The 72,089-nt window shown below is 46.2% G+C and overlaps 1 protein-coding gene across 2 annotated transcripts; it reads right to left on the bottom strand.

Moving 5' to 3' along the window:
* Positions 1-32,096: 32,096 nt before the first annotated feature.
* Positions 32,097-63,432, bottom strand: TMEM250 (transmembrane protein 250). 2 transcript variants are annotated; one of them, XM_085613413.1, is made up of 2 exons: positions 63,295-63,432; positions 32,097-32,953 (listed from the first exon to the last, which is right to left on the bottom strand). In XM_085613413.1, exon 2 carries the CDS (start codon positions 32,833-32,835, stop codon positions 32,401-32,403), a length of 435 nt encoding a protein of 144 aa, XP_085469539.1. In that variant the 5' UTR covers positions 32,836-32,953; positions 63,295-63,432; the 3' UTR covers positions 32,097-32,400. The 2 variants fall into 2 exon arrangements, with proteins under 2 accessions (XP_085469539.1, XP_085469548.1); XM_085613422.1 differs by having other exon boundaries at positions 63,278-63,412.
* Between the last annotated feature and the right edge of the window lie 8,657 nt (positions 63,433-72,089).

Raw genomic sequence — 72,089 nt, 5'->3', positions numbered from 1 at the left:
TGTGTACCAGGGTTGTCCGGCCCACGTTGGAGCAACTAGGATCAGTGTCAGCGACTGTTGCAGCTTGCGCACCACTAACGGAATGAGTGGGAGAGGTGGAAAAGCGTACGCACATCTGCCTGACCAATTCATTCATATCGGATTGCCTTTGGACAATGGGTGTGGATATCTGGCGGCAAAGCTTGGGCATTTTTTGTTGTAATGTATGGCGAAGAGATCTATCTCTGGCTGCCCCCACATTTGGAAGAACGGTTGGAGAACCTGTGGATGAAGTTCCCATTTGTGAATCTGTTGTGTCGTTCGACTTAACAGATCTGCCATGTGATTTTGAATTCCTGGGAGATGTTGGGCTAACAGGAAAATGTTCTGAGGAATGGCCCATCTCCATTTGCTCTGTGCTAATTGAGAGAGCTGGAGGGAGTGCATCCCCCCTGTTTTTGTAAATAGTACATTGCTGTCATATTGTCTATTCGGACTAAGACAGCTTTGCCTATTATGTGTTTCTGAAATGATTTAAGTGCTAGAAAAATTGCTATCAACTCCAAGTGGTTGATGTGGAGTAGCTTTTGCTGAGGTGTCCATGTGCCCTGTATGGTGTGATGAAGTAGATGAGCTCCACAGCTGGTGAGCGATGCTTCTGCTGTTAGCACAATCTGTGGAACCGGCTCTATGAACAGTCGCCCTTTGGAAAGGTTTTGGGTGTTCCACCACTGCAGAGAGCGATGTGTGCGGCCGTCCACCAACACCAGATCTGTCAGCTGACCTTGAGCTTGGTTCCACTGACGTGCTAAGCATTCTTGTAAAGGGCGCATCTGGAGTCTTCCATGATGTACTATGAATATACAAGAGGCTATCATCCCTATTAGTTGCATGAACACTCGAGCTGGAAGTGAGTGTTGCGGTTGGAATCTTGCTAAAAGAGCTTGCATGCTTGCTATCCTGGATGGACTGGGATATGCAAGGTCTTTTGAGGTGTCTATTGTGGCACACAGATATTGTTGGATGTGGGATGGTTGGAGGTGAGACTTTGTGAGATTTATAGTACACCGTAAGTTGTGAAGTAGTTGGATTGTGGCGTGTGTGTGATTTACACACTTGACATGTGACTTGGCTTTTATGAGCCCAGTCGTCCAAATATGGAAAGACGTGAATCTGTTATCTTCTTAAGTGGGCTGCACCACTGCCAGACATTTTGTGAAGACCCTGGGTGCCGTGGTGACTCCGAAAGGGAGGACCTTGAACTGGTAATGCTGACCGTCTACCACAAACCGAAGGTATTTCCTGTGAGCAGGGTGAATGGGAATGTGGAAGTAGGCGTCTTTGAGATCTAATGTGGCAAGGAAGTCGCCCTGTTTGAGTAGCGGGAGGACCTGCTGAAGAGTGACCATATGGAAATGGTCTGATTGTATGTAGAGGTTTAATGGCCTGAGGTCCAAGATGGGTCTCAGGGTTCCGTCTTTCTTTGGAATGAGGAAATACAGGGAGTAAACCCCTGTGTTTTGGTGATGAAGGAGAACTGGTTCTATTGCATGTTTTTGCAGGAGGGAAAGTACCTCTTGTTATAGAAGCTTTAAGTGTTCTGCCGACATTGGACGCTGTCTGGGTGGAATGTTTGGGGGAGTTGAAGTGAGCTCTAGGCAATAACCGGATTGGATGATTTGTCTCACCCACCTGTCTGTGGTAATGTTGTTCCAGACAGGTAGAAACTGTAGCAATCTTCTCCCAACCGGAGTAGAATGGTCCGGGGGTAGTGGAGGGAAGTCATTGTTTAGGGGTGGAGGTGGTACGAGTGTTGGTAGTTTTGCCTCTACCCTTATTGTTATTGCCCCTGTAGCCTCCTCTGTAATAGCCTCTGTTAGACGAGGTCTGTGTTGGACTCTTGTACGAAGTGGAGGGGATTTCGGTGGTAAACCCTCTAGAGGCGCCTCTGTAAGAGGAGAGACGAACACAACTTCTGGGAGCTTGTGATTGCAAGGCTCCCATTGAAATGGCAGTGTCGGTGTCCTTCATCTTTTCTAAAGATGATTCTACATTGAGTCCAAAGAGGTGTTCCTGATCAAATAGTTGATTTAATATAGTGGTTTGAACCTCTGGCTTGAAGCCGGAAATGCGTAACCATGCATGTCTGCGTGAAAGGACACTGGTATTAATAGCCAGGGATGCTGTGGCTGCAGCACCCAGAGCACAACGAATGGAGGCATTTGTTATGATCTTGCCTTCCTGTATGAGATCATTAGCTTGTGCCTTGTATTGATCTGGAAGGTGTTTTAGTAGGGTCTCTAGCTCGTCGTAGTGTGCCCTATCATATCTTGCAAGCAAAGCCTGTGTGTTGGCTATTCTCCACGTGTTAGCTGCTTGGGATGCCTTTCTTTTACCAGACGCGTCCAGCAGTTTTGATTCTTTATCAGGAGGTGGGGCATCTCCTGTGGTTTGTGAATTGTCCCTTTTCCTGGCATTGGAGACCACAAATGTATCTAAGGGTATTTGCCCTTTAATATAAACAGGGTCAGCTGGGGCAGCTTTGTACTTTTTTTCCACCCTGGGGTTAAGGACTCTGGCCCTTACCGGATCCTTAAACACTTCAGGAGCGTATTTGATTACCCCTTTTAACATGGGGAGAATGGCGCTGGACCTTTGGGATGGTTCTAAAGTGTCCATGAGGAAATCTTCCTCTATAGGCTCTGTATGTAGGTTTACCCTGTGATATTCTGCTGCCCTATGTATAAGCTGAGTGAACCCTATAGTGCCCTCAGGAAGGGATGGCCTAGATGGGTAGATGTCGTCCTGAGGTGTGTATGGGATATCTGGTGTGTCATAATCCTCCCATGGATCTTTTGGGGCACCAGGAGGACTGGGTTCCCCTAAATGGTGATCATCCCCTAGGTCATCAGAAGTGTCATCATCATCTGGAGGTGGAGGAGATGGTGAGGGAGGTGAATATGGGATAGGGGAGTGGTGTGGAGGGGGGAGGTGGAGAAGGGATCCTTAAAGGAGAAGTTGCAATGTCTCTCTTTTTTAAGGGAAGTGGAGCTGGTACATGTTTTCCATCTTCGGTTTCTTTGAAGGGCTAAGTATGAGTTGACCTGTTTTGGAGCCGGGTGTTTGCTCGGTTCCGACTATTTTTTCAAAGCCGGGGCGTCCGTACCAGTGGATTTTGGCGCTGATGTGGAGGTAGGCGTTGCTGCGGAGGAAGGCATTTGTTTCTTTTTCGGTGCCAGGGATGGAGTTTCGGCACCGACGGCAGGCTGGCTCGTTCCCGAGTGGCCTGAAGGCTTTTGTATCGACTTCTTTGCCGAGCCCAAAGGCGGGGCGTGAGAAGTTTTGTTCCGGTGTGCACCTAGGCCCGAAGGTGAAGGTGTGACCGAAGCCTTTTTGGGAAGGGGGTTGGGGAGGGGTCGACGTCAGTACTTACGACCCGCTGCCCCAGAGTGATGTCTTCGATGTCGGAATAGTCTGCTTCGGAGCGGATGGTGCTGTGTTGGATCTGCTCCTGCGCATTGATGCCTTCCTGGAAGATGTCGTCGAGAATGGATGTCGATGTTCGAACAATTGTTCTTCGAGCTCGATGGTCCCGGGTCGTCTTCTTGGAGCGGAAAGAGGCACAAGCTGGACAGTCTTTGGCCTCGTGCTCGGATGAAAGGCAGAGGTTACACACCTCATGAAGATCGGCGTGTGGAAACTTGGATCCACATTTAGTACACTTTTTAAAAAGAGTCCTTTCCATGAGCCAAAGGCCTAATGGCGTAGGTAGGCCTGAAGGCCTGCGGCGACGACCGGAATCGAAGATTTTAAGTCTTGGAGAGATGCGCGTCGAATGGGAACGCGATCAAAATAATACCAAAGTATGTGTGAAGGATTTCGCGTCGAAAAGATGATCGCTAACGACACCGAACTGGAGCGCGATGAACACATCCGAGCCCGATGGCGGGAAAAAAACAATATAACGATGGAGTCGATGCCCATGCGCACTATTGTCCAAAGGAGGAGCCACCTATCTCGTGACTTCCAAAGACTTTCCGGGACAACAACAAAGTGCAAACATCCGGGCCCAACACCTGATGGCGATCTAGGCACAGTGTGTGATCTGCAGCTCATATGCCTCGAACTTAAAGTTATCTGTTGCTTAACTCTACCCCTGTTTCCTGTGCCTTACCACGGCCGCCATCATGAAAGACAACCTTATATCTTGGCACTGCCTCCTGATTCTGCACCAGCTAACGGAGCTTCACCCCCACCTCGGATCATGCTGCGGTGATACCGGCTGGAAAGCAACAGAAGAGTCTGGGGGGAAGCCTGTTACGGGCCGACAAGGCATGCCAAACACCGGCAAGCAGCAAAGAGAACGGAAACACTACAATCCACAGCCGCTGCCCAGAAGCTAGTGGCAGGTACAAAACAAAGGTACCGCAGAGCACAAACACACATGGTGCCGAACAGCTTCCTCGTTAGAGGTCCGCGTTGCAGTCCGACAGTACGGTTCAATCTTCCCCATTAGTACTCTTGATGCAGTGTTCAAGATCACTGGATGTGGATGCTTCGCAGTTACTAGTCTTGCTGTAGTGCTCAGAATCACTGGGTGTGGGTTCTTCTCCATTACTATTCCTGCTGCAATTTTGGGTTCACTGGGTGTTAGTTCTTTCTAGCTACTTGTCTTGTTATAGTGCTCAGGATCACGGAGTGTTGATTCTTTCCAGTTACTATTCCTGCTGCTGCAATTTTGGGATCACTGGGTGTTAGTTCTTTCTAGTTACTTGTCTTGTTATAGTGCTCAGGATCACAGAGTGTGGATTCTTTCCTCTTTCCAGTTACTATTCCTGCAGCAATGGTGGGGGATCACTGGGTTTTAGTTCTCATTACTAGTCTTGCTGCAGTGCTTGGGATCACACGGTGAGGGTTTGCAGTTATTAGTCTTGCGGCAGTGCTCGGGATCAAGGAGAGTGCGTTCTTTCCAGTTACTATTCCTGCAGCAATGGTGGGGGATCACTGGGTTTTAGTTCTCATTACTAGTCTTGCTGCAGTGCTTGGGATCACACGGTGAGGGTTTGCATTAATTAGTCTTGCTGCAGTGCTCAGGATCAAGGAGTGTGGGTTCTTCCCAGTTACTATTCCTGCAGCAATGGTGGGGGATCACTGGGTTTTAGTTCTCATTACTAGTCTTGCGGCAGTGCTTGGGATCACACGGTGAGGCTTTGCAGTTATTAGTCTTGCTGCAGTGCTCGGGGTAAAGGAGTGTGGGTTCTTCCCAGTTACTACTCCTGCAGCAATGGTGGGGATCACTGGGTTTTAGTTCTAATTACTAGTCTTGCTGCAGTGCTCAGGATCACTGGCTGTCGATGCTTTGAAGTTACTAGTCTTGCTGCAGTGCTTGGGATCACACGGTGAGGGTTTGCAGTTATTAGTCTTGCTGTAGTGCTCGGGATCAAGGAGTGTGGGTTCTTCCCAGTTACTATTCCTGCAGCAATGGTTGGGGATCACCAAATGTTAATTCTTTCTCGGTACTTGCTGCAGTGCTCAGGATCACTGGCAGTGGATGCTTTGCAGTTACTAGTCTTGCCCCAGTGCTCGGGGTCATGGTGTGGGTTCCTAGTTCCTATTCCTGTTGCAGTGGTGGGGATCATTGGGTATTTGTTCTAATAACTAGTCTTGCTGCAGTGCTCAGGATCACTGGCTGTGGATGCTTTGAAGTTACTAGTCTTGCTGCAGTGCTCGGAATCATGGAGTGTGGGTTCTTCCCAGTTAATATTCCTGCTGCAATATTGGGGATCACTGGGTGTTAGTCCTAATTACCACATTGCAGTAGCGCTCAGGATCACACGGGGAGGGTTCTTCCCAATTAGTAGTCTTGCTGCAGTACTAAGGTTCACTGACTGTGGATGCTTTGCAGTTACAAATCTTGCTGCAGTGCTTGGGATCACTGAGTGTGGGTTCGTTCCAGTTACTATCCTTGCCGCAGTAGTGGTGATCACCGAGTGTTAATTCTTTCTAGTTACTTGCTGCAGTGCTCGGGATCACAGAGTTTGGCTTCTTCCCAGATACTATTCCTGCCGCAATGGTGGGGCTCACTGGGTGTTCGTTCTTTCTAGCTACTTGCGGCAGTTCACAGGATTACTGGGTGTGGGTTCTACCCAGGGATTAGTCTAGCTGCAGCGTTCAGCATCACTGGGTTTAGGCAGACCATGCCGGTAGGCTGTAACATAGTGAACTCTGGAGCCAATGACAGCTTAGAGTACAGCTGTGCAGACCTTGAAGGGATGATTTTAAGTCGGCGGAAGTACTGGTGGGATGTTCCATTCTATGAGCACTTTCGGTTGCCTGACTTCTTACTTTGCACCCGAAAGCAATAGACTGGCCTACAAAAAAGTTTGTGTGCCGAGTTTAGAACTGTCAGAATATCTATTTCCATTTTATAAATTGCATTCAGGCTGGTTTCCTGGGATTACTTTTTGCTCACTGAGTTGACCAGTGACTTGTCCACTGCAGTGAAGGTTGCCAAAGGCAAAAAGTATCCGAGAGAAATGCAAGGATTCATTTTGAAAGACCTGGCAAATGATCATGTTCCCTGGGTTTCCTATTTTCCTTCAGTTCTAATTTTTTTTCTCACATTTCGTACTGACACTTTGTGCCCATGCGCCTGGCAGCCTTTTGGAGAGAATTTCATACAGAGAACACTACTTGAGGACCAAGAGACTTTGACTCAGTAAAGCAAAATTGGTGCATCCTTTGTGGGAGGTGGGATTTTTTTTCTCTGGATTTTAGCAGAATCATAATGGACCAGGTCGAGTACAAAGAGGCATCCAAAATATCAGCCATTAGATTGTCCTTCTACTTCTGATGAATACTTATGTTAATGAGTTTGTCAGAGGCAGAGAATGAGGCTGCTTTTGATGTCAGCAGACCTCACAAATTGAACAAAAGCAACCACATCAACCTGCTATTTGTATTAGCAAACCTACTACAAAGTTTATTTAATTTCTTCCATCCGTCATCTGCTAAAATTTGATGTATATTTTTTTTTAGTTTGTCTGCTGCCAAAGCTGCATATTAGAATTACAGACCGGTGTCATCGGCGTTCGCGAGGCTGCAGTTCAAAAATTTGTCCGACTGAAGAGGACGATAATTGGGCTACTAGGGAAGAGGTGATGCATGTGTGGCCACAGAAGCCGTAAAGTTGGCAAACCAGTTGGGAAAACAAGACATGACCAGGGGGACTCCATTACGATCAGTGGTACACCGCCGCCACCCCCTCCCCCCACATTTAATACTCAGACCCAGAGATAAAAAAAAATGGTGTGAACATTAAAGAAACTTAAGTGTAGGCAGGACACAGAAATCTGAGCTCCTTTGGCGTAGGAAGGCCCCCAACCTTCCTGGGCCCCCCAATTCAGGTCAATGAAGGTCAGTAAGATAGGAGACTAAGGGGCCCCTCATCCCATGGGGGGGGGGGGGAGGAGGGGTAGAAGACTGTAGTTTTGATTTGCGCCACTGTTGCAGGGGAGGGGTAGTGAGAAGAATGCTTTACCACAGAAGGACTCTCCCAATGGGCAAGAACCTTTATAGTTTCTGTTTATCTGCTGCCTATGTAAATGTCATATTGCTGAAATGGCCTTTGGGGAATGCTACACCGCTCATTGGGGATTAGTTTTGATTTGGAATCTGTGCTAAACAGCTACATCCTGACATTTTACTGCCTACACGAACCTATTTTTTTTAATGAGTTTTTGAATGAGTCTTTGGGGGAATGTTACACCTCTCCCCGAGCACATTATTGAGTTTGACTTTCACTATGCTGCTGCACCTGACATTTCACTGTAGTTACTGTGATGCTTTGCATTAGGTTTGCAGACAACTCTAAGCATTTAAAACCGTGACAAGAGAAATAAAGTTCCCAGCATCCAACACCTGCTGCAGGGCCTGTGAACTCACTTATCAGCAGTGTTGCCACCTTTCTCAGAGACGAATACCGGCCATTGGTGCGTGCTTTGAGGTTCTGGAAATGCCAGGGAGTGGTACTAAATAACAGTTTGTTTGAAATACTCTGAATTACTTTTTAGGTCCCGCGACCTGCGTTGCACTCCGCAGCAGTGCTTGCGCAGGCGAGCGTCCTTTTGTCCGGGTTTTGAAAATCGACCTGGAAAATGCACAGGCTCGTGCGTGTGATTTTACCTTTCCGGCCTGCTATTGGCCTTTCCGTGCGTGTTCTTTTGTAAAATAGACACCAATAGGCCAGAGGCGGGTGCATAGCTCCGCCCCTGGTCTATTGGTGTCTATTACGCGCATTTCCTGCTATATGGTTTCAATTATCGTGCCCAGACACGGGCGCGATAATTGGAAGCATATGGGCGCGCACGCACCATTTGCGGCTTTGTTTTTCACAAAGGCGATCGCTTTTGCGATTGCCTTTCTCCTCCCTCCCCTTTGCCCCCTTGTTTCAGTTTGGAAAGGCTTTGCCTCGACTGAGCATACTCATTAAAAATACACCAACAGCTTATGATGGGGAGTAGTATCTACTTCTGTTCCCGCATACCCTGGCGATTAGTGTTTCGTGATCAGGGCATGTGTATTAGAAGGTACATATTGTTTCCCATCCCCTTAAAGCCTCATTGTTCTTCCTGTCACGGCAAGGAAGATACTTCTTTTGATTTTTGGGAGAACATCACCCTGAAAGTACAATCAAAGTGTGACACTTTGAGAAGAGAAACATCGAACGCCGTCAGGTAAGCACCTTACGCCATGTCCATTGGGCTGCCTCCATCAATGTGTTTTCAGGGCACGGATCTTCTAACTTTCTTATGTAGAGTGAGAATAAATAGGAAGTGGTGCAAATCCTGTAACGCCTGGCATTAAATACTTTAACGTTGTAAGGTAGAAGTTAAGTGGTGTTTCTTTGCAGTTAAACTAAAAGTCATGTAAATAGGATAATCTCTGACACACAGACACTCAACGTCTATTAAGCGGAGGGGGCTTTAGTTCCCCTTCAGCTTACATGGGCTGGACTGGCTGAGCATGGGTTAACCTGACTTGTAGGTTACACGCATTAATGTATATCTCTCTTGTCCTCCGAAGGACATTTAAGTTTGGCATTTTGTTTTTAATTTGTAATAACTTCAAGAGCACTTCCAACCACACTATGCCTAATTGTTTCCCTTGCTTGAATATTAACGTACAGTTGCATACCATGCAAAAAATGCTTCGGTATACAGGTACGCATTTGTGCCTTCTACAGGGACTTACCACCCGCAGACACGGATTTGAATTCAATTCAGCCCTTCATCTGTCTGAGACTGATAAAAATGGTATCTGTACTCAACATTTACAATACTGCAAATGTGCCGTAGGACCCACCATGAACAATGACTATAAGAAGGTTGGGGCAAATTTTTTATTAAAATAGGGAAATTCTCGAAATGTCAGAATTTCCTGTAACATGAACATTTCCCCTTTCCCAAAAGATATTGAAGGCTGCTCCTACTGGCGGCACAGCTAGTTAAGATTAAAAACTGGATTTATGCCCCCCAGGATCAACCAACATTTCGACTTGAATGCATAGGGTTGGAAAAGCACTCTTAAATACACTACCTCTATAGCAGGAGAGGCACCTAAAGGCTGGCACCAGCGACGCAGGTGCCCCTGTTTTTTTTTTTGCTTTAGTTTGAGCTACGATGTGTTTGTTGTGTAATCTGCGATTATGCAGTAGGTTGTGGATTCTCTGTCATGTTTGTGAAATACATAGTCCTGTTTAAAATCTTGTTTGGTTTGTTCTTGGTCTTCATGCCTCAGGCATGCGGAGTAAGTGCGAGTGACATTGATAGTGGAACAAGGTTGTCGACATTAGCTTAAATAAAGCCTCCGTTTTGTATTTATAATCCTCATCAAAGTAATAGGCTTTCAAATCTGCTATCTGCTGGACACTTGCAGTGTTTTTTTTCTTTTCTTTAAATGAATTTATTTTGTGCTTGAAGCACTTGAAAGAATGAAATTGATGAAGTTGTTTTACAATTGATGCAGTGACGCAGAGGGCTGTACCTTGAGATAACAAGCATTTGCAATGCAATAGGTCTCACAGTTACCCGAGTTTAAGCTATTGGCATTGTAAATGACAATGCCTTTTATTTATGTTTTTAAAACAAAAACAAAAAAAGGCATTGTTATTTGCAATGTCAGTAGCTCAAACTCGCATAAATGCGAGACCTATTGCATTAAAAATGCTTGTAGAGGGGGCGCCGGACCGACATGGCCGCCTAGCGGAGCGGCTCCGGGCGCCCGACCCAGTCTTCTCCTGCACCCGCCGCCCCTAGCTGCCCTGGCCGGGAGCTGACGGGCGCATTAGGACTCGGAACAGTCCTGCGTCCAGGGGGTGAATTTTGAAGAGCTCCGGTCCTCCCCGGGCGCCGCCAGCCGTGTTTGAAGCGGGCCCGGGGCGCGGACACGGAGCGCCTGGAGCGGAGCCCGGCAGTGATAGCTACGGGAGCCCGCGGCGCCCATGAGGTTTCTGGGCCCCGGGTCTCCAGTGACGCAGAGGGGGCGGCTTGACTGCGGCCCTTTCCCCCCCCCCCCCTCCTCGATATCCACCTACAATCAGCGGCCCTGCTTGCTGGGGGGGCGGGGGGGGGGGGGGTGAGCAGCTTCCGAGGGACAGCTCGACGCCAGGCGGAGGCTGGTGAGTGCGACGACGTGGAGGCGACCAGCGGAGCCATAGAGGTGGTGCCTGAGATCCGGTGGTGGTTCCTTTCTGGGGGGGGGGGGGACCGGCGATCTCTCGGCTGCTTCCTCCCCCCCTCCCCACGGCTGCTGCAGGCTCGCAGAGGGCGCCCGTCTTGACCCGCGAAGGGGGGCTGTGGGGCCGAGGCTGTCCCCGAACATCGGGCCGCGACCGGCGGTCGGGAGGCCTGGCTCCCTCTTCTCTCCCCCTTCCGTCTGCGCCCCCGGGGGGTCGCCCTGCAGCGGTTACACACCAGTGAGGAGCGAAGGGGCACGGGGCCCCACAGACGGCGACGGCCTCGGCTGCGGATGGAGTGAGGTGGCGGCGCACCACCCTGGACCTTGACGGGTTGTGGCACGGCGGCGGATCCTGAGGAGGGCTCGGCTGTCATATCGGGCAGCGCCCCGGGAGGCGATTTGCGGGGCTTGTGTCTGCCGGCTGCCCCGGTGAGTGGAGGCCCCGATTGCACGTTCCTCCTCCCGCTGCCCGGTTCCCCGTTCCTCCTGGGCTCATCGGGATCCTCTGCGGGGCCCACGGGCGGGTGCGGCTGTCCCCGTCGGACTGCAGTGTGGCAAGTATGGGCAAGGACAAGGCCTCCAGACCGGCGCCTGCGGCCACCCAAACCAAAATCGATCAATTTACGACCTCCGAAAGGGGAGCTGGTCCGACCGGGGAGGCGACTGGCACCAGCTACGGATTTGGCGGCCATCTTGCAGGCCATTAACGCATCCCGTTCCTCCTTGGAGGGCATGGTAGGCGAGGTTAAGGTGGATGTTGCCCTTCTCCGACAGGACTTGCGCAATGCCACTGCCCGCATTTCCGAGGCCGAATCGAGAATCTCGACAGCGGAGGACGATATCCGGCAGCTGCAAGATCAAGTACGGGAGCTCACCACCCACTCTAAGGAGCTGCACCGCCGGGCTGAGGATGCGGAAAATCGGGCGCGCCACAGTAACCTCCGATTGGTGGGGTTTCCGGAGGGGGCCGAGTCGGGCCGGGCTGATGACTTCTTGGAGCGCTGGTTCTGATCCTGGATGCCTGCGGACAGCCTATCGAACTGGTTTGTGGTTGAAAGGGCCCACCGCTCCTTGGCCCCGAGGCCTCCGGGGGCACCCCCCCCGCCCCTTCATTCTTAAAATCCTTAACTTCAGAGACAGGGACGCCATTCTTCGTGAGGCCAGGTGGGCCGAATCCCTCAAGTACCAGAATCACAAGATCATGATCTTCCCGGACTACACTCGGGAGGTTCAGGAGCAGCGGCGATCCTATACGTAGGTGAAGCAGAAGATGCGGTCCCTGGGCCTTCAGTACCAGCTGCAGTTCCCGGCCCGCCTCCGGGTCATCTTTCAAAGCAAAGCCATCTTCTTTGAGACGCCTCGGGCCGCTTGGACTTGGTTGACGGAAGAGCACCCGCTCCATCGTCCTGGGCAGGGCTCCCCGGCACGGAGTCGCAGGGGACCGACTACGCCCAGGTCGTCCAGGACCCGCCGTAGGAGACGCACCATGCCCCGGGGACGCACCGAAGGGGAGGTGGTGGTTACACGCTCCATGGGACGGCCGCGTCGGGCCTCTGGAGCTTCCTCTGCCTCTTCTGTCGCCCCTGCCGGCCCGATGCCGCTGACTGCCTGGTTGGGTCCCCGGGGCGGTCGAGCTCTGCGGTCCCGCCCGCTCCACAACTAGACATTTCGGACCTCTCCCGCAGTCCACTTATTTGACTTCCCCTTTATGCAGGTGGCCTGCTTGATTACCGGGGGACTGGGGATGGTCGGCCGGGCTGCCCCTGTTAGTATTTGGACTTCCGTGCTCCATTTCAGAGATAGCTCTCGGCCAGGGCGGGGGATTTGGTCATTATCCGCTTGATTGGGGGTCCACTAGGTGCTCAAGGCCGAGCGTTTAAGCTTGGTCGTTGTTCTTCACAGTTAGGGCGACAGATGCTTCTGTTCTCGAAGTATAGGGTGGGGGGGTGGGGGGTTGGGGTGGTTTTGGGGTTGTTGTTTTTTCCTTCTAGGGAGGATTCTGTTGGTTAGAGCGATCCTCCTCAGGGTTCTTGTTCTATGGCATCATTGTGTTCTGGACCTTCCCACTGGCCTGCATGCCTGGGATCTCTCCCCTGGGGGAGCCCCTGCGCCTGCGTCCCCTATGGTCTCGCTGCTGGGATCGCGCTCCGGGGACACCCCCCTACTTCGTCCCATAGATGCTCCGGCAGGGGGTGATGGCTGACACTGACATTCCTAGGGCCGCCATGCGTATTCTGTCATGGAATGTTAACGGTCTTCTGGATCGCTTCAAGCGCATGGCAGTCCTTAAATACGCGCAGCGTCTGGGGATTGATGTCCTTCTCCTGCAGGAGACCCATCTTCTGGGCAACAATTGCCCCTTTCTTGCTCGTTATGGGTACGATAGGGTGTGGCATTCGGGCTTTGTTAGGGGTTCCCGGGGTGTGGCTATCCTGCTTCGGCTGACTTTTCCCTTCGTTCTTGCTCAGGTGCACTTTGACTCCCAGGGTACGGCGGTTGCGGTTTCTGGTGCTCTTGAGGGGCGTCCCCTGACCCTTGTCTCCGTGTACGCAGCGCCGTCCCAGTTGCAGCCCATCCTCTCATACACTGCAAACTTACTTCCAACACTCCCGGCAGGTGCGCTTGTCTTGGGGGGGGGATTTCAATGCGGTATATACACCCAGTATGGACGCGACGGGTCCGGTCTCCACTGCCAGGGCTGCCCGCTCGAAGTTGTTATCGGGCTGGGCTGAGGCCCAGGGCCTCTGTGATGTCTGGAGGGTCTGGCACCCGCGGGCCCGCCAGTACACCCACACGTCTGCGGATCATTCGCACGCCCGGATTGATTTAATCTTCGTCACCTCCACCGAATGCGTGGGTGTACAGGATGCCCGCATTCTTCCTAGGGGTCTCTCAGACCACTCTCCGCTGCTTCTGGCCCTTGGTCCGCCTCCCTTCTCCGCCCGCCCTGTGTGGCGCCTGAACACTTGGTTCCTTCAGGATAAGGACTTCCGGAAGTTGGTGGGTACTGAGATCTCTAATTACTACCACCACAATGCGGGATCGGTCTCTTCCGCGGCCGTCCTCTGGGAGGCTGGGAAGGCGACTATCAGGGGTGCGGCTAAGGGTCTTGTACAGCAGCAGCGCCGGACGCGGCTCCAGCGGCTTACTGAATGTGAAGCGCAGGCCCTGGAGCTTGAGCGTGACCCAGAAATTGAGGGACGGCGGGCGCGACGCTTGGCCTTTCTACGGGATGAAATTCGCCTGCATTCTATGGAGGCGGCGAAAACTTTATGGCGCTCCTCGGTGGCGCGGGTGTACGGTTGGGGGGACAAGAACGGTGCCCTTCTCCACCGGCTGGCCATGTATCCCCGGTCGAGCAGGATTATCCCCGCTATTGTGGGCCCTACCGGTGATACTCACACGGCCTCTGTGGCGGTGGCTCAATCCTTTGCTGACTATTATACCACGTTGTACCGCGCTCGGGCACCCGGGACCTCCCTTGCGGAGTTGTTGGGAGCGGGTGGGGCGGAGCTGCAGTGCTTGGGGCGTGAGGCTAGGGAGTCCCTTGACTCGCCCGTTACTTTACAAGAAATTGATGACGCCATCAGCCATCTGGCCCCCGGGAAAACCCCGGGCCCGGACGGCTTCCCACAGGAATACTATGCCCACTACCGTGGAACTCTCGCTCCGCAGCTCTTGGACCTCTATGCAGAGGTGATAGAGAAGGGCTCATTCCCACCGGAGACTGACACGGCTACGATAGTCGTTCTCCCTAAGACGCAGCCTCCGTCGCAGTCCTGCTCGGACTACCGACCGATATCTCTTATTAATACGGAGATAAAAATTTACGCCACCATCCTGGCACAGCGGCTGCGTCCATGCCTCCACTCCCTGGTCCATCCGGACCAGTGTGGGTTCATGCCGAACCGAGGAACGCGACACTGCCTGCGGCGCCTGCATCTCGCCATGGCTCACCGAGCACGCCTCTCTCCCTATCTGGCTTTGTTGTTGGTCGACTTCGAAAAAGCCTTTGATTCGGTGGGGTGGGTCTACCTCGATGAGGTATTGGAAAGGATGGAGTTCGGGCCTCAATTCCGCGCCATGGTTCGGATCTTATACGCGGCTCCGTGGGCTAGGGTGTTGGTGAATGGGGCTCTGTCTCGCCCGTTTCCTATCGGGAGGGGGACGCGTCAGGGCTGCCCGCTCTCGCCCCTCCTCTTTGCCTTGGCAATGGAGCCTCTGGCGGTTTTGATCCGCTCGGACCCTGCTCTCCGCGGGTGGGCTTGTCCGGGCATGGTCCCCGATAAAATAGCTCTGTATGCGGACGATGTCCTCCTTTACCTTTCAGACCCGGCTACCTCTGGTCCTATTGTGCGGGAGATTCTCCATCGGGCATCGGGTCTTCGCCTCAACCCCAGGAAATCGGTCTTGGTTCCGCTGCACCCGGCTAGAGATTGCGTCGACTGGCAGTCCGATATTCCCCTCCGGAGGCTTTCCTTTAAGTATCTGGGAATCTGGGTCACCCTTTTACCGGAGCTCTGCTGGGCCCTTAACGTGGCTCCCGTGGTTAACAAAGCCAGATCGGATTTGGCGCGATGGCAATCGCTCCCGCTGAACCCCCTGGGGAGGATTCCCCTATATAAGATGATGATCCTTCCCAAACTCCTGTACATGCTGCAAAACACGCCCTGCTCTTTCTCCCGCCCGTGGTTCCGGGACTTGGATAGTATGGCGACCAAGTTTCTATGGGGTGGCGGCAGGGCCCGCCTGGCCCTGGGCCGGTGCCGGATTCCATCGTACGATGGGGGTATGAGCATGACCAACCTTTATTTATACTACCTAGCAACTCGGCTCCTTGTGGTCCATGACTGGTTCTCGGGCGGGTGGGACGATCCGGCCTACAGGCTGGAGGTGCAGCTACTGGGGTTCCCCTCTATTGAAAACATGCTCTACGGGGCGACGCTTCCTCGGTCGCTTCCGGACGTTGTACGGGCCCCCTTCTTGGCTTGGCGCGCCGCTCTACGACATACCCGGTGGTCGGGGACACTGACCCGCGTTACACCACTCTGGCATGGCACTTGGCTGCGGGAGGTCACGGGCTTGGAAGGATTTCGGGCATGGGATCTCCTTGGGATCTCCTGTCTAGGCGATCTGTGGCGAGGGAGTCACATGTGCTCCTTCCGGGAGCTTCAGGCTCGCTTCTCGCTGCGCCCCTCACAGTTTTACAAGTATCTCCAGCTGCACCACGCGCTTCGGTCTCACGTCCCTCTTGATTCGTGGCTCCCTGATCATAGCCCACCAGAGGGGCAGGTGATGATGGGGTTTCTGGGCAGGGGGGGTATCTCCCGTATCTACCGGACCCTGGTCAATAACACCCCTATGGAATGGGAGGATGTGAAGTTGCGCTGGGAGGCCTGGGTTGGACCACTTGATGAAGCCGATTGGAGGGAGGCCCTTATGGCGCCTAGGACGATCACCTCCTCGGCCAGGTTGCGGCTCATACAGATTTATTTTTTACATACCGCCTATCTGACCCCGGAACGCCTCCACCGTGCGGGTCTTTCTCCGGATGCCTCCTGTGCACGTTGTGGGGCAGACCCGCCAGATTTTTTCCACATGGTGTGGACATGCCCGCGGCTGGGAACCTACTGGGGTGAGATTGAGACTGAGCTAACCGAGACGCTGGGGTGGGAGGTTCCCCATGATCCCAGAATGGCCCTGTTGGGGATAACGGACGATCTGGACGGTTCCCGTCATGAGAAATTCTTTTTAGCTACAGCTCTGGTGGTAGCAAAACGGGATATTGCGGCCGCTTGGAAGCGGTCTGACCCACCCAAATGTGCTACGTGGAGTAGGGGGGTGGATTGGTGTGCAACGCAGGAGCGCATGATGTATTCAGCGCGGGGCTGTCCTCAGAAGTTTCGCAGAGTATGGGGGAAGTGGCTAGGGGGTATAATTTAGGGGTGTCAATGCGGGTGGAGGGAGTGAGGTTGTCGGGTAAGGGGTGGGAGGTCTTGTTGTTGAATGTCAATGATCGTAGACGATATCTTCTGATGCCAGTTCGCTTGGACGGTTGTCCATGTAATTCCGTATGTTTATTTGCCAAAATAAAAATTTGTTTATCAAAAAAAAAAAAAAAATGCTTGTTTTAACAGGGCGCGTCTGCCTCTACTGGCTTTACCTTCCTTTGGGAATCATTTAGACAACTATAAAGTACATTTATGTGTTTTCCTTCTTGTATTTTGTGCTTAAAGCTTCTATTTAACAGGAGACAAGAAAGACAGAAGTTCGTTGATTTTCCAATATTTTTGATACTATCTTGGCATGAAAATACCAGCCAAGCCAGTAAAATACCGGTGAGGTGGCAACATCACTTGTGTGAGAGCGGTCCAAAGTATTGGCGTTGGTATGGAGTACCTAGGTGCAAACTGTGTGGACCTGGAAGGGAAAGTCACAGTCCCCCTTCGCAGACCCACTGGAGAACAGATCCTGTTACTCCCTGGAGTGCGGGAAGTGTCTCATTGTAATGCGACAGAGGTGGACATGTAGGGCCTTGAACTGGAATAGTTTTGTTTTGGCATTGGAACGCTATCAATTTTAGTAAGTAAGCTCACAATGCGAGCCTCAAGTTAGGGAAAAGGGATCATTTTCTTAAGCTCTGTAAATTTTACCCTATTTACATGTATTGCTAAATCTTCCAATGCTAGGCATCGAAGCCCCTGAACACTACACCCCAAACTCTGAAGACAACAAATTTCAGTGTGGGATGACTATAAGATGCGTGATCTGAATTGCACACAAGAAACACCAGTTTATGTCAAACCAATTTGCAAGTACTGTTCATCATGGAATCAAGGCTAAAGTAAACAAACAGCCAAACATGGTTCCAAGACCATTGTCTTAACATGGGCTACAAAATATTATATGTGGAAGGAGGAAAGAAAAACACCATGGATGTGGGTAGTGATTATTTTGAAACAATGTCACTCCATCAAAGATATTATAAATACTCAATGAGAAAAGGAGAAGGGATGATCATGTGAGTAGATGCTGGAGATTGCGAAAATATCCACTAACTACAATTCGTCCACCAGGCTACAAACATTTGTGTTGGGTGCATATAAAAACTAGCTGGGGACCTAGGTAGTGATCCCACCATCCACATTCTGGATGACTAATATATAATTCATTACCACTTGTCAGTACTTGGAGATTTTTTTGAAAATTTGAGTGGTTACTTACATTTCAACCAGGTTTCAAGCTGAACTACACATTATCGAGGTTGCATCACTAATTGTGTGTTCTTTAGGGATATCAACAATCGAGCCAATGAAAAGAAGACTGACCTATCCTATGTTCCGATCGCAGACTTTCTTTTTAAATGCACTACCCCAATTCTAAAGGCTATAACGGTTCAATGCCTTCGCCTCCAAGCCAAATGAAATAGTAAGGGTTTTACCGAGGACTAACAAAGTGATAAAATGACCATCACATCATTAGAGGGAGTGGATCAAATTGCACAAAGCTCATGCCACATGTCCCTTCTTTCTGTTTGCTGAGGCGCTTAATGAACTGGCTCCTCCCACAGCTTGCAATATTTCATCACACAGACACAGACATATTCAAATTAATCCAGAGTTTAAAAAAATTAAAACAGAAGGGTAGAAAATGGAAAGAAACTGGGATGATCTGTTCCCTTACGATTAAACAATTAAAACCCCTAATACATTATACTTAGGGCTCCCGGTTTTATGGTATTTATTTTTTTGCCATTTCTGTCTGTATCTATCCATATTTCGTTTTTGCTACTTTTATCTGTACTTATCCATATTTATTTTGGATTTTGTGGAAAAATTAAGCTGACATTAGTATATTTCCACATGTATTTAATCAATAAATGTGCACTCGTGCTTAAATGTCTGCCAGGTTTCAGTGCTGTGAACAACCATAGAAGATACATCAGTGCACTTATCTGAAAATATGCACATTTCAGTGTCAAACTTGGGCACATCTACTGCTGTTAAAGCCTCTTTTCTAATATTCCTTTCATTTTGAACCTCCTTATCAATCCACACATTTACTGGTCTGACAGTCATGTCAGAGAGTATTTAGAATTACTCAAAAAGCAACCCAATTTCCGTTTTTATCCACATTTAAAAATAAATACAGACAAGAAAATCATTTTTTTCGGTCTGTATTTATCTGTAAAAACCTGTAAAAACGGAAAACAGGGAGCCTTAATTATACTACATTTTTTTAAAGTACATTTTTGATACTGTATACTATTGGATGCTAAATTGAATTCACAATCTCACTTCCTCACAGTGGATTCTTTCCTGTTCATCTAGTGTGGCCCCCAGAATAGTTACAAGAGACAAGTGAAGAGATCACAAACATTTATCAATCAAAATTATTAATGTAAGGATGGTTTGAAGATAGGACTGCTTAACACCAACTTCATGCAAATGTACTGAATAATTCTAATCAAGAAAATGTTATGAGTTGACTAGACTTTGCCCAGAGTATCGAATAATCCATGGGTGACCTCGATTATCCTTCTTCTAAAGTTCAGACCAGTCCTAGAGGAGGAGGTGAAAGGATTCTTCTGAAACTCAAAGAAACAAAACTAGAATATGACCAGGTCACCGGCTGGCTGTTGTGACAATTTGCTAATACCCTTGCTCCATTCATCACAAAAATGGTCAACTCCTCATTACAAGAAGACACCTTACTGAGGGTTTTGAAGGACTGGGTTAGAACCCTGCTTTCGAGAAAAGCAAACTTGAATGCAGATGATTGAGGGAACTAGCATCTGATCACTACAACTCTCATGAGCAAGATCATGGGGAAAGAATAAGAGGGATATTAACTTTTGGTGAATTCCTGCAAATAGGAAATATGGGTGATGTACGTATTCTGGTCTTGCTCGATCTCTTGGCCACATTTAACAGGGTTGTTTGGGATTTACTGGTGTGCCATATGCAGTTGTTATCCAGGTTCAATGCATCTGCATGGAAGAGGTGCGTTTCAGAACCCCAGGGTGTTAACCTGTGCTCCTCTTTATTACCTCCCGTCATAATTTCCTCAGGGTTAATATAGTTTCGGACTTATAGGCAATGCCCATAATGACCATCATCACGAGGAATTAATTTTTATTCCAGTCTTACACTGACATACACCTAAATAGGGAGGGTAGAGAGAGACTCGTGTAAGCTTAAGACAATACATGCTTGCTTTACCGAGGTACAAAAATGGATAAACACATGCAGGGTGGGTGGGGGGCAGGGAGAAACAAAAGCAATCCCGACAGGTAGTTTAGTGGCTAAAGTAATCTCCCGCTAAGTACGGAAGTATGTTCCGAAATAAACATAAGTGTGTTGAAATGGCACATATTTTAAAGACACTTCAACATGAATGGCGTCCAACTCACCTTTTGAGAAATATTTTGAGCCCAGAAGCCTGGGTAATTCACATGCATTAAAAAAAAAAAAACATCTTTGATAATTCACAGTTGTTTTCCCTCAATGCCACAATTGAAGATGCTCTAGTTTTCCCATTTGGTTTATTTTACCTTTCTTGACGCTTACCAGTCCAATAAAAACCAGCAGCTTAAGATTTCAGCATACAAGGTTTGTATATTTGGACTGGTTTGTCATGTTCTAATTAAAAATACAATCCTATGGGGCTAGATAATGCCGGCATTGGCTCCCCTATATGTTAGGTGGTTCCTACTAAAGTGGGAAAAACCATTCTGATCCAAACAATATGTCATTTCTGTCATAGCATGAGTAGGGTCTCTTTCTGAAACTTCCTCAGTTTGGAAAGCACGCTCAAGGGCAACGTTTTGCCTATTAACCCTTTCGCTGCCAGGCCACCCCGTGCCACGCCCTTTTTTGGCTATTTGGGTAGTTTGTGCTTAGGCCTCCATAGCATTTTGTCCACATAAGGTATCCAGGCCAAATGTGCTTCTTTTTCTTCCAACATCCTGAGGATTCTACAGGTAGACAGGGTTTGTGCGTGACTGAGAAATTAGACAAAATACAGCTAAAGTTTTTGTTTTGGGGGAAAAATGGGGAAGAAGTGCTGCAGACGAAAGTCTGTTTTAATCCATGCAAATGGTATCAATGAAGGGCTTGTGGTGCTAAAACCACCATCTTCCCAGCTTTCAGGAACAGAGACTTTTTTTCAGAAAACCTAACTTTTCTACACAATTTTGGCACTTTACTGATATATAACCTATTTTTCCTATTTTTTGTGCTTTTAACCACCTTCCAGTTAGTGGTAGAAGTGGATTTGAAACAAATAATGGATCCCGGAAAGCTATAAATATCTGGCCAGTAGACATAATTCTGAGTTCAGCCAAGGGTCATTTGTGTAGCTCCTTCAAGGTGTTCCTATAGAAACTAACATTTGAATTAAAAAAAATATTGAAATGGAGTAAAAAATAAAAAAACAGCCATTTTTGCCTACATTTTCACCGGTAACTTATTTTAACTATGGTAGATTTGTGAAAGCAATATACCATTACGTTTGTGGGACTTTTTTGGTTGCGGGGATATATAGGGCTTGCAGGTTTACCTAGAACCAGAGGTATCCAGAGCCAATAACTGAGCTGCACCTTGTGCAATGGTTTTTCATTGTGTACCAGGTATACATCAATTCATTTGATAAAATATACAGAGTGAAAAATAGATATTAAGGAAACCTACGCATTTCTGAAATGGGAACAAAAAATGAAGTTTGGAAGTAGTGGGTATTTGTGCATCTCTGAATTTGTGGGTACGCATAATAGCATGTGAATTAGAGGTAGAGGGTATTTTTCAAAATTATTATTTTTTTTTATTTTATTTATTTATTTATTTTTTACACACAGCATTACATTTGAAAGTCAGAAATGCATTGAAAGAAAAATGGCAATAACACTTGTTCTACTATTCTGTGTTCCGCTAAGTCTCCCGATATAAATGGTACCTCACTTGTAAAGGTAGGCCTAGTGACCACGACAGGAAATGGCCCAAAACACAACATGGACATGTCACATTTTTCTACTCAAAACTAACCTTTTTTGCAATTTGCCTAGCTGTGGAGTTTGGCCCATAGCTCAGCCGGCACATAGGGAAGCCTAGCAAACCTGTACATTTTTAAAAACTAGACACCCAGGGGAATCCAGGATGGGGTGACATGTGAGTCTCTTACCAGGTTCCGTTACTCAGAATCACTTGCAAACCTCAAACTTTGTCCCCAAAAATAAAAAACACATTTTCCTCACATTTCGGTAATAGAAAGTTCTGGAATCTGCGGAGAGCCACAAGTTTCCACACACTCGGCATTCCCCCAAGTCTCCTGATATAAATGGTAAATCACTTGTGTGGGTAGGCCTAGTGAGTGCAACAGGAAATGGCCCACAAAATGATCTGGTTTTGCAAGGGAGCCACCTGCATTTTGGTCCCTGGCTCCATGGCCATCTAGGGAAACCTACCAAACCCAGACTTTTCTGAAAACTAGACACCCGGAGGAGTCCAGGGAGGTGTGGCTCGCGTGGACACCCCCACTTCACACACCCCCCCACTTCACACCACCACCCCCCCCCCCCCACACACCACCACCCCCCCCCCCCCCACACACCACCACCACCACCCCCCCACACACCACACACACACACACACACACACACACACACACACACACACACACACACACACACACACACACACACACCATGTGTTCTTACCCAGAATCCCCTGCAAACCTCCAATTTAGCTTATAAAAACATTAATCAGATTTTCCTTACTCTCCTTACATCTCTGTCTGGGATCACAGCGCCAGCACAAACTGCTTACCGCCCAGTATTCCCCTTGGTCTCCCGATAAACAGGATACATTTCAGGGGAATCTGGGTAGGGAAATGTTGGGCGATCCATGCAAGCCACACCTCCCTGGACTCCCCCTGGTGTCTAGTTTTCAGAAATGTTTGGGTTTGGTAGGTTTCCCTAAACCTTTATTTTGCCTCTTTCTTCTCACTCCTGCTTTGTATTTTGCCTCTTTCTGCTAGTTTCGGAGCTGGATTCTGTCTCTTTACAGGTTTTTGACCATTTTGCCTCGTTCTGCCTGTTTTCCCCCTCTTCTTCACCATTTCCCTCCTCCCGCCACCCAACGCCCAGCCCGCCCCCAGGGCCATTGAGCAAGTCCTTGTGCCAGCTCCACTGTGATGGTCCTCCTGTCCAGCTTACCTGCAGTCCGCTGCCCTCTGTTGCCTTTGGTTTTGTGCCTCCCCTGCTCATTTTCTGCCTTTTCTCTGCTCGTTCCTGTCCTCTATTTTACTTCGTTCTGTCTGTTATTTTGCCTCTTTCTATTAGTTTCGGACCTTTATTTTGCCTCCTTTTGCTAGTTTCTGACCTGTATTTTGACTATTTCGGCTTGTTTCTGACCTTTAATTTGCCTCCTTTTTGCTAATTTCTTACCTTTATTCTGCCTTACAGCCACAGCTGACTGATAGATGAATTAATTCTTTTAATGGCTTTTACGAGGAACTAATTGCAAATCTATGAACTAGGGAAAAGGCAGAAATTTTAACTTGAAATATTTTGTTTATGTAAAGCAGCTACATGGGTCTACACCACACACATTTACCAAACACTATTGTGTGGATGTGTTGGCACGTTAGTAGGCTAATGTAGGCCAAGCAGTACTTAAAAGACAGTTTCAGACAACTACAACATCTACAGGTTAGCCAGCGCTTTGGGGGTATACTACTTTGTAGTCTATGCAAAGCATGTGTATCTACAGCACACATGCCTCGAACGGATGTTACTTACCCAGTAGACATCTGTTCTTGGCATGTAAAGCTGTAGATTCACATGTGCCCAACCCCCTCCCTGGATACCTGTAGTTGTTGCAGTTCTTCATTAAACACTTATACGCATAGACATCTTTTTACTACACTTGCTTACTCCATTCTCACCCTCTTGCGGGAAAACAATTCAACAATGGAGTTGATGACCATTCGCACTATCACCGTAAGGAGGAGTCACCTTACCTCATGACTAAGAAAGACTTCTTTGAAGAAAATCAACTTGCAAACATCCGGACCCAACACTAGATGGCAGGAGTATGCAAAGCATGTGTATCTACAGCCCACATGCCTCGAAATCAGACTCCCAGAAGTAGATATAATGAAATACCAGGCCTATAAAGTGCACTTGTGAGGTTATGTATAGCACGGCTAATCACCCGGTAGGGTATCTAGGCACTCTTGAATGCAGAAATGACATCAGTATGGCAGACTGTCATACTCTAAAATGTAGGGGAAGGAGTAGGATTGCTTGCACTTCTAGTTTTGATACTCTGCCAAACTAAGTGAACATTTACATACTCTTACATTTATGGGCATTCCTACATCCCCTCATGTACATCCCCAATCTATAAACTCATGTGAAGTTGCTGTCAAAAAGGTGGGTGCAGTGTAGGAATGGGTGGGTTGAGTAACATTTAAATGGGTTGCAAGGGATATGTATTCCCCACTAAAGAAAAAAAAAACCTTTTTGGCGGGGTGAGGGGTAAGAATGCATAACTAAATGCACAACTACACAAGAAATAAACATGCAGAGCTTTCCACCTGATGAAAAATTTGCAGAATCGAAGGAGAGACATTTTAGGACTTTAGGAAACCTACGGCTGGTGTAGATTGCCTGGGGCCGTATTACACAAATTTCCCTGGGCCGCAATGGGCATGTGTGGCCCCATCTGTATCACTGAGAGCGCCACCACGTTCGAAGGCATTCTCATTTGCGTGGAGGTGTTGTCTCATGCAAATCAGCCGATCTCTTTGCGCCTGCGCCATATTATGAAATTGAACGCAAAGGCTAAAAAGCTGTCAGGAGTCTCACTGACAGTGTCCATAAAAAATGATGGTGCAGTATCAGTGTCCCCTACCCGATGGCAACCCTCTGGAGGGGACAAAGGTGGTCCCATGGCCCATGCCCCCCACCTCCAGACATCCTCCTGCAAGCAGGTGCAGTAACTCACTGAACCCGCCTGTAAGGAGATCTCTGTTCCCTCTCTAAAATGCAGGTGGGCGCCACCTACACAGTGAAACACAGAGCAACCGATTAAAGCAACCGCTCCGTATTTCAATGAATGCACTGGCTCTAGGACTGCCTCGGGTGCGTTCATTGTAATCCGCGTTCAGGATTGCGGCCGGCGCACCAGTTTAAAGGTGCGCAGAGGCGAAAACATGAACAGTGCACTAGATATATACAGCCGCGGCCCGTGGAGGGAGTTCCGTGGGGCGGTAAGGCGGGCGGGGAGGGGCAGGGTGGGGGGTTCTAAAAACCGGAATATGGATAATTACAGGTAAGTAAACAGATAAATAAAACGAATTTCGTAGCGCGCGCTGCATCGCAAAATGCGATGCAGCGTGCGCTACGAAATTAGTTTTTATTTAATTGTTTACTTACCTGTAATTATCCATATTCCGGTTTTTAGAACCCCCCATCCTGCCCCTCCCCCGCCCCGCCTTACCGCCCCACGGAACTCCCTCCACGGGCCGCGGCTGGATATACATTACATCCCGTGGAGAACTCCTAGGATCTTTCGTCTGAAATTTGCTAGAACATTACAGGACTCATTTTCTGACTTTTCACCGGTGCATTTTTTAAAACTGGAACATGTGATAGAAGTACATTTAATAAATGACACAGGAAACTACATCAAAATCAGAAACATCCAACTGTACCACAGACTAGAGACTGGAAATAAAAAGTAAACGATGAACAAAAGCAGTCTTGATTGGCTATTCGTACTGAACCAGACTTCAAAGCCATTTTAACGCTTTGATCAATAACCACTTGATTCCCTCGAATGACTAATGCAAGTGCCTCAATATTTAATTTGTTATTTAGAACCGATAGGTGGAATCCTAATACCGTTCATCCATTTTATCTGAACAGCCACGGAAATAAACAAATGGACAAAGGCAGATCTACATTGGTTTGCTTTCCAGCCTTACTATAAAATGTTGATATAGAACATATATTATATTATATATACACACACATATATATATATATACACATACACACACACACATCACATATACATACACACACACATATACATACACACATGCATGCAAACATACGCAAATTTGCCTTTTCTGCATCGTCATCCAGATTTTGGATTCAAATATTGCTGGTTTTGAACTCGGTGCACTTTACTAATGCTCACAGTGGTGAAGTGCTTGTGCTTAGTCTATCGTTACAACAAACAAATGATGGACGGAATGCTGACAATGCATACATTCTCCCCCAGTCAAGAGATCTGGGTTGAATCCATCGTTCTTTTGCCCACTACACCACCCCAGTTTAGACATGGCCATATGCAAATCAGTCTTGACCCTGTGCATCATGGGAACAGTCCAGCCCGAACTGCCAAGCCATGTCTTCCCTGGACCGGAATCAAGCATCCTAGGACCGGTTTCTGGCTATCAGCCGTCATCAGCCAGGATAGCTTGACTCCAGTGGCGTAGTGAGCATGGGTCGCACGTCTGGGAATACCCATCCCACTTAGGGCGAAAAGCGTTACAACAAACAAATGATGGACGGAATGCTGACAATGCATACATTCTCCCCCAGTCATCCTGGCTGATGACGGCTGATAGCCAGAAACCGGTCCTAGGATGCTTGATTCCGGTCCAGGGAAGACATGGCTTGGCAGTTCGGGCTGGACTGTTCCCATGAGGCACAGGGTAAAGACTGATTTGCATATGGCCATGTCTGAACTGGGGTGGCGTAGTGGGCAAAAGAACAATGGATTTAACCCAGATCTCTTGACTGGGGGAGAATGTCTGCATTGTCAGCATTCCGTCCATCATTTGTTTGTTGCAACGCTTTGTGTTTAGTCTATAACATGCATGTTGTACATTGGAACTCCCAATTTGGCCTATTTAACTTACACTATAAGTTCCTTGCAAATGGTGCCGTAAGTGCACCTATGGCATGTAAAGTTCAAATGTCCTATGTGGGCTGCAGTGTATATTTACACCACCCACATATGTGACAAATATTTAGGTCTGTCAGCTGCACCACCGTGCTCTGGCTCAGCTGCAGTTTAAATGCACTGCAGTAACTTGTGACAGGGAAAAATACCTTTTCCATATAGGAAAAGTCTGTTTTATATATACATGTTTCCTCAAAAGCTGCCCTGTAATTGCAAACGTCAAGGTGCTAATGTATAAAAAAAATATAGCACACTATATATTGAAGTCAGACTGCTTCATAGTGAAATAAAATCCAAAAGCCATTTTATTTTGTAGGCTGGGACTGACATTTCCCTAATAAGCCTAAGTGGGAATAACATCTTTACTTTCTAACTGCAATTGGGAAAGGGCTAGAAATAAATCTTAGTTTTGTTTTTAAAATCTGGCTTAATGGTGAACTCAGATTAGCACAATTTAAACAGAAAATAACTTTGTAAGAATTGACTTTTGGCTGCATGAACTGGCTGAAAACCATCACACTTCCAGTGCTCAAATACACGTCCTTTGCTGGGAAATTTCATGACTCTGGCTCAAAGGACAAAGGTGCGAATCTGGGCCCAGGAAGCCCAACTGCTGAACACTTCGCTATGTGGGAGAGGATAGGAACAGTTAACAGAACACATGTCACCTTTATCACTACCTCTTTCACTTGGATATGCCAGGTAGGACTACTCCTATCCATTTCCTGGTCTTCCTAGACAGCCTGCCCTACGTCACAGTAGGCGAGAAAACCAGCTCTGACACCCATCACACTTTCAGAATTATAATCCAAATCTTTGGCTGGAAGAGGTAACAGCTCTTGTTCAAAGAAAAACCAACGGGTTACCACTGGGCCCAGGAAAGGCAATTGGGTGTTAACTGCGGACCACGATGCAAGGATTAGCTATGTGGAAGTGGACACGAACAGCAGAAGAAGAAAAAAAGGTTAGTTTTAGCACTATCACTTTTGACTTGGAGATGCAAAGGAGGGGGTCTTCTATTCATCCCCAGCACCCTCCTAGACAGTTAGGCTCCAGCCACAGTAGGAGAGGAATCCCATCTTGACCCAGTCAGGCACAGGAGTGGCCATAAAGCTGAAGAAGGTCATTTGCTGACACCTGGGTCCTGCCATCTTGAAAAAGGGACTCCTACATAAATCTAAAGTATGCAAAAGAGGAAACGCTACAAAAGGAGGTGGGAGAAATTGCAAAAAAAAACAAGAAAAAAAAAACCTAGGATTCAGTTCTAGAACTCATCCAATTATGAACTAGTGTACAGGATACATCTGGCACCTTCTTGGAATGCTTCTGGACCCGAAAAGACTCCACCTGAAGAAGCCAGCTCTGGTGATGGAAGAAACCAGATTTCTTACTCCTGCTGAAAGAAGAGGACTAAAGGCCCCCTGAACACTGCTGGAAATCAGGAACTGCTCTACAAGGGTCAAGTGGTTTGTCTCTTGTTTACCTGCTTCAGGGATACAAAAAGCACAAGTATTCCTTACTCCAAGAGAGCCCACCTGACTAAAGACTCGACCTTCCAAGCGACCGGACTGGAGAGAGATCTGAGGCCCAGAAGCCTGCCTGCTTGCCTTGAGAAGCTAGGGCTGCAGGACTGACCAGACAGCTTTCCCAGCAGTTGGATGCTACGTCTGAAAGTAAAACCTTTGATTGTGTCAACCCGCTTGGTGTATCCAACCTCCTCTCCATTGTGCTCAGCCTGAATTTACACCTAGGTCCTGAACCATCGTAAACTGTGGTCTTTCCATACTAGACTTTATCGGGGTGTTTTTTGCCTCAAAACTTTAAAAATCCATTACCCTGTTTCTCCTTAACCTATTCTGACAATATTTAGGTCATTATTTTTTCCTAAATTGGTTTGGGAGTTTTGTTGTGTTGTGTTCCTTACTTTAAAATTGTTGGTAATGCATGGACATAGCATACGCTTTTCTAGGTTTTGCCTATGACTTGTGCCATAGCTACCAAGGCTAGAGCAGAGCTTCTTTCAGGACTGAGCTTTGACATAACTAGGTTGGGTTGAATGAGTTGGCAAGGGTGCCCCTTCCCAAATTAATAACCCAATTTGACAGCAAACCATCAAATTATCTTACAAAAAGAAAATTATATGTTATTTAAAGAGTTTGTTTTACACAGACTGACGCTTAGATCTGTATAATAATATAGCTTCATGCACCCTGCTGAGGAAATGAGAAGGGCAAATAACACACTGCATAACCAAATGTATGGACAAAGTTCTGAAGTTTCACATAGAAGGCTCACTGTCACAAGCCCAATGTGGTGCTTGGTTCATCAAAGGCCAGTAGACTGACCACTCAAAGGAAATAATTTCAGTAGTCCCCTTCTCATAAATAATGAGAAATGGCTCAGTGAATCTGCTTGTGAGGACTTGGTGCAAAGCACAGATAGAATGGCTATGCTTTTAAGCAGGGGTACCAACACAGTGGCTCTAGTCGGAAGAGCAGATTTCAGTGTAAAGAATCAGGTCTGTTAGGAGTGAGAGAGAATATAAGCACAGTCAAAGCCAATGTGTCTCGTTTTGCCAATGCATGTACTAACTTTATCAATGCTTCTGTGATGCAAGCATTGGCAAAACTATCGCGTGTCCATGTTGAAATTCATCTTTTGTATTTTTTAATAATAGTTATACTATTCAAATAGCCATCTTAGCATGGTATAATTGTACTAAAGATTTAAAAGGAAAGAATTCCAAAATGACCACCATATGGTTTATGAAAGCAATCAGACAGAATGTGCTAGCCATCTTGGAATTCTATTTTTTCCATTGTTCATTCTAGGATTCAAAGATGGCTGTCAAGTTGCACCTATTCATTCTATTTTTTAATGAAAGGTATAGCATAGCAAGATGGCCATAACCATATTATGCCTGGCTCAACATGGCGGCCATCTTGGAACGCTAAACCTGTATTATCTATTAAAGAGTATAAAAAAAACAACTGAAAGGCAGGAAGTGCAGATTGTATAGAGTAGACTTTTTCGAAGTCAGCTGCCTTATTAAAGACAATACTAGCAGTAGGGGGTGTGCACCTATGTTTGCATGCAAGCTCAATTGAAGAGCCTCTCCACAGGAACTGCTGCTGCGGTTGGGACAAACACAAGAATAGGGAGTTGAGCCATCGAGTGACAACCAGGGAAATGAGACGGACAAGAAAACTATTTAACCATGTGGGAAGGGAAGACCTACTGCCCACTCGTTGGTGTATTGTATACAATGTTGTCTGTAGCCAAGCACCTCAAATTATGCAATTTTGTGTCTGAGGAGTTTTCTGCATAAATATGGATCTGCTGCATTTGCCATCACCTGCAGCTATCAACAAAGTATTTTTTTTCTAGCGCACATGGATCAAAAGTTACTAAAAGCATGGCAACATGTTTTGGTGCGCCGTGGAAGGCCGTTTGCAAAGACTGACTGGTCAACTTTCTCTTTAATATTTCTTTATTTGGATGTTGAAGTGGACCAATGAGGTGAAACCTTTGCCTAAACAGCGTTAACAAGTATAAAATCCAAAATAAAAATATAATATCACTAAATGTGGGGCATTCAGGGATGTGGAATTCCTATAGCCAGATGCCCAGGTCATATTATTTGGGATCAAAGGCAACACATTTTCATGTGTATTTTGTCCTGGAGTCAAGTAGGCCCACCCCCCTGCAGCACAAACCCTTCACTGCCTGTTTCCAGTACCACATTATGGATTAAGGAAAATATTTTTGTCCAAATGTTAATGCTGTTCAAACTGGTATTTATGGTTCATTCATTGAAAGCCTTTATTTTTAGAGTAAGGCCTCTAAGTAAATGTTGTAAGCTCCGACTACACTACTGACAGTGGTTTCAGTATAAAAATGTGTACACACGTTTTCAAAGTTTAGCAATATGAGGCTATGTATAATGCTCCCAGAATGCTCTCTGATTTGATGCAAATATTTGCAGAAGCTTGAAAGCAAGATTGAGGATTCTTTGCTTTCAAAATAAAACGTTCATAAAAAAATGAAAGCAGGATAACATTTTTTTTTGCTAAACTACTGTAAAATTTCAGATACCATTTCTTTGCAGCATCATTTAGTAACCTGTGTGGATGCATGCTATTATTTTCCAAAAATATTCATAATAGAAAATCAGTGTAACCAGTTTCAATAAGATTATGGGAAACAAAAATAAACAATCATTGGTAAAGCCAGTAGGTCTGAAATTGGTGGTCAGCTTTTTAGTTTTGTCAATGTGTGACTGGTTATGACATGGTTTTTGTAAAACTTTATGTGGGAGAGCCCGGGCCCTCACCATTATAAAAAAACATTGGTAGAAGCAAAAATAGTTTTATGGTCTCAAAAAGCACACACTGCCACAGTAGTTACTGGCATTGAACAAAACTACTTTGTGTGCCGATATGCTCCTTATGAACGAGCAGAATGCTGTCACTCACAGTGAAGCCAGCCGAAACAGAGAGAGACAGAATTTTAACAAACACAAAAGGTCAGAGTAACGACAGACCAAATTAAAGGCCCAATTATTAAAGAAAGTCTCAAAAGTGCATCCATGTTATAGGTCCTTGCATTAAGTGCGGCTATACAGCTTTCGCGAATTCCCAAGAATTTACAGAAGTAGGACAAGAAATAGCACTCCTAGAAAATATTTTGTGAACTGCATTTTAGCATGAGCAAGTATGCATGTGTAGATTTGCTCATGCGAACATCTGAGTGTTTGCAAGTTTACTTTCCTTCCAACCACTTTTTTTTCCCCCCCCAACTCTGGAAGAAGGTTTACGTCTGCCATACAACTCCAAACATTTTCAGTATGTGAAAAGATTAGACAAGAGTTATTGAAAACCCTTAAAACATGCAAGTTAGTAGGTTTGCAGACTCAAAAGGGCATTCTAACCCTGGAACTATTGCTTGCCACTCCCTTCAGCCCCAGTATGTAGATATGCGGAAACGTTGCAACATAAGGGGATTTCAAGTACTCAAACAGTACTATGGTATGAGCTCTGGGTTAATCAGAGCGGCTATATCAGAGCTCTTATATAATGAGATTACTGCCATAATTTGTCGCTGCAACTACATGGCACCAAAGGGGCAAGTGGATTTTGTTACAGGACAAGTAGATTTATGAAGCAACCTGCCCCATGGACAAGTAGATATTGGATTACATTCCACACCCTTGTGCATTACATCGCATAATTTGCCATTTTTATACGCATAATTTAGAGAATCCTGCTGCCTAAATTGATCCTCTCCTGCTGCATAATTCCAGTGGCCTCATCTGTAAAATTAACTCAGCAAACCGCATATGCACGTCACTCTTCATTGATGTTGCTGGTTTATTATAGTTGTCCACAAAGCAGGAGGCATATGTTTTGGATTGAGCAAATCACCTTTATTCAGACATGTCATTGGTTTACAACATTCAAAGCTTCTCTCTCTCTTCTCAACAATTCCCTCATTACAAAGATGGTTATTTTTCAAGCTTATAGGATTATAATTGTGTTTGATGTCTATCTTTAGGAACCACATTTGAATGACGGTAATCTGTATTACTGGCACGTTGTATGCATCAACTGCTATGTTTTAAGTGCAAGTATCAAACAAATATATACAGATTTAAGTGTTAAAAGCAAATTGGACTTTTTAAATTTAAGTTTACATGCGGTTACCTTAATTACATATCTACAAAAACCATGAAACACCACCCGAGCCCACCCACTAGCAGCATGGTCACTTGGATTCCATAAATAAGCAGCTCATTCAGGAGGGCAAAATCAACTCGCCGATGACCTAACAGCAAGAGGATGACAGACAGTTTATATTGGAAACGGAGAAATACTCTCATCCCCAGGTACTGAAGGCAAAACAAGATGGAAAGCGCCACCCACAGAATGGAGGTGAACAGACTGCAGCTGAAGTACAGGAGGAAACGTATAAACCCATACATCCATCGGGACTTTAGGTAGATGTCAAAGTTGCTGTACTTGGTACGCACAAGGTTAGTCGTCCTTATTGGACTGCAGGCGGCATGTAGACATGTAGTGTGGGGGCCATGGAACGAACGAACTCGGCGAGGAATGGGGATGACAGGCATCGGGCACCCCACCATTCACAGAGTCCCAAGGGATGGTGTGCTGTGATCATAGCAGATGTTATCACTCAACACGAAATGGATCCAAAGAGCATTGTGGGGTAGTAACAGCTTGAAGTCTCGGAGAAGATCCTACCTAAAAAGAGATAACAGCTGTCAGCCTGTGTGAGCATGGGAGTACACAAATACATTTTAGTTATATAGCTATGAAAAGCCACTAACAAGTTAGGGCTCATGCTCTATTGCCTCTCAAAATTGCAGTAATTTTGGCAGCTTTGCCAGTCAAATAATTCAGTTAATCCGGACATTGGGATGAATATTTAATTAAACAACCCAATCCTTAAGAAAATAAATATAAAACTGGAAAACATAGAAAATGCAAGCTATTAGGTTATAGAAACAAATACCATGAAACAACACTGTATATAGCTTGCTACCTATCAATAATAGAGAGGTAGAAGAGAACTATGGGCAAAGTTCACAAAACAACTAGCAAACATGATAGAACATGTTGGCACATAACTGGATGCGCTCTTCATCAAAGAAACATGACTCACACCCACATACTCCATTGTATACCTAATTTCTTTGGGTACACTATATAACAAGGCCACCTGCACATCTAAGACACAGGAGGTCTCGCAGTCAAGTTATAAGGCCACCTGACTCTGCACCCTCAGGGAAACAGCAACCCTAAAGTCCTCCCCAGCAGCTAATGATCAACCACTTTCAACTAGCCCTCCTGTTACCTCCAGTGATCCCCAAACAGCTGGATTGCTGACAGGTGGTCGAGGCCCCGACCCTTTCTCCACCACTCTGCAAACGCACCTCCTGGCGCACTCCTGGTTGGGGGGGGGGGGGGGAGGGGAAGTAGTCCACTTTAGTCCCGAGGCCCTCAGGAGGCAAGGGGACCTCATTCCCCCACCAGCAGTGCACCGAGAGGTGTGTTTGCAGAGTGGAAAAAGAAAGGGAGCGTAGCCTCCGACCACCTCTCAGCAATCCCACTGTGTGTGGCTTACCATAGGCCACGATGGCCCCTAAGGACCTGTGGTGTTTAGCTTAATTTGTGCAGCACAAGTCTATGTATGCTTTACATTCTATAAATGCCAAGGCTAAGACAGTAGAGTGTTGTAGAGTGCAGCTAGGCTATGGAACGGAATCTGGATTCAGTCTATGCTGATCTCCTGGGCCTTTCACATGTTTGTATTTATGCTGCTTTGATTTAATAAAGCTACTTCTTGAGAGATACAAAAGTTTTCTGGAATTTATGATCACTACAGGACCCTCGCCATTGCAGGGGACTTCATCCCCGAAACAGCAGCGCGCCAGATGGCGCGTTTGCAGAGTGGTGGAGAAAGAGGGCGGGCCTCCGGGCAAGTTGCCGCTTCACCCCCCCCCCCCCCCCGATTTGTTATGAAGAGGGGCCTTGTGGCACCCCTTCCCTGGGCTGTTTAGGCCCCCCCCCCCCCACCAGGACCTCATCCCCAGGTCCTGCCCCCTTTTAAATTTTTTAATAAGGGAACGGGGGCCACATGGCCCCCCTTCCCTGGCCATTTTCAGCCCCAGGGACCCCATCCCCCGTGGCCTGCCCCACCTTTCTTGTTTATATTTTTAATAGGGGAGGAGGGCCACAAGGCCCCCCTCCTGAAGCCAATATCGGCCCTGGGGACCCCGTCCACCGGGGACAGGCCACTTCATTTGGGACCAGAGGCGGGGGGGGGTGGGTGGGAGAGGGACGTTGAAGGCCCCAGTGGTCCCTGCTGGTTCTCTGCCTCCTGCGGGTGCCAGGATTGCTTTGGGGACACAGGGAGCTGCTTCGTTTTTTTTAGTTTTTTTAACTTCAGCAGGAGTTGCCGATCCAGTGCAACTCCCGCCAAAAATTAGAAAACAAACTGAAAAAATACTTTTAGGGCCAGCGAGGGAGGAGGAAGGGGGGGGGGGGGGGGAGGCGGGGGAAGAGGCTCATGTGGGACCCTATCCCCTTTGCCCCCCGCCCCCTCCCTAGGTCTACATCAGTCTGGAGTGCAGTGCTGTGCAGGACATGTGTGTACATGAGTTGTGTGTATTCGGGCTTGTGAATGGTACAATACATTGAAGAATCTGGGTTCCACTTTTGGAGACCCAGGGCTAACTGGAGCAACAAAAGGAGCCAGAAAAATCCCTCCTAACCCCACATAGATTTGTGGATTGCTGCATTCCTTTGATCTGGTTGGGACACACTGAATCAAGGGAGGGCCAGGCTCTTTAGAATACTTCAATGGGTGTTCTTTAGAGAAACTCTGCAAGACTTCTGCCTGTGAACATGACTGGGAGCCAAGGCCTGCCAGTCAACCAGCTGGGTGAGGGAACGTCACCCAGGGAATCAAAGGCCCCCTGCCCCTGAAGCACAATTGCCTGCCAAGACCAGTGTGCCCTGTGAGGAAAAGGAGAGCACTGGAGGGAGTGAAGTCCAGTGGGGGGATCCTTGCAACTGGATCCCTGTAGCCAGGTGTTATGAGATGGCTGCTTGCCCACGTGAAGGGAAATATCAGCGACACACGTATGCCAGAGGAGAGCCGCTGTGAACTTTGCTGCACCGATCATTTCATCACCCGTGTGCATGAGTGAATGTTAGCGACCTCATGGACCAGGTGAGGCTGCCTGAAGATTACTGCAGTGCCGGTCAGGATGTAACCTATTTGGAGTGGAGTCGACAACCCTGTATGCCAGGTAGGGTGGACATGAAGAAAGATTACCGTCATGCAGATAAAGTTGCAGCCTGTGTGTGGAATGAAGTCTGTGAGCCCGTATACCAGGTTGTGCCACCATGAAGATCGCTACTATACAGATCAGGCCGTCATCCATGTACAGAATGAGTACGTTGATCCAGTATGCCAGGTGGCCACCAGGACAAGGCATGGAGTGTGGTCTGTTCGAAACAGTGGTCATGAGGAGGAGGACGCTGGAGTGAACTGACAGGCCCAAGCCAGAACTACCACCAGGAGAGAGACAGTGTGAGTGAGTGTGTGAGTGTCCAAGCCCCACACCAGTGGGGAGGATCCCAGGACACTTAGCAACATTGAAGAAGCACCAAGGACTCCCCCTCCCCCCCCCCCACACCTCAGGCTGCTACAGGACTGCATGTGAGGAACTCAACACCTGACTGCTGCCCCTTCCGGGTTGCGTGTGAAGAACTTACGGCAGCAGCTTTAGCATTCATGAAGACTCCAGTATTTTAGATCTTGCTGATGTGGGTAATACTGATTTACGGGCCAGATGGCCCCGAGGGAACTTGTCTGCCATATACTGCATAAACGCTGGAACACTTTTGCACTTTTAATGTTAATAAAATGTTGGGCTACTACTGGGGCTTAACCTGAATGTCGCCTATAGTGCATGGTGAATATCCGCTACGGCGAGGTGAGTGGGACTCAGGAATCTGCCTATAAAACACTAGAGTCCTGACCTCAAGAGACTGTGTATTATTTTGGAATGCTGTATTTTATTTTGTGTTTATATATAAATGCTTATTTTTACCTAAAAGTATTTGATTGGACAATCATTTATTGCTGCTGAACGTATTTTGAGTTGTGAGTCCATGTTCACCCCTAGGTCTACCTCCCTGCCGAGAAGCCGTGAACTGCTCGATCGGTGCTACTATTGAGGTTCAAGTGCTGAAGGGGCACTTGGCCCAGTTGCTCAGGATCCATACATAGTTGGTTAGGCCCCAGGACATCAGGAGTAAAAAGCCTCAACCCTTATAGTACAATACATGGAAGATTCTGGGTTCCACGGTTGTGCCCAGTAGCTCCTACTAGCACCGTGGATCTCCAAATGGGGTTCTGACGAACTGCATCACCCAAACACTGAATTAACAACATAGGCTGCCCCGAGTCCACCACCTCTTCAAAGTGAGTTGCATTCTGTACAAAACTACAAAAAATAGCTGTCCCGTTTACTCAACTCAAAAAATAACAACCTAAACCGGACAACAGGACACAAAGCGCCAGTACAATGCTAGCTATGGAGACAAGGAGAGGCAAAAAGGATCTGGAATAACATGCCCGCCAAAACTAGATTACAAGTTCAACAAGCATTTGCAATGCAATAGGTCTCACATTGGTAAAAGTTAGAGCAATTGGTGGTGTTAATGTGACAGTTTTTTTACTTAAATGTTTTGGTTTAGAGTTGGCAGGACACTTGTATTGATATGACCACAATTTGTCAAGAGGCTGCAGGCAGTCTTGAGGGCAGGAAATGAGGTGGTCACAACAGAGAAGGGCCGGAAGTGAAAGTCCTGCTTAATTTTGCTTTAAACCCGGATAAATAATGCAGAAAGGGTTCCAACTGAGAGAGTGGGAATGGATAAATACCCACACAGAATTGAGATTTTGGACTGCTGCTGCATAAAATAAATGTGTTGATTAAATAAAAGCTGCGCGTGATGATTTATGAAATGCTGTGCGTTTGCTGGCGTGTGGGCTAGATACTTAAAAAAGTAAATACCATACTTTCCAAGCATTGCCTGAACACAGTGAGCTACAATAAGAGTCGATTTGCCCTCGCTTTACTGCGTTGCCCCCGATTCCTACCAGGCCAGACTTTTATTTTGTCATAGAACAGCAACCGGCAACAGCCTGTGCCGGGTTTCTAATGTGCAAGCATAATTAAGGGCCAGGTGCTGGTTTGCCAGCAGATGCGAGATGGGCTGTTGAGTTAATGTGTTTACTTTGCTGGTGACTTTGGTAAAGATGAAGAGCGACAACAAAATCAGAGTTTGCGCACGCCTTCGGTAAAAAAATGAATCACGGAATGTCGTGCTAAAAAAAAAAAAAAAATTGTTGGGCGAGCAGCACACAACAGAAGAAAAGACGAGCGGCCAACATTTTTAAAGATTAAGCACGGCATGCGCAAAAAAAATAAAAGGTTACGTCGCACGCTAATGCAACCAAAACCATAGAAAAACACACCTAAAATTACAAGAACAACATGTCGGGGGGGGGGGGGGGGAAGAGGGAGTGCGGTTGGGGCAGTAAGTAGCTGTTGTGTCTGCAACAGCAGCTATGATGAAGTCATTAACAAAAGAGTGCTCAAAAACTGTCAATAAAACATACAGAGTAACAACATTAACAACACATGTAACAAGGGCTGTCCTCATGGGAAGCTACAAGAGTAGAAAAGCAAAGTATCCACAGAAAAAGCATTTACAAAAGGACAATCACAAGAGCCAATTGAAAACATGGGCAGGCAATGGGCAGAGTTTAAAGCCCATATCCTGAATACAGCAGGTCTCAAAGAGACAGAGCAAGCACTGCCTAGGCTAGACCTAAAAAAGGATAATAGAACAAGCCTTCAGAAAACAATAATTCATTGCATAAAATGAACAAACCATCACACAAATGCTTGGCCTTATATATAAATAAACTTTAATCACACCTATGGGCACGATCACCCTGCTCAGCATTCTAGTTTAGGTTCTCCCTTTACAAATTACCTCTATATACATACATCATGAAGAAGTAATGTTGTGCCTTTGTGTGCAATTATGCAGGATGAATCCGCAGGCCTTAAAAGGGAGGTTATTTTCCTCCTGAATGGGTGCGTATACTATGTAAACTAAAGACTATTTAAAGAACCTATGTAAGCAGAATAAGACTATACATTCTTTCATATTCACGGGTCCAGTGCTTTCTTTGATATTTCAACAGGCCTTCTAAGAACCAAACTTCCAAAAACACTTCAAAGCATAGTCTGGGGTAGTAAGTGCTATATAAATACAATACTTCTGACAGTCCCTAGTCACCATCAAGGTACCACTTTCTGCAAGCTACTTGGCTCTGTATCTCCATTCTCAAGCTTCGCATTTCCAGCCTGAGAGCAGTGCTTTAAATGGACGGGTACTGTCAGGTACTGAGTATCAGCACTTTTTCTTTCATTTTAAAGAGAGTACCTACTTTTCTCAGTACAGGCGGAGTACTTTTAATAGGAGAGTACTGACACGTTTAATTAGTGAACAGGTACTCTGCAAAAGTGGGTGCCAAAACCAAACATGCAGAATTGTCTCACTCCTGCCAAGGTTAGGGCACTAGGCAAGAGTGGGAATTATTGCTCACAATAATTAACACTGGCTGAGCTTTTCAATTCTACGATGTTGAAGAAATTCTGCAACGCGGTTCTGTCATCTCATGACAACTACCTGTCAACGCAAAAGAGCGCATCGAAAACAAAGTAGACGAGGAAAACTGCCAATTTTCCAGCACATGACCGCTTGGGTGTTACCTTTGCTGCAGACTACCAATTAGGGCACAGCCGTTTCGTACATTCTTTATGCCCTTAACAAGTGTCCTAAGTTGGAAGGTTAGTGTGCGTCAGGGCATGCACAGTATCTGTTTGTGGCAGTGTTAGTGCTTTTCATGCAGCGTATGTTTGTGTGAAAGGCTCTGATGTTACATGATGAAATTCTTTAAACACAAATTCTTCTATGCATGAAAATAGAGGGTTTAAGACTTCATAGTATTCTTTCTTTTGAAAATTTTAATTCATTTTTGTATAGAAAAGAAAGCAACAAATATCAGAAGCGAAGGGACACGATAAGTTACTTATCCAGCCAATAAGGTTAGAACAAAATTCAATACAAAGCTGTGCAACGGTGCAGGAGGACCCCATGAAGGTGGAATGAAAAGGGAAACGAGGTGGGAAAGTCCTGTGAAGCAGTCGTATTCACCAACCAGCCCGGAACAGGATCCCAGATCCAGCCCTGCTTACTCCTCCGAGGATTGTTCTCAATTAGCACCATCTCCAACTTATTCTCAAGAATTTCCGCCACCAGATCCACTAATAGTGAGGCTCACTGGAAAGCCAGAAACGTGCCAACAGCAGTCATGCCAGCGAAAAAAATATATATAATCCAGACAGGTAGGAATGAACAGCTGGTGAACGTCCCGGCATGATCAGCTATGACCGTAAGGTTAGGAATGCTATAAACTTGCCAAAAACAAATTCCCAATACAAACGCAAGATAGAAAAAGATGCAAATCATAACCACATTGGCATCCATGAGCCCACAGTGGAAACAATGGTCCACCGGCCGTAGCTTCATGCTGAATAACAGGTGCAGAGTATAGTACCAGTCATTGATAAATTTGAGAGGATGTACCTTAAAAAGCGACAAATTCAGGGCTAAGTGAGACAACACATTACTGCGCCAGGGATCAGCAACTGTTACTTCCGTATTGAGCAGATCGCCCCACTCATTTGCCCTACGCTGAAACGGATCCTCCAGATGATCTTCAGAAGTCTGATATATTAACTTATAAATTAGCCTGATGTTTCTCTTTAGTGGGGCATTCCTTAGAAGGTCCATGCCGGGGTTATCATAACTCAAGTTTTTTTCCGTAAGACCTAAAATAAAGTGACAGCTGAAGAGATCTATAAAAGACTGTGTAGGGAAGAGAGAACTGTTGCTGTATATTCCCTAATGAGGATAGAACATCTCCATCAAGTAGTTCACCTAAATTCGTAAGATTAACCCTACCCCAAATCTCCCTAAATCTGTCATGAATACAATAAGGAAGATAGGATTATAGCCCAGATATGTGAGCCGATTAAGCAGGTGACACCAGAAAAAAATGCGCTTAAGGAAACTCCAAATAAGATGAAAAACGTTTATGTCTTAAGGCGAGTTTGCTTTAAGTATAATGTGTCCACGATACCCACACCTTGGACTATTGATTCGCCAAGCAGAAGAAACTCTGAACATACGCCCCTGTGGCCACACCCCCCCACCCAAAAACAATCAAAGTCGTGACACTTCATCATTATGAAGTTAAAATCTTGGTCTATGCAGAGGACGTTGCTGTTTTGACGCCTGCTCTGATCGGAGGCCTATGTGCAGTGGTTGTAGTGGCCAAATCATTCGGAGAAGTAGCTGGGTATAAGGTAAATTCTGATAAGACTCCGATCTTATCCAATGTGGCTCCTTTTGGTCCCCAACATTAACATTGTTGAGATCCCAGAGAAAAATGATGGGAAGCTGTAGCAACATTCCATACAAGTTTTTCTAAATGTAATCGTTTTTATTTGAGCCTTATTGGTCATTGCAATCTTATAAAGATGATTATCCTCCCTCTGCATCTATCCCACTTTTTCTCCCAGTGGCCTTCTTTACTAAAGTGGAGTAACTCTGGCAGACGTTCATTTCGTGTTATCGGAAGCCTCACTGTAATATTCAGTTCTGACAGCTCAAGGAAGATGGTGAGGTCTTACTTCTGGTGCTGATGTTTTATTATTTGGCATCATTTTTTTCACGACTCGATAGCTTTCAGTGCCATGCTAAAAAAAATTTAAGAACTGGCTTTATCTTTCATTAGTTTAAAGGCTAATACAGATTTATGAAGGGGTGGCACTGGAGTAAGTCGTTTGGGGTTTACATACATAAGTTGCAGCCTACCGTGAACCCAGTGCTCTTGGCACATGTCTCAAAATGCTGTCAGTGAATGGTCTTCGTGCACCTAAATACCGTGGAGGAATTATTTGAAAACACCCAAGACCTTTGGTTTTGATGCGGTGCTTCAAAGGGTGGGCAAACTGACCCGCTGAGGTCTTTTAAAATGGCTTGGATTGGTAGATTAAACACAGATCTCAGGAGCAAGTGGTTTAAACATGTACGCCATCTACTCAGCATCTTGGCCTGATGCTTGTGAATTACATAGAAATAATTTCAGCAATGGGAAAACCTATCCATTCCATGTCCTTCAGTACACCCAAATGAAAAAGCAGTAAAGTGCACACCAATTTTACCATCTTTGCCTTGAATGTTGATCATATTCATGGATTTAAACTTCTTGCGTGCAGCCTGGGCAACGTGATCCACCCTGGTATCACGCACTCGTAGATACAATCATTAATGGAGCCAAGTTGCACTCCTTTACCAGGCGCACAGCGTATTTCATGATTCTCACACAAATATATCTTCCATTTTTTCCAACTTAGACAATAATTATTCCAACTACTCCAATGAATTTCATTCACTTGTTTATTGTCCTTGTTATTTCACACGTATGATGCTGATGTTTTCAACAACGTTTCTCATGCGACAGATATGCCCATCAGGGCCTTTTTCTGGGCAAGCAAGAATACACCAAACATCCTCAGTCATGAATAATATTGTACCCAATGCATTTCGGGTCATTGATAGCCCTTCAAGGGTTTACTACAAGTAAAAGAACATTGCCGTTAGATTTGTGATTTGAAATCTCCATATCTTCAAATGCAAACAATATAGAATATTGTGCAAAAAACCATGGCATGTTTTACAGCTCACCCTGCACAGCGTTTTCCCTCTACAAGCATAACTATACGCTGCAACACTTTTGCCTGAAAGAGCCTATACCGCGCTCCATCACCCTTCATGAATTAGCTTTCCCAATATCAAATACAACCAACAAGATGTTCCCCCTCGTGAGCATTCTACCGCCTCGTTCTTAATGCGCAATGCTGTGATAAAAATCCAACTCGAACTAGCTTTCATACCTTCATGACTTCTCCCGATGTAGTCAACTTCCCAACATGATTTTCTCTGAGAACGCGTTCCCTGCATTCCTGACTTTCTCCCCCTTTTGATTGATGAAATGAGACTCCACCCCTCACAGATAACCAATGCCCACAGCCCAACTATTTCAATGCCTATCCTCCATAACTACATTGCCCATAATGCACTGCTGTAGCCTACATTTAAGCGCTGGCCCGCTATTTCATGATGTTGCAGTGATTGCTCTTACCCGAACATAAATAAAGGACTCACCCCAAGCAACTATATTAAAATACCTCACCCTCCCTATTGGGAGCGCTGGAGTGCGGATTACTTTGACCGGACCTGTCACTGAACTACTTGGACCAGAGGTCTGTGGGGGCAGCGTGACCACCTACAGCCCCTCCCTCCTCCCAGCAGCAGCCTTAAGAGACCTCGCGCCTCCCGCTTCGCGGGACGCGCAGCGCTGGAGTGCGGATTACTTTGACCGGAGCGGTCACTGAACTACTTGGACCAGAGGTCTGTGGGGGCAGCGTGACCACCTACAGCCCCTCCCTCCTCCCAGCAGCAGCCTTAAGAGACCTCGCGCCTCCCGCTTCGCGGGACGCGCAGCGCTGGAGTGCGGATTACTTTGACCGGAGCTGTCACTGAACTACTTGGACCAGAGGTCTGTGGGGGCAGCGTGACCACCTACAGCCCCTCCCTCCTCCCAGCAGCAGCCTTAAGAGACCTCGCGCCTCCCGCTTCGCGGGACGCGCAGCGCTGGAGTGCGGATTACTTTGACCGGAGCTGTCACTGAACTACTTGGACCAGAGGTCTGTGGGGGCAGCGTGACCACCTACAGCCCCTCCCTCCTCCCAGCAGCAGCCTTAAGAGACCTCGCGCCCCCCGTTTCGCGGGACGCGCCGGGCTAAGCCCGGGCAAAGGGCGGGCCGTCTACGGCCGTCCAAGGCCGACCGAGGCTGGGCTGGGCCACCCCCCTTGCCGTTGGCTACATATATCCTACAAGCGGCTCCTGATTCAGGTGATTGACAATCTCACTGACTCCCATTGGGCATAAGGGGGGCTGTTTCTTAAAATTGTCCATTGTTCCTTAGTTATATCTGTTACATCATCCTCATTGTACGTTAGTACTGGTCTTCATCTCATTTGTGTCCCAATTCTTATTCAACAAACTAACATGGCTACACAACCTACAAAACCAAGGCTTTCCCTGGTGGGGGGCTCAGTTAGGGGGACCTTAGATCACTTTATCACCAGGGCCGCTTCCGTTTTAGAACAAGAGATGGCTATTACGGAACACCGCTTATCATTGGACCCTATTTTTCAGAAGCGTTCATCTTTGGGCCACTTACAACAGGTTCCCTCACCTCCAACTAGGACCAGTGACCCCGATTTAATCAACGACGCTGGCCTCCTTGTGCAACCTTGCGACCCAATAGTCATAGTGCACACCCCAAAGGAAACCGACATATGTCATTAATGGGTACTTCCCTTGAGGACTCAACCCCAACTCATACTGTTAAGACACCTAAGAGAAAAGCCGCAAAAAATACATTTTCTTCCTCCAAGATTACTGCAAAAAAACCTCACTGCTCCAACTAAAAAAGGGAGAAAAGATTGTCATCCTGTTGGGCCCAAAAGTACGTCTCAATCTAAACCGACTCTTATACGAACTAGGTCACCAACACTTTCGTTACAGCCTCCCATCTCTCCTTACTCCAATTTATTGACTGACAGAGCATTTGGTAAGATCTTTACTCTCACCTTTAATAGAGAGAGTTAAGAACATTGCAACACAGCTAACATGTTTGGAAGCATCTCATGCCTCACTTATCGCATTAAATAATGATCTGAATTCCCATTTATGTAAAAACCCTACTGTGGCCATTACGCCCCTTCCTTCTATTCAAATAACTACTCAGCCTAACACATCATACCACACAGAGAATATACCTGTTTCTCTGCCTATACCAGAGAAACAATTCATTGCTAAGGGGGCTTTAAGAGAAGATCAAACCTCCAACCCTGTAGCGTCCTTGGGTAATAACATCAATCGGCAGTCTTCTTCGGATTACAAACTGGATAAAAGTTCATACATCAACTTGCCCCCCGAAGCGGCGCCCTACGTACTGACACTTACTGGTGTTCCAGCGCTTGACCAGGGTAAAACGGAGAGATACCAGGAACTCAAAAATAAAGTAGTATACTGGCTGACTCAAAATAGACCTCTTCCCCCTGAAATTAATGGTGAAATATTACACGTGAGGATATTGAAATGGCTGGGTCCTAGACCCAAGGACATTCAGGGCGATGTCATCATAATTAACTTTAGAGATCGTAGGGTGCTACCCTACATAATGGATTGGTATACCCCGTGCAGGGGTACAGGTATCTCAACGGTTGACTTAAGTTATTTCTATCCCCGCTCCCTCTTGTCAAACCCTACTTTTTTACATCCACCATCGAGGGCCATTAGTGAGGCACACCATTTCGCTATTCCAACTTCAAACAGATACGTTACTCTTTCAGGTCTGGACGAACAGGATTGACTTCTTAATCTTAGACTCATGGCTGATAATATTCCTATCATGAGCATTTTGCCAACTATCCTAGAAACCGACAACCTTAATCTGAAGAATAATACACTGCCCATTGACAATTTGGGGTGGAAGTCAACTTCTGATATTGCCCCTCACTTTCCATATTTAGAGCCAATGTCTTTGTCTGATTGTTTGACAACTAATTTTCCTTCCAATCTTTCAACCCACAGAGATATTTCCCTTTCTAAAATTCTCTTGCAACCTCCAGAGATTACTGAGGTTGCAATAGACTCTATGGCAGGTAACACTGGCACGGATGAGCTCCTGCAGGGTGATAGCCTCTTGTCTTGGAACGTGGCAGCTCTCCTCGACAAACTGACTAACCCTGTATGGATTCAAACTGTTTCCCGATATAGTATCATCTGCCTACAGGAAACTTGGACCATCACAGAGCTCCATCTTTTAGGGTATCAGACTTTTCATACCCAGCCTCTCCCAGTTCCCATGGCAGAAGCAAGGGAGGACTCTCGACCTACATCTCCGTAGAATGTCGATTAAAACCAGCTTATATCACAGGGTCCCCAAATTATCAGCTTATTAGTTTGACCGGTGGCTCCTTTAAAAACATTGTCCTGGTCAATTTCTACAATAATATCCCAAGCTCTCACTTGGATCAGGTGCTTAATGGATTAAAACTCGACCTAATTAAAATAGAGTCCCAAAATAACTCTGACACTCTAATTATCTTGGTGGGCGATTTTAACTGCTCTCTGTGTCCCCAGAGTATCAATGGTACCTGTGGATTGACAATTGATATGGATGACCCTCCCAGTCACTTTCGCCATACTAAATTGGGAGATCTTTTAAATGGCTTAGCATCCCATTTTAATTTATCCTTTGTCAATGACCTATGCCTTCCACCCAAGCACTTCAAACCCACTTATAATGGGAGAGGTTGTCACACTACGATCGATTACACACTTATATCTTCTAGATATTCAGGGTCGATACTCACTTGGGAGACCCTTGACTCTGTTATTAGCGATCACTATCCAATCGAGGTAACTCTTAAGTTAACCCCGTACGCTAATGACAAGGTCAGGCAGAATCCCTCTTATTCTCCTCCCCTGCAGCTGGGAACCACCACGGGCCTTTTTCTCAAATGGGACAAAGTGGTCCCCCTTATTTTTCTTAACACTCTGGTCAATAACGTCTACGATCATATCCAAACTTGCTTGTCACCCACAGAAAACCCGCAGACAATAACCAATTCCTTCTCTGTAATCCTGTCAGAAATTAAAACTCTCCTTGCACGTGCTCCAAGGAAATCTGCCCCACTTACTCATGGCTGGTTTGATAGGAACTGTTCCAAAGCTTTGCGTCTTTTAAAACTAGCTTTGAAATCTAACCCTAAAAACCGCTTAGAAGTCCAGCAAGCCAGACATAACTATCGCACTAAGCGCCAGGAAAGGAAAAACCAGCTGAAGTCGCAGGCTTGGCTAGCCCTTGTGGAAGCCTCTGGGAAGAGGGATAATACTGCCTTTTGGAGGCAGTCAATGCCCCCTTTTTTCGACCTTCCCAGCCTCCGATTTTGGACTCAGCCATTACTCCTGAAACTTGGGTGAAACATTTTAGTTCCTTATATAACCCTACTGATTCGGATAATCGATCTTACGAGAGGGAAAATGATTCCAACTCCCCCTCTGATTTAACGATTACTACCTCTTTCCCCCTACACATGTTTTTCGACCATGCCGAAGTATTGATGGCCCTAAAAGAAAGTCCCTCTGGGAAAGCCCCAGGCCCAGATTGCGTCCCAATAGACGTTTTTAAATCACACCTAGATTTATGGGCCCCATTACTTACCAATGTATTGAATTCTTTGAACACAACTGGTTTTATTTCTACTTGGCCAGAGGCAATTGTTGTCCCGATCTTTAAAAAAGGCGCGAGGGATAATCCTGCCAACTATCGCCCAATTTCACTTTTAGACTCCCTCATGAAGGTAGCCGGGCGAATCATTTTAAACAGAATACACGATTGGTTAAGCACTCAAGATATTATCTCTGACTTGCAATATGGCTTCAGACAAGGCAAGGGTACTATTGAACAGGGTCTAAACCTGACCCTTATAATAGCCAAATATACTCAGGCTAAAAAAGGAAACCTTTTCATAACTTTTGTAGACCTCAGCTCTGCATTTGATGGTGTTGACCATATGCAGTTATGGGAATCCCTTGCAGAGATTGGCTTAGATCCCCTCATTACATCATTCATTAAAGAGCTGTATAGGGATGCATTGGCCCGCGTGAGATATGGTAACAATGGAGAATGTTCAGACAGGTTTTTCATCAAGCGAGGTGTCAGACAGGGTTGTATATTAGCCCCCTTACTTTTCACCCTTTATATTAACTCTGTTAGCCATCACCTGAACAGAACTTTCCACGATTACCCTACAATAAATGGTAAACCCATTCCCATTCTGCTCTACGCAGACGATGCTGCAATTATGTCCCAGACCCGCATGGGGCTACAAAGGGCAGTCACTGAATTTACTGATTTTATGTCAAGGAGAGGCCTAAATGTCAACACCTCTAAAACATACACTATGTCCTGTGGCCTAGGGGTCGGAAAAAAGCCATGTACTATTTTTTTTTGAATGGCAACAAACTGGACAATATTGACAGCTTCCCCTATTTGGGCATCACTTTTAACAAGAAGGGCACTTGGCGAGCCGCGGCTCAAGCCAGAGGTTTAGCATTATTGTACTGCTCGATTTTCCCGGCCTTTCTTGTGTTAAAGAGGGACCAAAATGACTTCAGTCTCTTTCCATTCAAGTTTAAGGGTTAGAGTAGTGTATAGAGCCTATTTACTAGGCACTTCGACATGATCCTGTGTTCTTCCCCATAGATCAGGGCTTGCACACATAGCCTAGCGGATAGATTCGTTAGTATTAGGGGTAACCTGTCCTGTAGTGAGGGTATTTCATGGAGCCGTGCTGAATTCAGGCCTGGTAGGCCTCAATCAGGAGAGACTCCATCTTTCTTTCTGCTCCGGCAGCTTGGGATGTTTTTAGGTCAAGGGTGATGTTTTAGTTATGAGGTGTTATTCGCTTGGAGAGAACCGGTTCAGGCCGGCCCTTATCGAAGGATTGTATTTTTCTTCATGCCGAAGACACTACATCAGGCCGGCCGGCTGGGAACGTGTCCTTGGCACGGGGAGGTACAAGAATTTGGTTGGCGGCAGGTTACGGGCTGGAATTTTCCATGAGGAAATGCACATCTATATTAGTAAAAGTTTGAGGCAGATACTGGCACTTGCTTTTAGTCCATAGGCGGCACCTGGCCGTTAGCAGTAAAGCTACTACTTATTCCAGGGAAGACAGATGACAAACTTGACGGTGGAGAAAAACCGAGAAATAGATATTCCAAAGAGAAGAGAGTAGCCGATGAGGAAGAGGTCCCAGTGACTCGGAGAGGGAGACGGGAGTAAACCCGTGATTGCGGAGGTGTGACTTCCAGGCGAAGCCGAGGCGCAGACGAGAAGGGAACCTAGATGACCATTGAGCGCAGGCTACATACGACCAAGGTGATGTCAACCCCTTACTATTAGAGTGTACAACTTAATCTTTCACTTTTCTTTGCAGGTTATGTGATATGTATTATGTTCCGTGAGTGTGCATGTAATAACTAAATAAAGTATTCAGTTTGTAGTAAAGCAATATGTGCTATGTGTTCTTGTGTAAGAGGGTAACCTATTCTTCTAGTCAGCTGTGACCTGACATGAACAGATGTTAATCCTGATCAGGTAGGTGGTAACTGAATAAGGGAGAAAGGAGCCCCTCGAACTGGGGAACAGGTTGTGCTCAACTAGCCGTCTTTGTGTGATCTGATACATAGTAACACTGATTCCCTTGTTGTTAATTCCCTTGTTGTATGTCGGGGTAATGATAGGATGAACTCGTGCTAAGGCTGCCGTCTGGGCAGGAAGTCCTGGGTCCGTTTGGGACCGCGAGGCTGTGGCTGCCGTCTGGGCAGGAAGTCCTGGGTCCGTTTGGGACCGCGAGGCTGTGGCTGCCGTCTGGGCAGGAAGTTCTGGGTCCGTTTGGGACCGCGAGGCTGTGGCTGCCGTCTGGGCAGGAAGTCCTGGGTCCGTTTGGGACCGCGAGGCTGTGGCTGCCGTCTGGGCAGGAAGTCCTGGGTCCGTTTGGGACCGCGAGGCTGTGGCTGCCGTCTGGGCAGGAAGTCCTGGGTCCGTTTGGGACCGCGAGGCTGTAAGGTCTTGGTATATATGTATGTAATAGGAGTTCCCTGTCCTTAGGTGGTATAAATATGTGGTTATTTAGGTGTAAATAGGCCCTAGGGAGGGGGTAACGTTCTGGTTTGGGTTAGAGAGGCTCTGTTGAGCGGGTTCCGAAAACCCAAGCAGAACAATTATCTAAAGCCATAGGAGCACTGACCAACTTTTCTAAAAAACTAGGGGGTCGTCCAGTAAGCCCCTTACTTCCGATCTATCGGGCGAAGTGCATCTCAACTGGTACCTATGGATCCGGGATCTGGGGGATTGAACCTCTTGATCAAATCCAACGCCTCGAGAATGCTTTTTTACGTTACCTTCTGGCTGTCCCTCCTGGCACTTCTACTTATATGGTGCATACTGAATTGGGCCTCACATACATCGCGGACACGATTAATTCTTCCCCCCTCATTTTATGGCATAAGGTCTGGACTAACGAAGAGACACCCTTTAACAGGGAAATTATAACAGATTGTCTAAAATTGAAAGAGGTCAAGAACATCAAATGGTTGAATTATGTCAAGAGGTTGTCCACTGATATAGGGCATCCTGATTTTTTTTACCGACCCCTCAACCCTAGTTAACATAGCAAAAGTTAAGTTAAAGCGACTTGTTCTTAATTACTGGAGCTGTCGACGATGGTCCTTAGAAAAACAAAAGAGTACAATTGCTGATTACCAAAATTTGATCACCGTGAGTGGTATACAGCAATATTTACTCTTAGAACCATCACCGCTTACCCGCATGCTCCTGACCCGCTTTCGTACCAATACCTTTTTTAGACTTCTAACTTTTCCCAATCCAAACTGTTGGTCCAGTGACTTACCGAAATGTCCTTGTGACGGCCTTTCGACTCAATCTAACATTCATTGCATCCTATTTTGTAGATTTTATCAACTGCCAAGGTCTATTTTTTTAAAACCGTTGCTTAAATCATGGGGATTACGTTCATGTAAAATGGCCTATCAAAAATTAAAAACCCTGGAAATGCCTTTAGCCTTGGCAGCCATTTCATCCTATCTGAAAATGGCCATGAGGCTGAGGACATCAATGCAGACCTAAGCCGACCAATATCTTGATGCTTTGAACGTGTATCTGTACTTTTTATTTGATCTCAACTATGTTACAAAATAACTGAAATTTTAATTGTTTTTAATGATTTTTTATATGTATGCACTTTTAGGATATTGTTTTTATACATATCGAATAAAGTTCATTATCTATCTAACATTGCCGTTAGATTTGTGATTTGAAATCTCCATATCTTCAAATGCAAACAATATAGAATATTGTGCAAAAAACCATGGCATGTTTTACAGCTCACCCTGCACAGCGTTTTCCCTCTACAAGCATAACTATACGCTGCAACACTTTTGCCTGAAAGAGCCTATACCGCGCTCCATCACCCTTCATGAATTAGCTTTCCCAATATCAAATACAACCAACAAGATGTTCCCCCTCGTGAGCATTCTACCGCCTCGTTCTTAATGCGCAATGCTGTGATAAAAATCCAACTCGAACTAGCTTTCATACCTTCATGACTTCTCCCGATGTAGTCAACTTCCCAACATGATTTTCTCTGAGAACGCGTTCCCTGCATTCCTGACTTTCTCCCCCTTTTGATTGATGAAATGAGACTCCACCCCTCACAGATAACCAATGCCCACAGCCCAACTATTTCAATGCCTATCCTCCATAACTACATTGCCCATAATGCACTGCTGTAGCCTACATTTAAGCGCTGGCCCGCTATTTCATGATGTTGCAGTGATTGCTCTTACCCGAACATAAATAAAGGACTCACCCCAAGCAACTATATTAAAATACCCCACCCTCCCTATTGATGATAGATATATATACCAGTTATAGGTAGCAACTCAATTAAGCAGATACAGAGTTATTAATTCAGGTTGGGTTCACGCGCAAATCAAATAATGAGGAAAGGCGTGGTTTTCAGGCGATAAATACCTACGCCTATGGTGTGTAACCATATGGGGTTCCTACATGAGCTATTCAAAATTATTGTAAAAAATATTCATGAAATTATTTCTTAGCTATAGGTGCTCCTTGGTTTCATGGTGCCCCCCAATCAAGCTCTAATTGATTTAGATATTTTCATCTATCTTTGTATTTTTTCTGTGGCCTTTTTTCGTTGTTTTTTTAGGGATTACAATGTATTTTACATGTATTACAACAAGTTCATGAATGGCATGAAAATTGTTGACATTTGTTTTCAGAAAAACGACGTTAAAATCTGTTTTCTATGTTCATGGTTATGATGTCACGTTATCTTGCACTTGCAAAATTCAGGCTTCTATCGTTAGCGTCATGTGATCAAGGCCTCCAGTAGGTCGAAACGCGTCATGGCGGCGGTGCAGGTTATGGATTAAATAAAAAACTAAGAGCACCTACTTCTGGGTCCGTGTTCGTCTCTGGCGTGTGTATGCAGCGCAACTTGTGAGGCGATTCCTTGTGGCGTTTATCGTTTCTCAGTTCAGCTTCTACGGAGTGTCACGGACCCCTTCGTTGCCTGGGCTGAGCAACAGGAAGCACCCTTCTGGTTACCCGGAAGTTCTACGAGCTCCTAGTCGGAGCGGATGCGGAAGCCCCCGATCAGCAGCTACGACCCCTACCGAGAGCCAGAGGCCAGCTTGCCTTGGTTGCAAGCGGCCGTGAAGTCTGCAAAGGTAGGCGGCTTGGCATTTTGAACCGGTTAAGAAGTGTGCGTATTCACATTCGCGAGCATCGCCATTTGGCGTAGTGCCGCCAAAGTGAACTTATATATTACAAATTATCCGTAACCTGAGCACTACGGCCGCCAGCGCTGCGAGAAGCCGTGAGGAGGCGGCAATGGAAATGTTCGATGATTCACCAGTCATTGAATCTGAACCGACCAGTTCCGCGGAGGTCCCCAGGGTGGGCAACACGGATTTGAAAGAATTATTCAAAAAGTTAGAAAAGGCTATGCGAATTGAGACCTCGAAATGGTGGGAGTATCGTTCTTTATCACGCTATCTGGAAGTTGGACGCATACCGCGGGGTTTGCGTATTATGCTGGCGCCCAGCTATGAGAACCCGGATCCCCAGATGCTGATAGATTGGGCGGAGTGCAACTTACAATCTTCTGCCAACTTGTTGAGAATTCTGGTCAGGTATGCTGAAAGCGATCGTTTAAAAATCCAAATAACCATCGAAGAGCTGAATGAGCAAATAAACAAGCTGGGTCCCTCTGATTTGGAGAAAAAATATCGCGATGAAATGCATACCCGATTAGCCAAAGAAGAAGAGTCCATCAAGAAACGAAAGGCCTTTAATTTTCAGACTTGACTATCAAAATGGTCAAATATTTACATTCGCCAAGAAGTTTGTCACCCTGAAACAGAAGGTTTGTCAGTCTGCCACAACATCGCAGTTGGCAGGAAGCAAGACCGTGGCGTATTCATCATCCTCCATTTCTGATCTCAGCTCAATTCCAGGCAGTGAATCAGAAAATGAACACGCCTCTGCTAGCAAAGAATTGGGGTTTACAAGGCTTACCCCGGCGCAAGAGGTGGATTGCCTGCGGCACGACAGACGTCAGACCTTAAGGCCACGTGTACAGAATACAAGAATGGCAGGAGAAAGAACATCAAGCGAAGGGAACGCAGGCAACACCGCAAGATCCAACAGCGGTCAAAGACCGCAGAACAGCAAAAGAGGTCAGAAGCGATGGACTCGCAAACAGTGAACGCAGCTCCAAACCCCTCGCCGTCATTAACCTCACTAACATGCAACTCAGTACCAATGAGGAGAAAGTCCTTGCCCTCGGCCTCTCTTTTTGTCCAGCAGACAACTTCAATTATGCGCAAACTCGCATAGACGTTTATAAATTCAGACGGAAGTAGAAACTTCGTAAGTTTTTTGAACTAAACAAAGATAGAGCCAATAGAACGCAAAGTGAAACACCCGCTATTTCCTTCAGTCCTCCAGTAGGCACTGTGGGTGACTACAATCTTCTTTGTGATCTTCAATTGCTACAAGAAGGCCGAGTTGACAATCTTTCACAAGTTGATGTTGCTCCCATCACCAACAAACCTGGTACAACACCGTTTAAACCAAAGTCCACTTTTAACCCCATCATGGTCCATGACAACATAGAAACATACAATGAAATGGTTACCTGCCAATTGAAATCTTTACACAAATCTGTTAAAGGTGCTCGGCAAACTCAACAACACTGGAACCATGGTTATGGACAGTTGATGAAAAAGATCCAAAGTGATGACAATGTCATTGTCCGTCAATCGGATAAGGGAGGAAACGTCGTCTTGTGGCCGAAGAAGTTGTATGTTGAGGAGGCCCTGTTGCATCTAAATGACAGGATGTGCTACAAGAGAAGCGAGTGGAAGGTGGTTAAAGCCGCATGGGGCGATTTCTATAGCAAACTTTTGGCGTGGAAGAGCGCTGGTCTTCTCAGCACTGAGGAATTCTAATTCTTGAAAGTTAATCATCCCATCATGCCGGTTTTCTATCTTATTCCCAAAATACACAAGAACACAGTTAAACCCCCTGGTAGGCCTATTATCTCGGCCAGGGGTAGTATTTTGGAGAAAACATCGCTCTACGTTGATTTTTTTCCTACAAAAGGTACGTGCAGGGATTACCATCCTACATACAAGACACTAACGACTTTTTGAGGAAGATCAATGACATTGAGTGGCAGGATAAATACTGGTTAATCACCCTGGATGTTACCGCTTTGTACACCAGTATTCATCATCAGGATGGGATTAAAGCGGTTGAACACTTTCTGAGGACTGAGCCCATGTATATGATGGACCACTGCAAAATGATTCTGGCCATGATTAACATCTGTCTAAGTAACAACTATTTCTTATTTCAGAATACAGTGTTCCAGCAACTAAGAGGCGTGGCAATGGGGGATTGCTTTTCCCCGAGCTACGCGTGTTTACACATGGGCATGTGGGAAGAGCAAGTCCTCAAAGTTGATTTTAGTGAGGTCATGTCTAAAACATCATTACATGGCTTTGCTATATAGATGACCTTTTTGTGGTTTGGAAGGGGTCAAGAGCAGCTGCCTTGGACTTCATTCAGGCCATCAATGTCAACCGACTCAATTTGCAGTTTACAGCCCAGATCAGCCAAACTCAAGTTAGCTTTCTAGATGTAGAGGTCTTTGTTCTTGAGGGTAATCTACACACTAAGCTGTTCCGCAAAGCAACTGCTGGCAATACTGTGCTGCATGCTCACAGCCATAATCCGGAACATCTCATACGTAGCATCCCCTACGGGGAGATGCTGCGTATTAGACGCATTTGCAGCACCGATGCGCACTGTATATCAGCCCAGGAACAGAGCAAACTGAGGTTCCTAGCAAGGGGTTATTCCCCGGCAGTGATTGACAAGGCTATGGCTCGAACTAGGTCTATGGCCAGAGACCTAACCCTAAATACCAATTCTAATTCTGATGATGCCTCTAGTTTGGTATCTACTCAAGATGATTCACCAAGACTGATTTTAACCTAAAGTCGCCAACATCATAACTTGCGTAAAATCTTCAAGAAAAATTGGTCGCTCATTCGCCATGACCCTGTAATAGGTAGCAATGTTCCAAATGCCCCTGCCTTAACTTTTCAGAAGGCTCGGTCTATGAGCAATATGCTGGTAAAGAGCAGTCCCGAATTAAGCAGTAACACAAGCAATTGGCTACAAGCCAGCAAGGGATTCATTAAATGTTCCTCTTGCAAGGCTTGCACGTTGGGCAGGAGCACAACTACTTATTCTTCTCCGTTCTCCAACACACCCTGTAAGATTACTAAAAAACTTACATGCAGGACAGACTTTGTAGTTTATGTGCTGGAGTGTACATGTGGCCTGCAATACATTGGCAGCACCAAATTGCAGGCACACAAACGTATACTCCAACACATGAGGGCTATTACCCATCATGACGCATCCTATCCTGTAGCAAGACACTTTGGTGACAAACATAACAGCAACCTTGAACATCTCAGCTACTTTGTCATCGATTCGGTGCCTCCACTTAGACATGGTGGGGATCGGGAAGCTATCCTCAGAAAACTGGAGACGCAGTACATTTTGGAGCTAGATTCCAAGGTACCTAACGGGTTAAACGCCAGTGAGGACTTCTTTACATGGCTCTAAATCCAACCTACACTCCATATTTGCCCTGCATTTGTAATCTGCATAGCATTAAATAGCACTTGTTTCGCGTAAGAGTTCGGATCCAATGTAACTGTTGATCACCATCGTTTTTTCCTTTGTTATTTTCTTTTATTTTCAATTATTGTTATCACTCTTTTTTGTTGTCTCTTCCTTTTGCCTCACTAACCACTTAGATGTTGGTTTCAAACCGGCAGCACAAATACTTTCTCGAATGTAGTTAAACTTAAAAGGTCTCAGGCATTTTAATGGCCAACTTCTTTGTTTGTGGGGCAATGTTTAATATGAGTTGCAATGGATTGAACCAGTTATAGGTAGCAACTCAATTAAGCAGATACAAACCGAGTTATTAATTCAGGTTGGGTTCACGCGCAAATCAAATAATAAGGAAAGGCGTGGTTTTCAGGCGATAAATACCTACGCCTATGGTGTGTAACCATATGGGGTTCCTACATGAGCTATTCAAAATTATTGTAAAAAATATTCATGAAATTATTTCTTAGCTATAGGTGCTCCTTGGTTTCATGGTGCCCCCCAATCAAGCTCTAATTGATTTAGATATTTTCATCTATCTTTGTATTTTTTCTGTGGCGTTTTTTCGTTGTTTTTTTAGGGATTACAATGTATTTTACATGTATTATAACAAGTTCATGAATGGCATGAAAATTGTTGACATTTGTTTTCAGAAAAACGACGTTAAAATCTGTTTTCTATGTTCATGGTTATGATGTCGCGTTATCTTGCACTTTAAAAATTCAGGCTTCTATCGTTAGCGTCATGTGATCAAGGCCTCCAGTAGGTCGAAACGCGTCATGGCGGCGGTGCAGGTTATGGATCAAATAAAAAACTAAGAGCACCTACTTCTGGGTCCGTGTTCGTCTCTGGAGTGTGTATGCAGCGCAACCTGTGAGGAGATTCCTTGTGGCATATATATATATATATCTCACTAAAGCTTGAATGTTACCATTTCCATAGTCCCACGCATGCAAATATCCTGCACATGAAATACAATATTTACAGACATAAAAGACTTTATATCACTCGGTGTTTATATGCCTATGATCTAGAAAGAATCCAACAAAGTTCCTTGATGTCCGTTATCGGGATGTAACATCCTACGTGTGCGGTATCCATGTAATCTGTTTTACTGATAATCCAGTGGGTGCAACATGTAGGTAGGGCAGACGTATTACTTAAATGAAAAAGCAGTACATATAGTTGCTTGCAGAACGCTCATGAGGGGGAACATCTTGGTGGTTGTATTTGATAATGGGAAAGCTAATTCATGAAGGGTGATGGAGCGCGGTAGAAGCTGGGTGAGCTGTAAAACATGGCATGGTTTTTTGCACAATGTTTTATATTGTTTGCATTTGAAGATATGGAGATTTTAAATCACAAATCTAACGGCAATGTTCTTTTACTTGTAGTAAACCCCTGAAGAAGGACCATCAATGGCCCGAAATGCATTGGGTACAATATTATTCATGAATGATGATGTTTGGTGTATTCTTGCGTGCCCAGAAAAAGGCCCGGATGGGCATATCTGTCGCATGAGAAACGTTGTTGAAAACATCAGCATCTTATATGTGAAATAACAAGAAAAATAAACAAGTGAATGAAATTCATTGGAGTAGTTGGAATAATTATTTTCCAAGTTGGAAAAACAGAAGATATATGTGTGTGAGAATCATGAAATACGCTGTGCGCCTGGTAAAGGAGTACAACTTGGCTCCATTAATGATTGTATCTACTGGTGCGTGATACCAGGGTGGATCACGTTGCCCAGGCTGCATGCAAGAAGTTTAAATCCATGAATATGATCAACATTCAAGGCAAAGATGGTAAAATTGGTGTGCACTGTACTGCTTTTTCATTTAAGTAATATGTCTGCCCTACCTACATGTTGCACCCACTGGATTATCAGTAAAACAGATTACATGGATACCGCACACGTAGGATGTTACATCAAGGAACTTTGTTGGATTCTTTTAGATCAAGGACATAAACATCGAGTGATATAAGGTCTTATATATGTTTGTAAATATTGTATTTCATGTGCAGAATATTTGCATGCGTGGGACTAAAAAATGGTAACATTCAAGCTTGAGCGTTATATATGACATCAATAGGGAGGGTGGGGTATTTTGATATAGTTGCTTGGAGTGAGTCCTTTATTTATGGTAGGGTAGGAGCAATCACTGCAACATCATGAAATAGCGGGCCAGCGATTAAGTGTAGGCTACAGCAGTGCATTATGTGCAATGTAGTTATGGAGGATAGGCATTGAAATAGTTGGGATGTGGGCATTGGTTAACTGTGAGGGGTGGAGTCTCGTTTCATCAATTAAAAGAGGGAGAAAGTCAGCAATGCGTGGAACGCTTTCTCATTAGAGAAAATCATGTTGGGAAGTTGATTACATCGGGAGAAGTCATGAAGGTATGAAAGCTAGTTCGAGTTGTTTTTTTATCACAGCATTGCACATTAATAACGAGGCAGGAGAATGCTCACGAGGGGGAGCATCTTGTTGGTTGTATTTGATAATGGGAAAGCTAATTCATAAAGGGTGATGGAGCGCAGTAGAGGCTCTTTCAGGCAGAATTGTTGCAGCGAATAGTTACGCTTGTAGAGGGGAAACGCTGTGCAGGGTGAGCTGTAAAACATGGCATGGTTTTTTGCACAATGTTTTATATTGTTTTGCATTTGAAGATATGGAGATTTTAAATCACAAATCTAACGGCAATGTTCTTTTACTTGTAGTAAACCCTTGAAGAAGAGCCATCAATGACCCGAAATGCGTTGGGTACAATATTATTCATGACTGAGGATGTTTGGTGTATTCTTGCTTGCCCAGAAAAAGGCCCGGATGGGCATATCTGTCGCATGAGAAACGTTGTTGAAAACATCAGCATCTTACGTGTGAACTAACAAGGACAATATACAAGTGAATGAAATTCATTGGAGTAGTTGGAATAATTATTTTCTAAGTTGGAAAAGCAGAAGATATATTTGTGTGAGAATCATTAAATGCGCTGTGCACCTGGTATAGGAGTGCAACTTGGCTCCATTAATGATTGTATCTTCAGTACACCCATCCACACCAGTGGGAAACCAAAAACTGTACAAACCGTTTCCTAAGCTCAGACAACAACACGCCAGCATTCAAAATAAAACATCGGTAATACCAAATGCGACCAAAAAGAACGCATGTGATTGAAGATACACAGTGAAGCACAGCAATGATAGCTGTGAAATGGAGGGCAGTGGTAACTGTAAGAATTTCCTGATCTAAGTGTGCATGCCAAAGAACAACCAAGTCATCATAGCTGTGCTTAAACTCGAAAGAAGCGAGAGAACAGTGTGCATTCTTAAATAACAGAAGTATCTTTAGAGTCCACAGAGATATCTAGTAACACTGACAGATAACATAGTTGTGTTGCCTACCTCATAGGTACTCATTTATCGACCTTAGAATGGTAGAAGCTTAAGTGAACCCACGAGAACATGTGATCATGGGTTAGAAAAAAGCCCCCTAGGCAGGAATAATTAGTCTTTTGATCCACGATGCCTGGTTTACACTATTGGCTATCAGCCGTTAATGCTAATCGCGCAGCCTCAAATGCTTTAGTGAACTAACTTTTCTGGATTCGTACTTTGAAATACAGGGCCATAATCACTTTTGCGGAGCCATGAAACTCTATACCTTCCTCTCAACGTTCGGTTCTCGTTACTCCCACAAGACGTAGTGCCGAGTGAACCATTTCCTCGCCCGCCGTTCGCTGCGCAGTCTATGCAAACATGCATTCTACCACCCCAGATCACTCGGTGTTTTTTAGGTCTCGCGAGCCAAAGGCTCGAAGAGACATTTTATAACTGAGTTTTTCAAAGTGCTGCCGTGGCCTAAAGCTACAGTGCACGTGAACGTGCACGCGCGCAGCCGCCAATCACTGCTGCGCGCGCACCACTGGCGTGCTTGCCACACAGCTCTCCCGTCCAAGCGATCGCGATCACTTTCGCTTGGATCGCGATCGCTATTACTTTCGTTTTCGGCCGTGCGGCCGAATGCTTGTTTTTCTTTGTCGCGCTGATTCGAGCTCCCTTGCGTGTGGCAAGTTGTTCCTGCCGCAGCGCAGCACCTTAACTCATCTCCGCAACCACCTCCCTCTGCTTGCCCGCCCCCACTACCCCCGCTAGATCACCACTTTCATCCCAAATCCCCGTCACTGCTTGTCGTTCTGTTTTATGCTTTAGTTTCGCCCACTTTCTGCTCCCCACTGCCTTGTTTTGTCTCTGTTCCCATTCTCCTAACGCTTAGTTGTTTGTCTTCCAGCTTTCCCTCCTCCCATTGCTCCTCCAGCTGAAAGTGCCTTCCCCGTTGTATGTCTCAGCTGTTGTTGTTACATGAGTCGGTCTGGGGCGCTGATGCCAGACAACGGAATTAACAACATCATGGTGTCTTTCCTTCGCGTTCAAATGTACCATTGTTTAAGACTTGTTAATGGTGGCTGCACGGCATGCCCAAGGATATAAATAACGTCACAAGACCGTGTTGATTCTGGCCAAACCTGTTCCTGTATAATTACTCTACATTCAAGCACATTGGGCTTTACCGAGTGACGTGCTAAGGGCCGCCTCACCAGCCCCTTTTGACCCCGCCCCCTCTCCTCACTCCTGCAGTGCCCTCACCGCTCTCTCTGCTGTCGCCATGCTGGAGTCCGTAGGTCAGCGTTGGCCGTTCCGAATGCCCCCATCGCTGTTTGAATTATTTTAATGTACTTTGCATTGGTTTTGCTTCAAGCCGCTCCACTTTGCCCAGCCTGGCACCTTCACTCATCTCTGTAACCTACTCCCACAACGCTGCTTAAGGACACAGACTGTTCTACGGTATGTGATGCAACTGCATTTCCTCTGCTAGCGCCGCAGAGTCATCAGCAGCTTTAGGTCGCTTTCGACAAAACAGGAGGTGATAAAAGAAACTACCAGTGTAAGAACATGCACAAGTAGCTCTACGGTTCGTCTGCCCCACCATCCATTCCCGGTGCAGACAGAATAGTTACTAAACATTATGTCTGTGCTACGTACATAACTCTGCCTTATTAAAATCATTTCCATTTTATATAGCGCTTGCTACAGTTTTGTCTTTTCATTGCGCTGCAAACAGCATGCGTTAATATTACAGGTGACAATAATACTTCATGGATCGACTTCAGATAGATTTAAGGTGAGTGAGGCCCGTCGGAGTTAAACATATTCTGCCCCGAATCTTCAGGAGGGGGCGTGAAGTTCAAACGTTCGACGAAGCCCCCACAACTATACATATGAGAGGAAAAAACACACTTTGTGGATCGGACACCGTACCCTCGAATGTTATGTTCTAACACTAAACCTTCTTTCGTTTGGGCTCATAGTTCGAAACTTCTGTGCAAGCGCACCAAGAGACCATGTCTGATGAAAGAGGTTCTAGAAATAAAGGACAACATGACATTGTTGGTTATTACATTTCACTTCAATTCTCTGATACTACAGTCCCTCTCGAGTACCAAAGGATAAAATAAGGAGATGGCGCGGTCGGCAGACAGTGCTTTCTAACATTACTTACACATACCTAATAATTCTGCCGTCTTCTGGATCAGTGGTTAGCAGTTTTCCGAATAAAATCATTTGCCATTTCCACTTGTTTCCCCCACCTTAATTATTTAAAGCACGAAGTACTCATTTGATTCCTCAAACCATGGGCTGCAGAAAGTTCAGTGGTTTAATACACCTCAGCCTTTCACCCTCTGGAGCTAGATAACATGAGTACGAAATAGTTTATAACGCCTGTTTTCTTTTAAAATAACATGAGGCACTTCCATTTCACGTGCGCCCAACAAAATGCTCAAAATGTGAACATGGGTGATCGCAATAATTGTTTTCCAAAGCGCTACAAAGCAGCAGTGGGTAGCAGGCACTATTTGTGAGCACACTAGTGTAAGCGCCGCTTTTCAGTTGCTTGCAGTGACTTTAAAGAAAGAAACGTGACATAACGAGGCCTAGAGGTGAGCCACACAAGCCTGGGATATTCTTTAGTGAGGCCAGAGTGCCATAACTCATGTGAAGCAAGCAGCAGCCTCGCGCTGATCACGAAATTCCCCGGCTTTATTCGGAGCCTGTATTCCCCAAATGTTATATACTGAATATGTTAAATATGTTCGACCTCTGGGTGTTTCAGAGGCAGTGACATAACTGCGCCTCTTTTACTGCAAAAACAACAGTTGATGGACAGAATGCAGAGCAATGTCATATATTCATCCCAGTACAGAGATCTGGCCCTAAATCCATTTGTGTTGTTTGCTCACCATGCCATTTCAGTTTGAACCCAGCCATATGCAAATCAGTCTTGACCCTGTGCCTCATGGGAACAGCCCAGCCCGAACTGCCAAGCCAGGTCCTCCCTGAACTGAAAACAAGCATCCTAGGACGGGTTTCGGGGTTTCATCCCTCTTCAGCCAGGATAGCTTGATTGCAGTGGCATGGAGAGCACGGGACTCACGTCTGAGCATACCCGCCCCACTCGGGGTGACAAATACAACAAGCATTTGCAATGCAATAGGTCTCGCATTTACGTGAGTTTGAGCTATTGACATTGCAAATAACTATGCCTTTTATTTTTGTTTTCGTTTTAAAAACATAAATAAAAGGCATTGTCATTTACAATGCCAATAGCTTATACTCATTTAACTGCGAGACCTATTGCATTGCAAATGCTTGTTTACTCTTTCCTTCTCTTCTCCTCCCGTTCTTTGTAAGCCTATTTTTTTCGTCTCTTTCTCTGCCTTTCTTTCTCTTCTATCATTTCCTTTTCCCGCTTCAATCTTTTGGTTTGTTCCGCTTTCCCTCTCCCCTCCCTGTCACCTCCTGACCCTTCCTCCCTTGTGCCCTATGTCACTTCCCCATCCACCCCCCTCCTCCCTGGCTCACCCACCTTCTCCCGATTGTTCCAGATCCCCGTTTCCCGCCATATGTACCCTTGCACTCTTTGATGGCCTCGGGGGCGGCAGATTTGTACCATTGTATTGTTTATTGTATCATGTTTCTGACCCGCCACCCTACCCCTTCGCCGTTTTACTTGTATCTTTAGTTAAAGAATTACGAAACAAACAAGCATTTGCAATGCAATAGGTCTCGCATTTACACGAGTTTGAGCTAGGGGTGTTGTAAATGACAATACCTTTTATTTATGTTTTGTTATTTAAAACATAAATAGAAGGCATTGTCATTTACAATGCCAAGAGCTCAAGCTTGCGTAAATGCGAGACCTATTGCATTGCAAATGCTTGTTTAAGTTACTGAAGAGAACACATTTGTCTTTTCACGCTAGTCTAAACCACGGAACTTCGTCTTTCCAGAGCCATATACGCCGTGTCTTTGCACAGCAGTTCCTCCCTAGGAATGTGCTGTCAGTGTTCAAAACTAATATTCACACCCGTACCTTCCCACCCTCCCTGCAGGCTGTTCCATGCATATATTTCCCTACATCAATGGAAAGTCGCAGTGTGCTACACGCCCTGCCGCATCTACAAGGCCACAATACGACTGGGAAATGCCGCCTGGAGACATGGCTCACATTGCACTGCCCTTGTACAGCCCTCCAGTTAACACCCAAGAGCTTCGGGCTGCCGCCTGTCAGGGCACAGCTGCGCACCCTCCAGAGTATTCTCACGGACCGGTGTGTGGCTGACGTACTTCTTGTCAACACTTGTCAACACTGCTCCTCCCATGGGGTATCTTTTCATCTATCTAGGCTGGTAAATCTCCTGCAGATGTACTGTTACCCGACCTCCATTCTCCCTCATGATCCTGGTGCTTAAGGACTCTCTGCTCAGTCTGCGTACAGCCAGAACACCGGCTTCCGCTCACCACTTCTCCCCTTCTGAAGTGCACTGGAACTTACGGATGAATGGCACCCACCTCCTGGACTTTGGACCAGACGCCCGCGCTCCCCTCACCCGGAGGCGGGCGAAAGAGGACGCCCCGGCCCAGGACAAGCAACGGTGTGGATGGCGCTGTCCATGACTCGTTCCCGTGGGTACCCAGCTCCGATGGGCGGGGCCCGGGCGCAGCCTCCCACGCACGCAGCGAAGACCAGCAGCGGCACCTTGTATTTCCTGGTTTCCAGCACTTCCGTGAACGTCACTAAAAAAAAGCGCAGTTTCCGGTCTCACTCTATTAAGTGTGGAAATGAAAAAAGGACAAAGCAAAGAAGGACGTTCTCAAGAGCGGGAAGACTGAAAGTTGAAAGGAGGATTAGAACACGAGTCTAATAATGCAAGACTTGGCAAAGGCAGCCTGTCTGGCTTGGGCGGAGGCTGGTTAGAGCAGTAATCGTATTGCATGTTACATTACCCTTATCTCCGCCTTTATGCAAACTTCATTCTTGAAGATAAATGGCTATATTACCCGCTTGTAAACCTGTCCTGCCACCGGCTACAAACCAGCATTTTCAGCCTCTGGCTTAATAGCATTCACGTTATTTTCTTGAAAAATATGAAAGTGCTCATCTAGGGTGTATCTTCGGTGGAGTTGTATGGGGTGAAACACCCCACACCCCAAATAATTTCTCTGTGATGTGGCAGCATAATCGGTTGTGCTGCCGATAATCATGTGTTTATTTTATCGAGATTACTGGGCCCAGGAGGAGGGAGTACATGAGAGCACAGGCAGGGCCCTGAGCTCAAAGCACACATCCGATTGAAATTGGCACAATCGCGGAAGAGCAATGGGCTTCTCTCTGCCTGTCACTCACTCCACAGTGCTGCTGGTGCTGGGATGATCTCTCAGTGACGTAGAACGCTCATCCCTTTGTTTCTTTGTCAGGGAGTGGCGCAACATTCGGGGCCCAGTGCTGGAGCAGCATACATTCCAATAGACACGATTCAGGCAGGAGACTACCAATTTGTCCTCCACTAAGGCGGCGGAGAGACGTTCCACTGCTCGCTGAGCAGTTCAAAAAGGAAAAATAAAATGATAATAATACAACGCTGTTATCATTTTATTTATGATAATTTCTTTTTCCTACTGCAGTGGCTCAGGTTGTTATGTGTGGGCAGGGCTGGCCTCCTGACGCCAGAACACTGCAGGTGGAGGAGTGTGTCTGAGCACCAAACCACAGCGCTCACACCAATCACCATGCCTGCCAAGTATCACGCATCAGGTGTGACGCTCACGCATTTCAGTGCGGTGTTCTGCATCACCGCACTGAAATGCATTGTCACGCATTCATGCCACTCTGAAACTCTGGCTGCGCAGGGTGCCAGCGGGCGCCGCCGACGGCGCCTGTGCACCTGTGCGCCGGCTCTGCTGCTTCGAGGCGTGCTGCCAGCAGCTGCTTGCTGGGCTCAGTAAGTTCATAAATAGTTAAAGATTGTTTCTCTCAGCTCTGGAATGGCTGAGAGTGCAACAAAGTAACAAATCTGCCCAGCCTAGTGCCTGGGTCCAGGCTGCATTTCCTGCGGCGCCGCGCGGCTTTGACAGACACTGCTGCCACACCATGGGGGCCCGTGATTATAATCCGGATGTGACCGCGGCAGTAGCACTGCCTTGTAACGTCCGGTCCTTTAGGAAGAGGAAGTGAGGCAGAAGCGGCGGGGGATTCAATCTGAGTAGACAAGTCCTCGGGTCCACTGCTGACTGCCTACCGCGGTGCGCTGCGCCGCTTTGCCCCCCCCCCCCCGACGTTCACGTTGCCAGACCCAGAGTGACTGAATAATTAAAAATTTGCAAACTTTCGTGACAAGAATTTTCAATTCTATTAAGGACACAGAGGCGAGGATTAAGCTTCTCATTTTCTTTACTGAAAATCTCAGCAGCCAATCAGAAAAAGTAAAAAACACAAATACGAACTACAATACCCATAAACCTAGAGGGTATCACGTGACAACCATAGAGTAGACCCCTATATATGGAGCACAAGAGAATACTACATCCTCTTTCTTTCTGGGAGAAAAACAGGTAAGTCAAAATATAGTCACAGTCTGTAGTCCAAGAAAACTGGAAGAATCCACTCGATCGAAGGAATCCAAAGGCCAACGGCAGCAACGAGGAAACTGGAAGATAGCTTCAAATAAACAGCATTTCCTGGAGAACGACGAAAGAACCTTCCTCAACGGTGAAAAGGCAGCAAACCTCACTTGAGATCAGAACCTGGAATAGAAATGTAAAGCCGTAATACCACACTCCCAGAAAGAGATAAAGCAAAATTGGGAGGGAAAACATCAGTATAAAGATATACATTGCATTATAGAGTATTTCAAATCAGACAGCACAGTACTGATTATGGGTGGGATAATCCTCGCCTCCGTGTCCTTAATAGAATTGAAAATTCTTGTCACGAATGTTTGCAAATTTGTAATTCTATGTCAGGACCGGAGGCTCCGATTATACTTGTTCAAAGCTGCGCCACCACAACAGATGCAACATTTACATTGTAATAAAAAGTTTTAAATGTAGAATCAGAGGACCAGTCAGCTGCATGCATAATGTCCAATAAACTGACTCCCATAGAAAAAGCCTTTGATGCCATGGCACCACGAGCAGAATGAGCTCCAAATTTGGAGACATCGATACCAGCTTCGCTCATGAGCCAACGCACCTATCGTGCCAGTGTAGCTGGAGTCACTGGACGAAAAGGCTTCAGCAGTGCAATCAACAATTGACCCGCCAGATCATGACGAAAACCTGCAGTACTTACCTCATAATCTCGAATGCATTGAACCACACACAATTTAGGGTTTTCAGGAAAAGCCGGATAAGTGATTGAAGTGGTGTTACATTTAGTGCCTCTAGAAATCAAAAAGGTAACACCCTCTGAAGAGAATCTGCGACCTGCCAGATCAAGGGCGCGAATATCAGAAACCCTCTTGCATGATACCAGACAAAGTAACATAGTTAGTTTGGCAGAAAGCTGTTTACGAGACAAAACCTGATTTACAGGCCAGGAGTCCAAAAAACGTAATACAATGGAGACATCCCAAAGTTCCGAATATTTAGGACATGGTGGTTTCACCAACCGAATACCCCTAAGTAATTTACATATTAATGGATGATCCCCAAGAGGTTTGCCTTCAATGGCCCCGTGACCTGCCGAGATGGCTGACCTAAAATTGTTGACGGTACGATAAGCAAGGCCTGAAGCGGCTAAAGACGCAAGAAAATTCACTACCAAGGAGACATCTGCTGTAACGGGATCCACCTCCAGTTGATAGCACCAATCACACCATTGTTTCCTTGCAGTAGCATAACGTTTGTGTGTGTTGGGTGACCAAGCCTCATTGATAAATCTGGTAGCGTCTGTTGAAAGACCTGGGACTTGCCAACGACCCCCGAAATTCGCCAGGCTACCAGCCGGAGTTGACCTGATGCTATCAATGGATGTGGAAATTGAACAGGATCCAACAATAGGTTCCACCGTTGTGGAAGAAGAACCGGAACCGCACATAGCATGTCCAGAAGAACCGGGAACCACGCTTGAGCCCTCCAAAGAGGAGTGATCAGAATCAAGTCCGAGCGAAAACGTTTGGTTCGTGCGAGGACTCTCGGAATCATTGCAAATGGAGGGAACGCATAACAGAGTGTCGGAGGCCATACTTGCAGAAAATAATCCGTGGCCAGAGCTTCCGGATCTGGACGCCAACTGAAGAACTCCGGAATCTGCTTGTTGAGTCTGGATGCGAACAGGTCTATTTGACAAGGACCCCAAAATGTGTTCAACATTCGGAACACACGAGGGTGAAGCCTCCAATCGCTGAAATCCCGAAGATGTCGGGAATTCCAATCGGCTATTTGGTTGCTGCACCCCGGAAGGTATTCCGCTATCACAAACAGATTGTTCTTAAGGCAGAAGTGCCAAAAGTCTTTGGCAATCTCCGCTAGGAGACGAGACGAGTCCCGCCCAACTTGTTGACATAACGAACCGCTGACACATTGTCCATGCGGAGAAGGATGCAACAATTCGTCTGACTGGGCGATAGGCACCGAATCGCAAACGAACCCGCCAGAAGTTCTAAGCAATTGATGTGTAGACTCAACTCCTCCGGAGACCAGCGGCCGCCCGTGGACACTGGACCGCACCGGGCTCCCCAACCCCATCGACTGGCATCGGACTCGATCACCACCTCCGGAGTGGTGCCGAATAGGGCTCGACCATTCCACGATTCCATATGTTCCAGCCACCATAACATCTCCCACCTCGCTTCCTCGGAGAGAGGAATCTGATCGGAATATTTGAGGCCGTTCTGGAGATGTCGTATCTTGAGCCTTTGAAGTGCTCGGTAGTGAAGGGGACCCGGGAAAATCGCTTGAATAGAAGCAGCTAACAACCCGACGACCCGGGCTACAGACCTTAAGGACACAGTCTGCTTGCTCAAAATCAACCTCAACTCTCTCTTGATGGATCTGATCTTCTGATGCGGCAAGAGGAGTTGACAAGTGAGGGAGTTGACTAGAGAACCTAGAAACTCGAGAGACTGAGATGGATTCAACGCAGACTTCTGAGGGTTGATCAAGAAACCCAGATTCTGTAACAAATCTATGGTCCAAGCAAGATGCTGAGAGACAAGGCGAGGACACTGACCCAGTATGAGGATGTCGTCCAGATAAATTATGAGCCGAACGCCCTGGGCTCGCAGAACTTCGACTACAGACCTCAGAAGATTCGTGAAGCACCAAGGTGCTGACGAGAGGTTGAAAGGAAGGACTTGGTATTCGTACCAGACTCCTTGCCATTGGAACTGCAGAAAACGGCGATGCGGTTTGTAAATGGGCACTGACAGATAGGCGTCTTTCAGATCAAGGCGGACCATCCAGTCCCCTTCCTGCAGAAGATCGCGCAGAAGATGGATCCCCTCCATCTTGAAGTGACAATATACAACCATTGAACTCCTTGAGATTTAAAACAAGCCGTGATCCACCCCCCTTCTTCTGAACTAGGAAGACGTTGCTGACAAACCCGCGAGGGTGACGAGAAGTCTGCACTATGGCACCTTTTTGAAGAAGAGACTCGATCTCGTTGGAAATGAACAGTCGGTCTTGATGGGGAAAAAAGCATGGGACGAGGGGACAGAGTTTGAGAGGGGGTTCGAAAGAATTCTATCTTGTAACCTAGTACTGTATCCAGGATCCAAGCATCCTGCGAGATTCCTCGCCAATTGGCGAGAAAAAACTGAATGCGGCCCCCCAACTGAACCTCTGATAAGGGAATCAGGCTCACCTGAAGGTGCGGCATCCCGGTGACCTCCTTGGTTGCCTCCAAAGCGTCCTTTTCTGTTGTTGTTGCGGGACCCACGGGTGGGGTAAAAGGAAGCTGAGGAACTGGAGTCTTGAAATTTTCGACGATGGGAAGAATATCCTCGTTGGGAGCCTTGTTGATAACCGCGGCCGAACGACCGCCCCCGATGTCGTCCGGCCCGGCCAAAAACCGGGCGAAAGGCCCGTTTCAAAGAGCCTTGCGCCTTGTCAAGGCCACTGAAAGTAGCAACAAATTTTGTAAGCTCCTTCAGAAAAGGCTGTCCAAAAAGAAGGCCCTGCGCCAAGGGGCCTGACTCCGAATTAGACAACTCCGCCAATTTGGGATCAAGTTTTAAAAGGATGGAACGTCGACGCTCAGAGGACATGGCGCAATTGGCGTTGCCCAATTGACATATGGCGCGTTGAGCCCATCCAATAAGATCATCTGGATTAATAATTTGGCCCGAGGCCTTAGATTTGTACCCCAAATCCAAAATTTTTGTTAAGGGACCTGTCAAATCCAGGAGCTTGTCCTGACAGGACCGCCATGCACGATCAATACCCTTTTTAGGATCCTTTGTATATTTTTTTTAAATAGGTCAACATTGATGGGTCCACTTCAGGAGTGTCCGCGACTTTGTCTGCTAAATCCAGCCTGGGACATTCCAAACGCAATCGCGCTCTAACCTCCTTATCAAAGGCTTGACGCAGATGCAATTGTACATACTCTGCAACCTCGGTAGAGGGAAGCCAAGAAGAGGAATTAGGGTGGGCAATGGCAGTGGGTTCAAAATTAAAGTAAGGTAGAATGGGAGGGTGCATCGACAAAACGTTCCTTGCGGAGCTTCTTAGCTGGCGGAGGTGAAACCTCCGGCTCCGACGCCGTATCAGGGGAGGAATTGACATCATCCCCGATAGGCGAGCTGGAAGGAGTATCCCTTGAAGAGGTGCCATAAGAATGGTCCGAATGAAAGGTTTTGGCCAATTTTGCAAAATCTGAAAAATGAGGGTTTTTTGGTTTTTTGAACTTTTACCTCCAGAGGAGGAACGAGAAGAAGAAGACCCAGAAAACCAGCCTTGTTGCCTGGCATAATTAGATAAATGCAGTTTTAAGGGTTCAATAGCCCTGACCATAGCCTTATTTACGGAGTGCTGGACTCCCACATCAAGAGCTTCCACTAGCTCATGCTCAAAAGACCCAGAAGGGTCCTCCTCAAAGTAATCATCCTCTTCGTAATAGTCAGACATATTGGCACAGTAAAGTGACCGATAAACCCACCAGAGGAACAAAAGAGAAGCAAATATGCACTGTTTGTGGAAAAACACAAGAAAAAACTGTGTGTAAAGACAGTGATATTATAAAGGGGGAGTGGCAAAAACCCCTGGCAAGCCACATCAACACAACCTCACTTGTGTGGAAAAAATATATTCAAATGTGGAGGGAGGGCTTGCCTAAATACACCACTCTAGGCAAAGCCTATGCCAAAGTTTACAGCCCAAAGTGATATATAGTGTCTTTGAGCGTCAGGAGAGGGTGGCCGTCACTGGTGGGAATTTTTTTAGCCAAATAGTGCTGCTCCCGCGCTCTCTCAACCCGAAAACGGCAAAATCGGGAGAAAATAACATTTAAAATAGCCGCTGCGCATGCGCGGAACGACCAGGAAGTGACAAGCCAAAAAGAGGACTACGCGTCGGAACGACGCGCGTCCTCACCCTCATCACCAAGTCATGCACACGGGCACAGAGCGCCCGGTGAAGGAGGCAACGAGCGCTCCAACGAAGCGGAGACACCCTAAAGTAAATGCCGCAACACCGGCAGATGAAAGGTCGGGCCAGAACCAAAGCGCCAACCACGAGAAAGAGCAGAAACCGGCAGTAAATAAGCGTGCGAGCAGTGCGAGCGCGTCACAGTATGCTAACAGCATAGCGCGGGAAGCGCTGAAATATACAGGTACACAAATTCAAATTACAATGACAGAAACGAAATAAGAGAAAAAGTAATGCATTTAACTGGCTGCAGAGCAGCAAAGAAAGAGGATGTAGTATTCTCTTGTGCTCCATATATAGGGGTCTACTCTATGGTTGTCACGTGATACCCTCTAGGTTTATGGGTATTGTAGTTCGTATTTGTGTTTTTTACTTTTTCTGATTGGCTGCTGAGATTTTCAGTAAAGAAAATGAGAAGCTTAATCGGAGCCTCCGGTCCTGACATAGAATTTGTCACTCACCGACAGGACACTCAAGCCGCCTGCCGCCCATCAGAGTCACCAGGGTGATTGCGGGCGCAATCTATTGCGGTCGGGCGGGCCGGGGACGAGTCAGTGAGTCAGACAGTGTCTGGGAGAAGAAGACTGCTCTGCAGCAGAAGTGCAACATGAGGTGTGCTGTAGCTATGCGGCCGCGGGTCCCAATCCCTGTGCGGCATGAGGGATGTCTGCAAAGGAGCTAGATAGACTTTAATTTCTGTGCTTGTAGGGTTTTAGGATTTAGACAGAGTGTCTCAAAGGTCGCGTGCTGATGGCATATTAAGAGCAGATATGGACGCATTATTATCAAGGCTTCCTTAGATGAAACTGGAGGCCGTCGTACAACAATTGCCGCTCCTCGAGTCGACTCACACAGTAAGTTGCGCCTCAGTGAGGTATCAGTTTTCTTCAAAGTGTACTTTACATTTTATTAATAGCGCTAGCGCACTGCCAGTCCTAATACTTTCAGTGCCAGCAAACTTAATTCAGCACAGCCCACGTTCTCAGTATCTATGTAGTAGCTCTGTGACAGCACCTTCTGAAAACAAATGTGTGCAGGGGCCCTTCGGTTCATCTGGGCAGTGTGTGGGCTCTGCATTCACATTATGTTACGCAATTATTTCATAGCGGGTTGCAGAGGCCTACTTGGGAATTGCTTAGCAGTGACACCAGTGCATTTAATCTTGTTTTGCACATACTCTGGTTCTTATCTACACAACTGTGTTTTTGTATAAACAATTGCATTTTATTTTCCGTGGGCTGTTTCTTTAGTACATTTTGGCGTCTTAAGGTCCCCTAAAAGCGATCATGGGAGTTCTGTACTTCGTTTTCATGTTACACCTAGTAGTGCTGTCATCCGTACTGGAGTGTGCACGTGCCCTGCTCTCCACATGCGATCTAAGCAGAATATTGCTTGTAAGAACTGAACGCTTCTGCCTTTATAAATGCCAAAACAAAAACCTTTTTTGAAAAGCAGTATGAAAACGGAAAAGGGAGAAATGGTCCCTTAAAAAAACATCCTGCTTGGACTAGTTACAGTGCACATTCAATGGTTTTAAAAATTATTTCTTAATTGCCATGATTGATCATCTATCTGTGTGCAATTTCTATCTCCAAGGAGTTTTTTAAGACAAGCCTTTTACTAGCATTAATTATAAAATGGGTCCTCTCAGGTCCCCTTCCTGTAAGTTAACATTCATCTTAGAAAGGGGCAGTAGGTTAGTAACTTTGCAATTC

Source organism: Triturus cristatus, chromosome 1_2 (genome assembly GCF_964204655.1).
Source record: "Triturus cristatus chromosome 1_2, aTriCri1.1, whole genome shotgun sequence".
In the NCBI taxonomy this organism is placed as follows: Eukaryota; Metazoa; Chordata; class Amphibia; order Caudata; family Salamandridae; genus Triturus; species Triturus cristatus.
Note: the sequence above shows the minus strand (reverse complement) of the source record. Positions and strands in the feature narration are given on the sequence as shown.

What these genes read in the sequence shown, in the direction of transcription:
- TMEM250 (XM_085613413.1), bottom strand. Translation starts at nt 32,835, where the DNA reads ATGGTGGGGTGCCCGATGCCTGTCATCCCCATTCCTCGCCGAGTTCGT.